At 45.2% G+C, this 72,089-nt stretch overlaps 2 protein-coding genes across 5 annotated transcripts; one reads left to right on the plus strand and one right to left on the minus strand.

Moving 5' to 3' along the window:
• The first annotated feature begins 1,420 nt into the window (after positions 1-1,420).
• On the plus strand, positions 1,421-48,966 carry LOC141085188 (Friend leukemia integration 1 transcription factor-like). 4 transcript variants are annotated; one of them, XM_073570403.1, is made up of 9 exons: positions 1,421-1,574; positions 30,530-30,714; positions 31,199-31,356; positions 45,919-46,122; positions 46,204-46,281; positions 46,367-46,429; positions 46,538-46,582; positions 46,821-46,868; positions 48,145-48,966. In XM_073570403.1, the coding sequence occupies exons 1-9, from the start codon at positions 1,554-1,556 to the stop codon at positions 48,648-48,650; spliced, it is 1,308 nt and encodes a 435-aa protein (XP_073426504.1). In that variant the 5' UTR covers positions 1,421-1,553; the 3' UTR covers positions 48,651-48,966. The 4 variants fall into 4 exon arrangements, with proteins under 4 accessions (XP_073426504.1, XP_073426506.1, XP_073426507.1 ...); XM_073570404.1 differs by lacking the exon at positions 1,421-1,574 and adding an exon at positions 1,739-1,933; XM_073570405.1 differs by lacking the exon at positions 31,199-31,356.
• A 4,659-nt stretch (positions 48,967-53,625) lies between these two features.
• On the minus strand, positions 53,626-57,783 carry RBM42 (RNA binding motif protein 42). The gene is made up of 10 exons (XM_073570407.1): positions 57,600-57,783; positions 57,300-57,429; positions 57,133-57,220; positions 56,038-56,169; positions 55,835-55,959; positions 55,317-55,442; positions 55,128-55,232; positions 54,938-55,058; positions 54,402-54,596; positions 53,626-54,117 (listed from the first exon to the last, which is right to left on the minus strand). Exons 1-10 carry the CDS (start codon positions 57,653-57,655, stop codon positions 54,005-54,007), a joined length of 1,191 nt encoding a protein of 396 aa, XP_073426508.1. The 5' UTR covers positions 57,656-57,783; the 3' UTR covers positions 53,626-54,004.
• Between the last annotated feature and the right edge of the window lie 14,306 nt (positions 57,784-72,089).

Consider the following 72,089-nt stretch of genomic DNA (forward strand, 5'->3'; position numbering starts at 1 on the left):
GTATTGGTAATAGTAGGAATATTACCAGCAGTATTGGTAATAGTAGGAATATTACCAGCAGTATTGGAAATAGTAGGAATATTATCAGCAGTATTAGTAATAGTAGGAATATTATCAGCAGTATTGGTAATAGTAGGAATATTATCAGCAGTATTAGTAATAGTAAGAATATTATCAGCAGTATTAGTAATAGTCGGAATATTACCAGCAGTATTAGTAATAGTATGAATATTATCAGCAGTATTAGTAATAGTAGGAATATTACCAACAGTATTGGTAATAGTAGGAATATTACCAGCAGTATTGGTAATAGTAGGAATATTATCAGCAGTATTGGTAATAGTAGGAATATTATCAGCAGTATTAGTAATAGTAGGAATATTATCAGCAGTATTAGTAATAGTAGGAATATTATCAGCAGTATTGGTAATAGTAGGAATATTACCAGCAGTATTGGTAATAGTAGGAATATTACCAGCAGTATTGGAAATAGTAGAAATATTATCAGCAGTATTAGTAATAGTAGGAATATTATCAGCAGTATTGGTAATAGTAGGAATATTATCAGCAGTATTAGTAATAGTAAGAATATTATCAGCAGTATTAGTAATAGTAGGAATATTACCAGCAGTATTAGTAATAGTATGAATATTATCAGCAGTATTAGTAATAGTAGGAATATTACCAACAGTATTGGTAATAGTAGGAATATTACCAGCAGTATTGGTAATAGTAGGAATATTATCAGCAGTATTGGTAATAGTAGAAATATCAGCAGTATTGGTAATAGTAGGAATATTATCAGCAGTATTGGTAATAGTAGGAATATTATCAGCAGTATTAGTAATAGTAGGAATATTATCAGCAGTATTGGTAATAGTAGGAATATTACCAGCAGTATTGGTAATAGTAGGAATATTACCAGCAGTATTGGAAATAGTAGGAATATTATCAGCAGTATTAGTAATAGTAGGAATATTATCAGCAGTATTGGTAATAGTAGGAATATTACCAGCAGTATTAGTAATAGTAGGAATATTACCAACAGTATAAATGGTAGTTTGGTTTCCATCAGTGTCTCTTCTTCTCAGTAGTAGTATCATATTATTACACTACAGTCCTCAGAACCCTCACATCCCCACATTCTCTGCAGACGACCCCCCATCTCTGCTGTGTGTGGAGCTGCTGACAGGAGTGGTTGTAAATTTAGGACTCCCCATAGCCACCACCCCTCTTTCTCCATATACCTCTTCCCCATCTTTGGGGTCTCTCTCTGGCACCTGCTGGAGGGACCTTAAGTGGAGTCTTCTCTTGGTCTCTTCTTCTTCTCTGCAGCAAGTTCAGGAGTGAAGTTAAAGTTTCATTTTTTTTTTCTTGAACATCTGTCACCAAAAAGGAAACCAAAGTGACATCACTTCCCCAAAAAGAGGGGACCCAGAGTCAGAGAGCGGCGCACAGTCACACACAGCCGGCTCTGCTGCAGAACCTCACCTGGACATGGCCTCCTCCTGAGGCTCCTGCAGCACCTGCTCCTGAGCTCCACTCCAGGTGACATGGACTACTGCACCATAAAGGTAAGTGATGCAGGAGCAGCAGGGAGCCCAGGAGCTGGACACCAGGGCCAGCAGCCACCCCCTTCCTTCTTCCCCTGTGACACTCAGCCCTGGGGCGGTTATTCCGAAGCCCCCACTCTTTCCTTTTGGTACCAGATTTCCTCTTCCTTTAGTGGTTCATGTCTCAGCTTAAATAACAGCAAGAGAAACCTCCAGATCTAGAGCTCAGAGCTGGGACCTGGGAAGGGACTCAGCACCACCCAGGGGAACAGCATGGGGGACCCACTGCAGACACCTGGGGGGCTCAGCAAGACTGGGGGGCTGCAGCTGTTACCTGTAGGCAATGGACAAGAAGGGAGGAGCAGAGCCTGGTGCAACAGGTGGGTGACAGCAGCAGAAGGGATAGGGGATGGGGACCCCAAAAATTCAGCAGGAGACTGCACCAGGTGAGGGGTCTAGGAGGAAACTCCACCCCAGACATGGATATCTGTAATTAGCCCCAGGAAAGTGTCATGTAGGATCACTGTCTGTTATTCATTCTTACATTTATACTGTTTGTATCGTTTAAAATATTGCGCAGATTGGCTTCAACATTTTTTTTCATAAATGCTAAAAATATAATATAAAGAAGTAATTTATATAAAATAATATTTTACAGTCACAATTTATAACATATAGTTGCTGTGTAATATATATTTATATATATATATATATAATACTTGTTTATATATCTATTAATTATATTTGTGTGTTTGTATATTCACCTTTTTGTTTCCTATTGCATTTAGATTTATACATAATTATTCTTATTAATAACAGTTATAAATAATGAGAGCAGTTCTTTTATAATTATTAATAAGGTACATTATACAAATATAAACGATAGATTTTATATTTATACAATACAATGTTGTACATTCTGCACATATATTAGCTGTATACTGTACATATGAGCCCATAGGCATATCTATTCGTAAATGCTCCCATTCTGAGCTTCTGCATTTATAACATTTGTATCGAAGTGTATTTATTTCTCTAATACTTCTTGTCCTTTTCTATAACTTTTCCCTCTTATACTTCAACTTTAGATTTTCGTTTAGATTCTAGTTCTCAATGACATTTGCGCTTTTTTTTTTTAACCCTTTTAACCCTTTTCCTTTTAACATATTTTATTAAAAAACTGCAGGTAAAAATGGAGAATAACTAGGGTTGATGAGTAAAGGAGATGAAAGGGATCTGGGCGCGAATAAAATGATGATGGTGGTTGTAGTCTCAGGTTGGGGACCACTATAAGTAGAATTCTCTCTCAGATTCTGGAGATTTTGTGTAATCCTGTTTTGATTATTATAGATTTTTATGTTATTTCTGAATTTGTACGATTGATGTGAAGGCATTGATTACATTTCTAGAACTATGCTTTGTAGATTTTTTTTTTTGTCATTTTTTTTTGTTATATTTGTTATTTCCTTTTACCTCTATTCTTTGCCCTAATTCTGTTTTCTCACTGTTACATTTATTCTGTTTATTAAGATATGGATCATATTTATGTAATCATTTTCCTCTTAGTTATTGTTGCATTTATTTCATATATTTTGACTTTTTATTCATTTTATATCATTAGATTATTTTGCTTGTAATTTATTTACATTCTTTTGTATTTGATAAATGTCGTTTTTTCAGATTTTTTGATTGATTGAGTTCACATTTTTTTTATTTGTATTTTCTTTTTTTTTTCATTTTGTATCAGTCTCTGAACAAATGGACCAATTACTGTAGCTGTACTGAAGGATCTCCAGCAGTAATGTTCTTTACACCCAGGATTCTAGCGATAACTCACAGCAGGAGGCATGCTGGGCGTTGTAGTCGCACCTGAGCCACTGGTTGGAGGCCAGAGTATATTTTCTATGGGGATGAATTAATGACGAAGATATAAGCCCTATATAATATGCAGATTGTAAGAGAAGTAGAAGGAAACATGATGGAACCTTAATGAATTATCCAGATAAATGGAGATTTCTGGGGTTATTTCTGTTTTATAGAAAGTGCTGCTACTTAGTAACAGTTTTTGGTAAGTTTAGTATATGAGGAAGCTGCTGTTTCCACAAAGTGAAGCAGATTCGGAGAGGGAGGAGTTAACCCCTTGTGGGGAGAATGGTTTCAGAGCTACAGATGTAGCAGAGCTGAGTGTGTCATAAAGGGGATACAGTAAATACCAATGAATAGAATTGTGATATCATCTTCAGCTGTGTCTAAGGACACACTCAGCTCTGTCTCATGTCTGTGCCAGGTGCCCATTGTAATGGAGGAAAACCACATGACAAACTCAGCTTTAATACTTATATATTATGATAACACTGTGCGATTCAAAACCCAGAATTAATAAATGCGGATTTCTTGAGTTTTTGAGAATGGAAAAACTCAGCTCTGCTACATTTGTATATGACCCTTGATGTTAGAAGATATTTTTTTTTTCAACTATAGTGCTGATTTCTTGAGTTTTGAGACTGACAATCTCATCTCTGCTAAATTTATATATTAAAAGATGTGTTATTAAATATAATTACTGATTTATTGGGTTCTCGAGTATGACAAACTCAACTCAGCAACAACTCTATTAAGAATTCATAATAATGCTGAGAATTGATAGACATAAAAATAACTACTACTAATAATAATAATAAATGGATAATATATTATGCTGCTTTCTGGAGTTGTGAAGTAAAACAAAATCAGCCCTGACACGACTCTGTTAGGATTTTAGAATAATGCTGAGAGTTGAGATATATATATATATATATATATATATATATATATATATATAACATAATATAATATAATGGATGCTTCTTTCTGAAGTTTTAGAATAAAACAATCTCGTCTCTGCTACATCCCCACATTGTATCTCTATATTAGACATAGATAATATGAATTATTTATACATCAGCTTCCTTCCACATGAAACTATTAATATAATTCATTATTTTAAGGCAGATGTAGCAGAGCTGACTTTTTCATTTAACTCTGATTATTTGCAGGTAGCACATTGTGATAGCTAAGCAGTTAATGCAATTATTTGCAGTCCTATGTAAAAAAAAAAATAATAAATAAATAAAAGCTGCAATCTTAAATTGTGCCATATGGCAAACTCAGCTGCATTATTCTTCCAAAAGGCAAAGTCAGCACGATTAGTATTTTCATATTAAATCAGAATGATGTATGAAGCATAACTTAAGTGACGGTTATTTTAGGACATCAGAAGGGACAAAACTACCAAAATAGAGTATGGATGTAGCAGAACTGGCTTTGTCATTGACCTCTTTGAGACAGTGTCAGCACATTCTGATGCCTTGTGGATTTTACCTGCAGTCCTATGTAAAACTACATATAATACATGCTGATATCTTGGGTTGAGTCACAGGACACACTCAGCTCTGCTACATCAGGTGATGCATTGCGGCGTACACTGCACATATGATTGTTTATTACATTGCATGTGAGGGTCTGAGCTAATGAGAAGGTTCCCACAGTGGGGTCCTCTGCTGTCTGCGCCCGCCCATGCCCGCCATGATCTAGTTTCGCCCTTGTTGCAGATGTTGTGTTCTTGCACGTTGGTGTCAACGTTGTGTAACCTCAGCCCCACCATCGCACGCCCTCCTCCATTTACTGAAAGTGCTTACACAAGACTGCGCTGTTAACCCTTCTCCTGCTGCAGGGCATGCAGGAAATCTGCTCACTCTCTGGGGCCATTGTTGTGTCAGAGCCGGGGCCCCTGCAGGATCCTCTGGTTTCAGGCGCCCTGTTTCAGACCTGCATGTTTGCACCTACGGTATATTATGGACCAAATCCTGTGCCGTCCGTGAGTCCAAACACCCAAAGTGACAACTTCAGAGGTGAGGTACAGATTTGGGCTATAATATGGGCACAGACATCTAAAAAACTGCCCGTCACCTCCATCATCAGTATCTGGTGACTGCCCCTTGCCTCCATCATCAGTATCTGGTGACTGCCTGTTGCCTCCATCATCAGTATCTGTGACCGCCCATCACCTCCATCATCAGTATCTGGTGACCACCCGTCACCTCCATCATCAGTATCTGGTGACCGCCCATCACCTCCATCATCAGTATCTAGTGACCGCCCGTCACCTCCATCATCAGTATCTTCTGACTGCCCATCGCCTCCATCATCAGTATCTGGTGACCGCCCCTTGCCTCCATCATCAGTATCTGTTGACCGCCCATCACCTCCATCATCAGTATCTGGTGATCACCCGTCACCTCCATCATCAGTATCTGGTGACCGCCTCCATCATCAGTATCTGGTGACCGCCCATCACCTCCATCATCAGTATCTAGTGACCGCCCATCACCTCCATCATCAGTATCTTCTGACTGCCCATCGCCTCCATCATCAGTATCTGGTGACCACCCGTCGCCTCCATCATCAGTATCTGGTGACCATCCGTCACCTCCATCATTAGTATCTGGTGACCATCCGTCATGTCCATCATCAGTATCTGGTGACTGCCCGTCACCTCCATCATCAGTATCTGGTGACTTCCCATCACCTTCATCATCAGTATCTGGTGACCACCTGTCGCCTCCATTATCAGTATCTGGTGATCATCCGTCACCTCCATCATCAGCATCTGGTGACTGCCCATCACCTTCATCATCAGTATCTGGTGACCGCCCATCACCTCCATTATCAGTATCTGGTGACTTCCCATCACCTTAATCATCAGTATCTGGTGACCGCCCATCGCCTCCATCATCAGTATCTTCTGACTGCCCATCGCCTCCATCATCAGTATCTGGTGACTGCCCATCAGCTCCATCATCAGTATCTGGTGACCGCCCATCACCTCCATTATCAGCATCTTCTGACTGCCCATCGCCTCCATCATTAGTATCTAGTGACCGCCCGTCACCTCCATTATCAGTATCTTCTGACTGCCCATCGCCTCCATCATCAGTATCTGGTGACCGCCCGTTGCCTCCATTATCAGTATCTGGTGACCGCCTGTCACTTCCATCATCAGTATCTAGTGACCTCCCCTTGCCTCCATCATCAGTATCTGTTGACCGCCCATCACCTCCATCATCAGTATCTGGTGATCACCCGTCACCTCCATCATCAGTATCTGGTGACTGCCCCTTGCCTCCATCATCAGTATCTGGTGACTGCCTGTTGCCTCCATCATCAGTATCTGGTGACCGCCCATCACCTCCATCATCAGTATCTGGTGACCACCCGTCACCTCCATCATCAGTATCTGGTGACCGCCCATCACCTCCATCATCAGTATCTAGTGACCGCCCGTCACCTCCATCATCAGTATCTTCTGACTGCCCATCGCCTCCATCATCAGTATCTGGTGACCGCCCCTTGCCTCCATCATCAGTATCTGTTGACCGCCCATCACCTCCATCATCAGTATCTGGTGATCACCCGTCACCTCCATCATCAGTATCTGGTGACCGCCTCCATCATCAGTATCTGGTGACCGCCCATCACCTCCATCATCAGTATCTAGTGACCGCCCGTCACCTCCATCATCAGTATCTTCTGACTGCCCATCGCCTCCATCATCAGTATCTGGTGACCACCCGTTGCCTCCATCATCAGTATCTGGTGACCATCCGTCACCTCCATCATTAGTATCTGGTGACCATCCGTCATGTCCATCATCAGTATCTGGTGACTGCCCGTCACCTCCATCATCAGTATCTGGTGACTTCCCATCACCTTCATCATCAGTATCTGGTGACCGCCCATCACCTCCATTATCAGTATCTGGTGACTTCCCATCACCTTCATCATCAGTATCTGGTGACCGCCCATCAGCTCCATCATCAGTATCTGGTGACCGCCCATCACCTCCATTATCAGCATCTTCTGACTGCCCATCGCCTCCATCATTAGTATCTAGTGACCGCCCGTCACCTCCATTATCAGTATCTTCTGACTGCCCATCGCCTCCATCATCAGTATCTGGTGACCGCCCGTTGCCTCCATCATCAGTATCTGGTGACCGCCTATCACTTCCATCATCAGTATCTAGTGACCGCCCGTCACCTCCATCATCAGTATCTTCTGACTGCCCATCGCCTCCATCATCAGTATCTGGTGACCACCCGTTGCCTCCATCATCAGTATCTGGTGACCACCTGTCACCTCCATCATCAGTATCTGGTGACCATCCGTCACCTCCATCATTAGTATCTGGTGACCATCCGTCATGTCCATCATCAGTATCTGGTGACTGCCCGTCACCTCCATCATCAGTATCTGGTGACTTCCCATCACCTTCATCATCAGTATCTGGTGACCACCTGTCGCCTCCATTATCAGTATCTGGTGATCATCCGTCACCTCCATCATCAGCATCTGGTGACTGCCCATCACCTTCATCATCAGTATCTGGTGACCGCCCATCACCTCCATTATCAGTATCTGGTGACCACCCGTCACCTCCATCATCAGTATCTGGTGACTTCCCATCACCTTCATCATCAGTATCTGGTGACCGCCCATCAGCTCCATCATCAGTATCTGGTGACCGCCCATCACCTCCATTATCAGCATCTTCTGACTGCCCATCGCCTCCATCATTAGTATCTAGTGACCGCCCGTCACCTCCATTATCAGTATCTTCTGACTGCCCATCGCCTCCATCATCAGTATCTGGTGACCGCCCGTTGCCTCCATCATCAGTATCTGGTGACCGCCTGTCACTTCCATCATCAGCATCTGGTGACCATCCTTCACCTCCATCATCAGTATCTGGTGACTTCCCATTGCCTCCATTATCAGTATCTGGTGATCATCCGTCACCTCTGTCATCAGTATCTGGTGACTGCCCATTGCCTTCATCATCAGTATCTGGTGACTGCCCGTCACCTCCATCATCAGTATCTGGTGACTGCCCGTCACCTCCATCATCAGTATCTGGTGACTTCCCATTGCCTCCATTATCAGTATCTGGTGATCATCCGTCACCTCTGTCATCAGTATCTGGTGACTGCCCATCGCCTTCATCATCAGTATCTGGTGACTGCCCATCACCTCCATCATCAGTATCTGGTGACCGCCCATCGCCTCCATCCTCAGTATCTGGTGACTGCCCATCACCTCCATCATCAGTATCTGGTGACCGCCCATCACCTTCATCATCAGTATCTGGTGACAGCCCGTCATCTCCATCATCAGTATCTGGTGACTTCCCCTCACCTTCATCATCAGTATCTGGTGACCGCCCATCGCCTCCATCCTCAGTATCTGGTGACTGCCCATCACCTCCATCATCAGTATCTGGTAACCGCCCATCGCCTCCATCATCAGTATCTTGTGACTGCCCATCACCTCCATTATCAGTATCTGCTGACTGCCCAATGCCTCCATAATCAGTATCTGGAGACAGCCTGTCATCTCCATCATCAGTATCTGGTTACTGCCTGTCACCTCCATCATCAGTATCTGGTGACCGCCCGTCGCCTCCATCATCAGTATCTGGTGACCGCCCGTCACCTCCATCATCAGAATCTTGTGACTGCCCGTCGCCTCCATCATCAGTATCTGGTGACTGCCCGTCGCCTCCATTATCAGTATCTGGTGACTGCCCGTCGCCTCCATCATCAGTATCTGGTGACCGCCCGTCGCCTCCATCATCAGTATCTGGTGACCGCCCGTCACCTCCATCATCAGAATCTTGTGACTGCCTGTCACCTCCATCATCAGTATCTGGTGACTGCCCGTCGCCTCCATCATCAGTATCTGGTGACTGCCCGTCGCCTCCATTATCAGTATCTGGTGACTGCCCGTCGCCTCCATCATCAGTATCTGGTGACTGTCTGTCACGTCCATCATCAGGATCAGGTTACTGCCCATCGCCTCCATCATCAGTATCTGGTTACTGCCCATCGCCTCCATCATCAGTATCTGGTGACTGCCCGTCGCCTCCATCATCAGTATCTGGTGACTGCCCATCACCTCCATCATCAGTATCTGGTGACCTTCTTGTCTGGTCCTTAGCGGGACCAGGCAGAGCCCTAAAATATCAGGAATGGGGCTCACTTTTCCCAGACTGGCCCTTCTGGAGAGTTGACCCCTGACTTCAGCACTTTGTGTAGATAACTGTTTCCATCTTGCTGATGGTTTCCCTTTAAGCCATTATGGAATGGATAAGTAGAGACCCTGCAGTATAAATGGCAGACCAGCAGGGGGCGCACCAGCCAATGCATAATGTAATAAGGAGCCCCAAAATAAAGGAATGAATGAAACTCTCTATAACTCACCTGCTTTCAGCTATCCCTTCTGCTTTCTGTTATCAGCCACCCTTTTAAAGCTTAATTACTGAACCAAAACTTACCAATAGTCAGCCTCCTTCTGCTCTTCCTCCATTTTCCAAGATCTCTGCTTGTTGTCAGTGAATGAGAACATTCTAACTTATATTCATAGGCTGAAAACAGCTGAGGGTTTGTCACAGTGGTATCCAGCGCAGACAATCCTCTGTGGGCTGAACACATCAGCTGAACAAATCTCTGTCCTCTGCTGATGGTTTGTTACATTGTATCAACTTTGGAGAAAAGATAATCGTCTAAACTGGGTGCAAAAGTAACAAACACTCTGCTGTGAGAAGTTTTGTCAATGTAGATTTTCAGCCTCTTAAATTTTCTATTTCTATTGTTTTTCATCACAAGTTTTTGGGAAGAGAACTTACAAATGACTGAGGGCAATAATTAGCACTTATTATGGATGATGATGGAGGTGTCTTGTTCTAATCCTCCCTTTTGTGTGGCTCCTCGGGGGCGGTGCTAAAGGTGCTCAGGTCAAAGGATATTCTGGATGAGAGCTGCACAATGTAAAAAAGTGAAAGAGAAAATATACAAAGTAGAAAAGGAGAATTCTCCAAATATCTATCTGGTAATATATAAATTACCAGCAGTCAAATGACCGGTGCCGACACCGCGACCAAAGCTGACCGAGATCAGATACAGCAATGTACACCATGGGTACCGGGTGCAGGATGTCCCACGGGCCAGGTGTGTCTGCGGATATGAGACTGTACCACTCATCACAGTCTTAGATACACTGGACTAACAGTATCACACAGGAGAGTATTAGATACACAGCTCAGCAGACAGTATCACACAGGAGAGGATTACATACATGGCTCAGCAGACAGTATCACACAGGAGAGTATTAGATACACAGCTCAGCAGTCAGTATCACACAGGACAGGATTAGATACACAGCTCAGAAGACAGTATCACACAGGATGGGATTAGATACACGGCTCAGCAGACTGCATCACACAGGATAGGATTAGATACATGGCTCAATAGACATAATCATACAGGAGAGGATTAGATACACAGCTCAGCAGACAGTATCACACAGGAGAGGATTAGATACATGGCGCAGCAGTGAATATTACACAGGAGAGGATTAGATACATGGCTCAGTAGACTACCACACAGGAGAGGATTAGATACATGACTCAGCAGACAGTATCACACAGGAGAGGATTAGATACACTGCTCAGCAGACAGTATCACACAGGATAGGATTAGATACATGGCTGAGCAGACAGTATCACACAGGAGAGGATTAGGTACACGGCTCAGCAGACAGTATCACACAGGATAGGATTAGATACACAGCTCAGAAGACTGTATCACATAGGCTAGGATTAGATACACGGCTCAGCAGACAGTATCACACAGGATAGGATTAGATACACAGCTCAGCAGACAGTATCACACAGGTAAGATTAGATACACGGCTCAGCAGACAGTATCACACAGGATAGGATTAAATACACGGCTCAGCAGACAGTATCACACAGGAGAGGATTAGATACACAGCTCAGCAGACAGTATCACACAGGAGAGGATTAGATACACGGCTCAGTAGACATTATCACACAGGATAGGATTAGATACATGGCTCAGCAGACAGTATCGCACAGGAGAGGATTAGATACACAGCTCAGCAAACAGTATCACACAGAATAGGATTAGATACATGGCTGAGCAGACAGTATCACACAGGAGAGGATTAGGTACACGGCTCAGCAGACAGTATCACACAGGATAGGATTAGATACACAGCTCAGCAGACTGTATCACATAGGCTAGGATTAGATACACGGCTCAGCAGACAGTATCACACAGGATAGGATTAGATACACAGCTCAGCAGACAGTATCACACAGGTAAGATTAGATACACGGCTCAGCAGACAGTATCACACAGGATAGGATTAAATACACGGCTCAGCAGACAGTATCACACAGGAGAGGATTAGATACACAGCTCAGCAGACAGTATCACACAGGAGAGGATTAGATACACGGCTCAGTAGACATTATCACACAGGATAGGATTACATACATGGCTCAGCAGACAGTATCACACAGGAGAGTATTAGATACACAGCTCAGCAGTCAGTATCACACAGGACAGGATTAGATACACAGCTCAGAAGACAGTATCACACAGGATGGGATTAGATACACGGCTCAGCAGACTGCATCACACAGGATAGGATTAGATACATGGCTCAATAGACATAATCATACAGGAGAGGATTAGATACACAGCTCAGCAGACAGTATCACACAGGAGAGGATTAGATACATGGCGCAGCAGTGAATATTACACAGGAGAGGATTAGATACATGGCTCAGTAGACTACCACACAGGAGAGGATTAGATACATGACTCAGCAGACAGTATCACACAGGAGAGGATTAGATACACTGCTCAGCAGACAGTATCACACAGGATAGGATTAGATACATGGCTGAGCAGACAGTATCACACAGGAGAGGATTAGGTACACGGCTCAGCAGACAGTATCACACAGGATAGGATTAGATACACAGCTCAGCAGACTGTATCACATAGGCTAGGATTAGATACACGGCTCAGCAGACAGTATCACACAGGATAGGATTAGATACACAGCTCAGCAGACAGTATCACACAGGTAAGATTAGATACACTGCTCAGCAGACAGTATCACACAGGATAGGATTAAATACACGGCTCAGCAGACAGTATCACACAGGAGAGGATTAGATACACAGCTCAGCAGACAGTATCACACAGGAGAGGATTAGATACACGGCTCAGTAGACATTATCACACAGGATAGGATTAGATACATGGCTCAGCAGACAGTATCGCACAGGAGAGGATTAGATACACAGCTCAGCAAACAGTATCACACAGAATAGGATTAGATACACGGCTCAGCAGACAGTATCACACAGAATAGGATTAGATACACAGCTCAGTAGACATTATCACACGGGATAGGATTAGGTACACGGCTCAGCAGTCAGTATCACACAGGAGAGGATTAGATACACAGCTCAGCAAACAGTATCACGCAGAATAGGATTAGATACACGGCTCAGTAGACAGTATCACACAGGATAGGATTAGATACACAGCTCAGCAGACAGTATCACACAGGATAGGATTAGATACACTGCTCAGCAGACAGTATCACACAGAATAGGATTAGATACATGGCTCAGCAGTCAGTATCACACAGGATAGGATTAGATACACAGCTCAGCAGTCAGTATCACACAGGATAGGATTAGATACGTGGCTCAGCACACAGTATCACACAGCAGAGGATGAGATACACGGCTCAGAAGACAGTATCACACAAGATAGGATTAGATACACAGCTTAGCAGTCAGTATCACACAGGATAGGATTACATACACGGCTCAGCAGACAGTATCACACAAGATAGGATTAGATACACAGCTTAGCAGTCAGTATCACACAGGATAGGATTACATACACGGCTCAGCAGACAGTATCACACAGGATAGGATTAGATACACAGTTCAGCAGACAGTCGTAATATACAGTGTGATGGGAGTTGTAGTCCTGTGTAGCATGTAGCATTGTTATTACACATTTCCTGTTCTCTGCCAGAATCACCTGTAGTCATAAGTTTATCTCACTGACTGGTTCCAGGTTGGAGCAGTTTCCTTCCTCCATTACTCCCTTGCCCATCTGCAGCCCAGCAGATTTGTGCCCTCCGTACTGTAACGCTGGAGATTATCATAGTACTTTACCCAAAGAGATTAGACCTGCTGCCATATCGAACAGTCATGTGACCTGGCGGGGATAGACTGGGTTCAGATGTTGTGGGGCTAGGCCTGGTTCACACCCTTGGAGTCTGGGCTGGGTTAACACCATGGGGGACTGGAACTGGTTCACACCTGGGGGTCTGGAAAGGGTTCACACCCTGGGAGTCTGGGATGGGTTCACACCCTGGAAGTCTGGGATGGGTTCACACCCTGGGAGTCTGGGATTGGTTCACACCCTGGGAGTATGGGATGGGTTCACACCTTGGGTGTCTGGGATGGGTTCACACCTTGGGAGTCTGGGATGGGTTCACACTTTGGGAGTCTGGAAAGGGTTCACACCCTGGGAGTCTGGGATGGGTTCACACCCTGGAAGTCTGGGATGGGTTCACACCCTGGGAGTCTGGGATGGGTTCACACCCTGGGAGTCTGGGATGGTTCACACCTTGGGTGTCTGGGATGGGTTCACACCTTGGGAGTCTGGGATGGGTTCACACCATGGGAGTCTGGGATGGGTTCACACTTTGGGAGTCTGGGATGGGTTCACACCCTGGGAGTTTGTGATGGGTTCACACCCTGGAAGTCTGGGATGGGTTCACACCCTGGGAGTCTGGGATGGGTTCACACCCTGGGAGTCTGGGATGGGTTCACACCCTGGGAGTCTGGGATGGGTTCACACTCTGGGAGTCTGGGATGGGTTCACATCTTGGGAGTCTGGGATGGGTTCACACCTTGGGAGTCTGGGATGGGTTCACACCCTGGGAGTCTGGGATGGGTTCACACTCTGGGAGTCTGGGATGGGTTCACATCTTGGGAGTCTGGGATGGGTTCACACCTTGGGAGTCTGGGATGGGTTCACATCCTGGGAGTCTGGGATGGGTTCACACTCTGGGAGTCTGGGATGGGTTCACACCTTGGGTGTCTGGGATGGGTTCACACCTTGAGAGTCTGGGATGGGTTCACACCTTGGGAGTCTGGGATGGGTTCACACCCTGAGAGTCTGGGATGGGTTCACACACTGGGAGTCTGGGATGGGTTCAGACTCTGGGAGTCTGGGATGGGTTCACATCTTGGGAGTCTGGGATGGGTTCACACCCTGGGAGTCTGGGATGAGTTCACACCCTGGAAGTCTGGGATGGGTTCACACCCTGGGAGTCTGGGATGGGTTCACACCCTGGGAGTCTGGGATGGGTTCACACCTTGGGAGTCTGGGATGGGTTCACACCCTGGGAGTCTGGGATGGGTTCACACCTTGGGAGTCTGGGATGGGTTCACACCTTGGGAATCTGGGATGGGTTCACACCCTGGGAGTCTGGGATGGGTTCACACTCTGGGAGTCTGGGATGGGTTCACACTCTGGGAGTCTGGGATGGGTTCACATCTTGGGAGTCTGGGATGGGTTCACACCCTGGAAGTCTGGGATGGGTTCACACCCTGGGAGTCTGGGATGGGTTCACACCCTGGGAGTCTGGGATGGTTCACACCTTGGGTGTCTGGGATGGGTTCACACCTTGGGAGTCTGGGATGGGTTCACACCTTGGGAGTCTGGGATGGGTTCACACTTTGGGAGTCTGGGATGGGTTCACACCCTGGGAGTTTGTGATGGGTTCACACCCTGGGAGTCTGGGATGGGTTCACACCCTGGGAGTCTGGGATGGGTTCACACCCTGGGAGTCTGGGATGGGTTCACACCCTGGGAGTCTGGGATGGGTTCACACTCTGGGAGTCTGGGATGGGTTCACATCTTGGGAGTCTGGGATGGGTTCACACCTTGGGAGTCTGGGATGGGTTCACACCCTGGGAGTCTGGGATGGGTTCACACTCTGGGAGTCTGGGATGGGTTCACATCTTGGGAGTCTGGGATGGGTTCACACCTTGGGAGTCTGGGATGGGTTCACATCCTGGGAGTCTGGGATGGGTTCACACTCTGGGAGTCTGGGATGGGTTCACACCTTGGGTGTCTGGGATGGGTTCACACCTTGAGAGTCTGGGATGGGTTCACACCTTGGGAGTCTGGGATGGGTTCACACCCTGAGAGTCTGGGATGGGTTCACACACTGGGAATCTGGGATGGGTTCAGACTCTGGGAGTCTGGGATGGGTTCACATCTTGGGAGTCTGGGATGGGTTCACACACTGGGAGTCTGGGATGAGTTCACACCCTGGAAGTCTGGGATGGGTTCACACCCTGGGAGTCTGGGATGGGTTCACACCCTGGGAGTCTGGGATGGGTTCACACCTTGGGAGTCTGGGATGGGTTCACACCCTGGGAGTCTGGGATGGGTTCACACCTTGGGAGTCTGGGATGGGTTCACACCTTGGGAATCTGGGATGGGTTCACACCCTGGGAGTCTGGGATGGGTTCACACTCTGGGAGTCTGGGATGGGTTCACATCTTGGGAGTCTGGGATGGGTTCACACCTTGAGAGTCTGGGATGGGTTCACACCTTGGGAGTCTGGGATGGGTTCACACCTTGGGAGTCTGGGATGGATTCACACCTTGGGAGTCTGGGATGGGTTCACACCTTGGGAGTCTGGGATGGGTTCACACCCTGGGAGTCTGGGATGGGTTCACACCCTGGGAGTCTGGGATGGGTTCACATCTTGGGAGTCTGGGATGGGTTCACACCCTGGGAGTCTGGGATGAGTTCACACCCTGGAAGTCTGGGATGGGTTCACACCCTGGGAGTCTGGGATGGGTTCACACCCTGGGAGTCTGGGATGGGTTCACACCTTGGGAGTCTGGGATGGGTTCACACCCTGGGAGTCTGGGATGGGTTCACACCTTGGGAGTCTGGGATGGGTTCACACCTTGGGAATCTGGGATGGGTTCACACCCTGGGAGTCTGGGATGGGTTCACACTCTGGGAGTCTGGGATGGGTTCACACTCTGGGAGTCTGGGATGGGTTCACATCTTGGGAGTCTGGGATGGGTTCACACCCTGGAAGTCTGGGATGGGTTCACACCCTGGGAGTCTGGGATGGGTTCACACCCTGGGAGTCTGGGATGGTTCACACCTTGGGTGTCTGGGATGGGTTCACACCTTGGGAGTCTGGGATGGGTTCACACCTTGGGAGTCTGGGATGGGTTCACACTTTGGGAGTCTGGGATGGGTTCACACCCTGGGAGTTTGTGATGGGTTCACACCCTGGGAGTCTGGGATGGGTTCACACCCTGGGAGTCTGGGATGGGTTCACACCCTGGGAGTCTGGGATGGGTTCACACCCTGGGAGTCTGGGATGGGTTCACACTCTGGGAGTCTGGGATGGGTTCACATCTTGGGAGTCTGGGATGGGTTCACACCTTGGGAGTCTGGGATGGGTTCACACCCTGGGAGTCTGGGATGGGTTCACACTCTGGGAGTCTGGGATGGGTTCACATCTTGGGAGTCTGGGATGGGTTCACACCTTGGGAGTCTGGGATGGGTTCACATCCTGGGAGTCTGGGATGGGTTCACACTCTGGGAGTCTGGGATGGGTTCACACCTTGGGTGTCTGGGATGGGTTCACACCTTGAGAGTCTGGGATGGGTTCACACCTTGGGAGTCTGGGATGGGTTCACACCCTGAGAGTCTGGGATGGGTTCACACACTGGGAATCTGGGATGGGTTCAGACTCTGGGAGTCTGGGATGGGTTCACATCTTGGGAGTCTGGGATGGGTTCACACACTGGGAGTCTGGGATGAGTTCACACCCTGGAAGTCTGGGATGGGTTCACACCCTGGGAGTCTGGGATGGGTTCACACCCTGGGAGTCTGGGATGGGTTCACACCTTGGGAGTCTGGGATGGGTTCACACCCTGGGAGTCTGGGATGGGTTCACACCTTGGGAGTCTGGGATGGGTTCACACCTTGGGAATCTGGGATGGGTTCACACCCTGGGAGTCTGGGATGGGTTCACACTCTGGGAGTCTGGGATGGGTTCACACTCTGGGAGTCTGGGATGGGTTCACATCTTGGGAGTCTGGGATGGGTTCACACCTTGAGAGTCTGGGATGGGTTCACACCTTGGGAGTCTGGGATGGGTTCACACCTTGGGAGTCTGGGATGGATTCACACCTTGGGAGTCTGGGATGGGTTCACACCTTGGGAGTCTGGGATGGGTTCACACCCTGGGAGTCTGGGATGGGTTCACACCCTGGGAGTCTGGGATGGGTTCACACCTTGGGAGTCTGGGATGGGTTCACACCTTGGGAGTCTGGGGTGGGTTCACACCTTGGGAGTCTGGGATGGGTTCACACCTTGGGAGTCTGGGATGGGTTCACACCTTGGGAGTCTGGGATGGGTTCACACCTTGGGAGTCTGGGGTGGGTTCACACCTTGGGAGTCTGGGGTGGGTTCACACCTTGGGAGTCTGGGGTGGGTTCACACCTTGGGAGTCTGGGATCGGTTCACACCCTGGGATTCTGGGCCGGGTTCACACCCTGGAGGTCTGGACTGAGTTCACATCTTGGGCGTCTGGGTCGGTTTAAAACCTTGGGGGTTTGGGGGTCTCGCGAGTCCAAGCTGGGAAGCTGCTGAAACATGTCGTTACCTGTCTTCAATACGTGAAATTGGCGACTAATAGGCCCAGCAGGACTAATTAAAGGTTAAGGGGCCGCTGCTCATACTTTGCCCAGGATTGAGTGGTACCTACATGACTCCATGTAAGCTGATGGCTTGCTGGGACTTGTAGTGAGGCCTGCAGCCCCCGTTACCATTATCAGGACGGGAGGCCGCTCACCACTTCTTCTCCAGCACAGGAAGCCGCGCGTCCATTGTGATAATCCGCTCTTATCTACAGCTCCAGACGGTAGGAAATTTCCGTCCCAGCATCCGGAGAATCCCCCCTGCACAATCAGGGAGAGGCCTGGACCCAGAGGAATGCGGGATCTGGAGAAACACCCGATCCCCCAATCCTGAGACCCCTGGACCCCAGCCCGCTACATGTGATGCCGCATTACGACCTTCCACGATCGCAAGACGGAGCCGCAAACGATTCCAAATCTGAAAATTCACCGTAGACTTCAATGCAAATCCTGTATCCACAACCCGGACCACCAAAAAGATCCAGGACTCGCTGCAGTGCGACCATATTAGAGATATGAGTCGCCACCGTGCACGACCTACATTTAAGTCTACGGAATCAAAAGTCGCACGCAACCTGCAGCCAAAGATCCATGCGAGTGACGCTGCGGTAGCCGCGTCGTGGTCAGTCAGCCGCGTGTTGCAACTTGACTCCATTGACCACCACCAGACGCTGCGATCTCCATGTCACGCGATACACGGCGCCACGTGATATAGTCATGACTTTGGTCACATGACATTTTTGCCCCCAAACGACCTTTCAGAAATGGCGACTATTGCAAAAAAAAAAAAACTTTTAGGTCGACGTTGCAAATTGCGCTCAACCTTGCCCAATAATGTAAAGACCCCGACATGATGGAATTCGGGTTCCATCGGAGCTCGTTGCAGACATTGCGGACATTTTGGGTTGCGTATCCAACCTGAAAAATGTGACACTTATTGAAGTCCACGCATGTGGCCAAAAATCCATCAGGTTTGGACTTTCTGCGACTGTCGCTCCCGTTACATTGCGATCTTATGGCGTGATGTGACGTGGCGCTTGTCAGTGGCCCCATAGTCCCCAGGGCCCGGGAGCCCAACGTTACCCCCCTGGGGCTAGCACATGTGACTCTTGCCACCGGATGGCAGCGAGATCAGGCAGATGTGCTGGCGGCAGGGCGCGGCGCGGGGGCACCGCCACTTGTGGTTTTTCAGATTTCGTAGCCGGGTCACATATCGTCTGATCGTTTCCTATCATAACAGAATCTTGCAGCCTCCGACCATCGCCCTCTCTTGTCCCCGCCATATAGCGACCCTGTAATTAGTGGAGCAGAAACTCAACATCGTCTGAGCAGTTTTTATTCGATTATTTCGCTGCTGTCACTTTTTTTGCAGTATTTTTCTTCCATCTGGAAACCATCAGCAAGCAGCTGTTGACGCAATCTGTTCATAAAAAGCTCAATCTGACACATGCTAAGACATGCAGGATGATCCCCGTGTTATCAATGCACCTACCCACTGGATGGCAGGGCCGGCCCGAGAGATTACGGCGCCCTAGGCAAAACTATTTTGTTGCGCCCCTACTATTCTTGGCAGTAGATGAAAACTTGGGATAGAAATTTAGGAGCAAAATAAACCACAACAACAATGATTAATTAACTCTCTCCTAACTCTTTAATCTTCTGAGAAGTTGTATAGGACAAATATATACAAAGTAATCAATAACACAAAACAAAAACGACCATAGGTAATTAAAATTTTTGTTTCCTTGCCTTTTTTTTTTTAAAAGGATGACACTAAGTCACCGAGATTAATTTGTTGAGCAACTTCAGATCCTATCGAAATTGTTGCCAACCCAACCAACCTCTCTTGCCTCATATTTGCCCCTAAATATGTACACTTTTCTTTCCATCCCTAAAACTTTTTGCCTTTTGAAAAGATTTTTTATAATTTTTTCTATTTGTTCTCTGGCGCCCCCTGTGGGTCGGCGCCCTAGGCGGCCGCCTAGTTCGCCTATACGTTCGGGCCAGCCCTGCTGGTTGGGTCTGTTTTTTGGCTCTGCTCGATTGAAGTGAACGGGACTGAGCTGCAATACCACGACCTACCAGCGGACAGGTGTGGTGCTGTGTTTGGAGGAAAGCAGCCACGTTTTGGTCTCCATAGATTGCATGTAACCACCCCGCGATAACATGGGGGCACAGGCTGGGCAGGAGCGCTGCTCTGATCGCTTGTGGTTTCCACGCTCTTCCTGTTTACCAGGGAACCTGCTATCTGTTCACTCATCGCCTTTTCACACATCTTTCTATTTTCGTCAGCGCCGTCATTCACATTGAGGGGAAATGACAGTTTCTGTCAAACGGTTACGGCAATGGCGTCCTCGGGGCTGAGAGTACCCGCGTTACCGAAACAACTCCGCTGCTATAATATAGGGCCGCAGTGCAACCACAAGGTGCCGTCATTGTCAAATGCAGGGAATAGCAGGGAGCAGATGAAATCCTCACAGCAGAACAGAGATCTTGTGGGAGGTAAAGAAGGAAGGTAGTAGGGTCCTGCAGCACAGAGTATTTCAGGAGGAGAGCACGCTGATCAAACGAGAAGTCACTTTTTTTAGACTTAGAACATAAGGAACTGTGGGTTTCACAGCAGCACAGAGTATTTAAGAAAAGCAAACTCCGGGAGGACAGTGGGGAGAGGTGTATATAAACTTCAAAACATGAGTGGCGGTATTTCAGAAGAGGAGAGTGCTGTCCTTATGGGAAGTTACATAAGGGAAGAAGTTGGGTTTTCCAGTAGCACAGAGTATTTCAGAAGGGGAGAGTGCTGTCCTTATGGGAAGTTACATAAGGGAAGAAGTTGGGTTTTCCAGTAGCACAGAGTATTTCAGAAGGGGAGAGTGCTGTCCTTATGGGAAGTTACATAAGGGAAGAAGTTGGGTTTTCCAGTAGCACAGAGTATTTCAGAAGGGGAGAGTGCTGTCCTTATGGGAAGTTACATAAGGGAAGAAGTTGGGTTTTCCAGTAGCACAGAGTATTTCAGAAGGGGAGAGTGCTGATCTAGAGAGGTACAAATTCCAAGAAACTGGGTCCCCAGCAGCACAGAGGATGTGAGAAGAGGACTATCTAATACTGTAAAACTCACAGACTAAGGGGCACAAGGTAGAAGTTGGGTCTCCAGCAGCACAGAGGATGTCAGGAGAAGGAGCGCTGTGTGTTTCCCATGGGAGGTGATTGGAAACATTGGGAAGATAGCTTCATATTTAATAACGACATTATTGTACCGGCAGCACAGAGTATTTTAAGAATGACATACACTAATCTTGTAATAAGCAATAGCCTGTTCATAATGGGAGAAAGCAGCAAAAATAAACATCAAGTGGGCAAACGGGAAAGGAAGGGTTAATTCTGGGGACAGTCACTGAGTGACGCGTTTCGACCCCGGACCGAGCTCTTCGTCATGCTGGGTGTGATGCCAGACACTCTGTGGGTCCGATTCTAACCCCATGTCTTACGTCACTACCCAGGCAGTGGCTCAGGCCACCAGCAGTACAGAGTATTTCAGAAACCTTGAAAAGCCAATTACATTAGCAGAAATGGAAATACAGGCAATTTTGCAGAAATCTCTTCCCTTCTGTAGAGAAGACTCTGTGTTCCCTCGGCTACGAGATCATTTACCGATATAGACATCACAGTCATAGTGAAACTCCAATAAAGCAGCGACACTTCTGCTGTAAGAAACCAGAAAAACACGACGAGGCCAGAAAGTGCAAGAGAGCGGATTACAAGCTTGCTGTTTCCATTAACAACCTGCAGAATTGTGAATGCGGCTCTGGAGTATAAAGAGATAGAATGTGTCTAGAACGTGTTGGCGCGGGGCAATAAGATTACCTAGAGATTGTAAAATAGCAAAAAGGTGATGACACTATAGAACAACAGCTTTACCAGGAACTGATCCGTGTATCTAAACAGATCCTGTGTGATACTGTTTGCTCAGCCATGTATCTAATCCTCTTGTGTGGTACTGTCTGCTGAGCTGTGTATCTAATCCTATCCTGTCTGATACTGTCTGCTGAGCTGTGTATCTAATCCTCTCCTGTGTGATACTGTCTGCTGAACCATGTATCTAATCCTCTCCTGTGTGATACTGACTGCGGAGCCGTAAATCTAATCCTCTCCTGTGTGATACTGACTGCTGAGCCGTGTATCTAATCCTATCCTGTCTGATACTGACTGCTGAGCCATGTATCTAATCCTATCCTGTGTGATACTGTCTGCTGAGCTGTGTATCTAATCCTATCCTGTCTGATACTGACTGCTGAGCCGTGTATCTAATCCTATCCTGTGTGATACTGTCTGCTGAGCCGTGTATCTAATCCTATCCTGTGTGATACTGTCTGCTGAGCCGTGTATCTAATCCTCCTGTATTTTACTGACTGCTGAGCCGTGTATCTAATCCTATCCTGTGTGATACTGTCTGCTGAGCAGTGTATCTAATCCTCCTGTGTGTTACTGACTGCTGAGCCGTGTTTCTAATCCTATCCTGTGTGATACTGTCTGCTGAGCCATATATCTAATCCTCTTGTGTGGTACTGTCTGCTGAGCTGTGTATCTAATCCTATCCTGTGTGATACTGACTGCTGAGCTGTGTATCTAATCCTATCCTGTGTGATACTGTCTGCTGAGCTGTGTATCTAATCCTATCCTGTCTGATACTGACTGCTGAGCCGTGTATCTAATCCTCCTGTGTGATACTGTCTGCTGAGCCGTGTATCTAATCATATCCTGTGTGATACTGAATGCTGAGCCGTGTATCTAATACTATCCTGTGTGTTACTGACTGCTGAGCCGTGTATCTAATCCTATCCTGTGTGATATTGTCTGCTGAGCCATGTATCTAATCCTCCTGTGTGTTACTGACTGCTGAGCCGTGTATCTAATCCTATCCTGTGTGATACTGTCTGCTGAGCCGTGTATCTAATCCTCCTGTGTGATACTGTCTGCTGAGCCGTGTATCTAATCATATCCTGTGTGATACTGACTGCTGAGCCGTGTATCTAATCCTATCCTGTGTGTTACTGACTGCTGAGCCGTGTATCTAATCCTCTACTGTGTGATACTGACTGCTGAGCCGTGTATCTAATCCTCCTGTGTGATACTGTCTGCTGAGCCATGTATCTAATCCTATCCTGTGTGATACCGTCTGCTGAGCTGTGTATCTAATCCTATCCTGTGTGATACTGTCTGCTGACCTGTGTATCTAATCATATCCTGTGTGATACTGTCTGCTGAGCAGTGTATCTAATCCTCCTGTGTGTTACTGACTGCTGAGCCGTGTATCTAATCCTACACTGTGTGATACTGTCTGCTGAACCATGTATCTAATCCTCTTGTGTGGTACTGTCTGCTGAGCTGTGTATCTAATCCTATCCTGTCTGATACTAACTGCTGAGCCGTGTATCTAATCCTCCTGTGTGTTACTGACTGCTGAGCCGTGTATCTAATCCTATCCTGTGTGATACTGTCTGCTGAGCCATGTATCTAATCCTCCTGTGTGTTACTGACTGTTGAGCCGTGTGTCTAATCCTATCGTGTGTGATACTGTCTCCTGAGCCGTGTATCTAATCCTATCCTGTGTGATACTGACTGCTGAGCCGTGTATCTAATCCTATCCTGTGTGTTACTGACTGCTGAGCCGTGTATCTAATCCTCTCCTGTGTGATACTGACTGCTGAGCCGTGTATCTAATCCTCCTGTGTGATACTGTCTGCTGAGCTGTGTATCTAATCCTATCCTGTGTGATACCGTCTGCTGAGCTGTGTATCTAATACTATTCTGTGTGATACTGTCTGCTGAGCTGTGTATCTAATCATATCCTGTGTGATACTGACTGCTGAGCTGCCTATCTAATCCTATCCTGTGTATTACTGACTGCTGAGCCGTGTATCTAATCCTCTCCTGTGTGATACTGACTGCTGAGCCGTGTATCTAATCCTCCTGTGTGATACTGTCTGCTGAGCTGTGTATCTAATCATATCCTGTGTGATACTGACTGCTGAGCTGTGTAACTAATCCTATCCTGTGTGATACTGACTGCTGAGCCGTGTATCTAATCCTATCCTGTGTGATACTGACTGCTGAGCCATGTGTCTAATCCTGCGTGATACTGTCTGCTGAGCTGTGTATCTAATCCTATCCTGTGTGATACTGTCTGCTGAGCCGTGTATCTAATCCTATCCTGTGTGATACCGTCTGCTGAGCTGTGTATCTAATACTATTCTGTGTGATACTGTCTACTGAGCTGTGTATCTAATCATATCCTGTGTGATACTGACTGTTGAGCTGCGTATCTAATCCTATCCTGTGTGTTACTGACTGCTGAGCCATGTATCTAATCCTCTCCTGTGTGATACTGACTGCTGAGCTGCGTATCTAATCCTCCTGCGTGATACTGTCTGCTGAGCTGCGTATCTAATCATATTCTGTGTGATACTGACTGCTGAGCTGCGTATCTAATCCTATCCTGTGTGTTACTGACTGCTGAGCCGTGTATCTAATCCTCCTGTGTGATACTGTCTGCTGAGCAGTGTATCTAATCCTATCCTGTATGATACTGACTGCTGAGCCGTGTATCTAATCCTCCTGCGTGATACTGTCTGCTGAGCTGTGTATCTAATCATATCCTGTGTGATACTGACTGTTGAGCCGTGTATCTAATCCTATCCTGTGTGATACTGACTGCTGAGCTGCGTATATAATCCTAACCTGTGTGTTACTGACTGCTGAGCCGTGTATCTAATCCTCTCCTGTGTGATACTGACTGCTGAGCCGTGTATCTAATCCTCCTGTGTGATACTGTCTGCTGAGCTGTGTATCCAATCATATCCTGTGTGATACTGACTGCTGAGCTGTGTAACTAATCCTATCCTGTGTGATACTGACTGCTGAGCCGTGTATCTAATCCTACTGCGTGATACTGTCTGCTGAGCTGTGTATCTAATCCTATCCTGTGTGATACTGACTGCTGAGCTGTGTATCTAATCCTCTCCTGTGTGATACTGACTGCTGAGCCGTGTATCTAATCCTCCTGTGTGATACTGTCTGCTGAGCCGTGTATCTAATCCTATCCTGTGTGATACCGTCTGCTGAGCTGTGTATCTAATACTATTCTGTGTGTTACTGACTGCTGAGCCGTGTATCTAATCCTCTCCTGTGTGATACTGACTGCTGAGCCGTGTATCTAATCCTCCTGTGTGATACTGTCTGCTGAGCCGTGTATCTAATCCTATCCTGTATGATACCGTCTGCTGAGCTGTGTATCTAATACTATTCTGTGTGATACTGTCTGCTGAGCTGTGTATGTAATCCTCTCCTGTGTGATACTGACTGCTGAGCTGCGTATCTAATCCTATCCTGTGTATTACTGACTGCTGAGCCGTGTATCTAATCCTCTCCTGTGTGATTCTGACTGCTGAGCCGTGTATCTAATCCTCCTGTGTGATACTGTCTGCTGAGCTGTGTATCTAATCATATCCTGTGTGATACTGACTGCTGAGCTGTGTAACTAATCCTATCCTGTGTGATACTGACTGCTGAGCCGTGTATCTAATCCTATCCTGTGTGATACTGACTGCTGAGCCATGTATCATATCCTGCGTGATACTGTCTGCTGAGCTGTGTATCTAATCCTATCCTGTGTGATACTGTCTGCTGAGCCGTGTATCTAATCCTATCCTGTGTGATACCGTCTGCTGAGCTATGTATCTAATACTATTCTGTGTGATACTGTCTACTGAGCTGTGTATCTAATCATATCCTGTGTGTTACTGACTGCTGAGCCATGTATCTAATCCTCTCCTGTGTGATACTGACTGCTGAGCCGTGTATCTAATCCTCCTGCGTGATACTGTCTGCTGAGCTGTGTATCTAATCATATTCTGTGTGATACTGACTGCTGAGCTGCGTATCTAATCCTATCCTGTGTGTTACTGACTGCTGAGCCGTGTATCTAATCCTCTCCTGTGTGATACTGACTGCTGAGCCGTGTATCTAATCCTCCTGTGTGATACTGTCTGCTGAGCAGTGTATCTAATCATATCCTGTGTGATACTGACTGCTGAGCTGTGTAACTAATCCTATCCTGTGTGATACTGACTGCTGAGCCGTGTATCTAATCCTCCTGCGTGATACTGTCTGCTGAACTGTGTATCTAATAATATCCTGTGTGATACTGACTGCTGAGCTGTGTATCTAATCCCACCCTGTGTGATACTGACTGTTGAGCCGTGTATCTAATCCTATCCTGTGTGATACTGACTGCTGAGCTGCGTATATAATCCTAACCTGTGTGTTACTGACTGCTGAGCCGTGTATCTAATCCTCTCCTGTGTGATACTGACTGCTGAGCCGTGTATCTAATCCTCCTGTGTGATACTGTCTGCTGAGCTGTGTATCCAATCATATCCTGTGTGATACTGACTACTGAGCTGTGTAACTAATCCTATCCTGTGTGATACTGACTGCTGAGCCGTGTATCTAATACTCCTGCGTGATACTGTCTGCTGAGCTGTGTATCTAATCCTATCCTGTGTGATACTGACTGCTGAGCTGTGTATCTAATCCTCTCCTGTGTGATACTGACTGCTGAGCCGTGTATCTAATTCTCCTGTGTGATACTGTCTGCTGAGCCGTGTATCTAATCCTATCCTGTGTGATACCGTCTGCTGAGCTGTGTATCTAATACTATTCTGTGTGATACTGTCTGCTGAGCTGTGTATCTAATCATATTCTGTGTGATACTGACTGCTGAGCTGCGTATCTAATCCTATCCTGTGTGTTACTGACTGCTGAGCCGTGTATCTAATCCTCTCCTGTGTGATACTGACTGCTGAGCCGTGTATCTAATCCTCCTGTGTGATACTGTCTGCTGAGCAGTGTATCTAATCATATCCTGTGTGATACTGACTGCTGAGCTGTGTAACTAATCCTATCCTGTGTGATACTGACTGCTGAGCCGTGTATCTAATCCTCCTGCGTGATACTGTCTGCTGAGCTGTGTATCTAATCATATCCTGTGTGATACTGACTGCTGAGCTGTGTATCTAATCCCACCCTGTGTGATACTGACTGTTAAGCCGTGTATCTAATCCTATCCTGTGTGATACTGACTGCTGAGCTGCGTATATAATCCTATCCTGTGTGTTACTGACTGCTGAGCCATGTAGCTAATCCTCTCCTGTGTGATACTGACTGCTGAGCCGTGTATCTAATCCTCCTGTGTGACTGTCTGCTGAGCTGTGTAACTAATCCTATCCTGTGTGATACTGACTGCTGAGCTGTGTATCTAATCCTCTCCTGTGTGATACTGTCTGCTGAGCCGTGTATCTAATCCTATCCTGTGTGATACAGTCTGCTGAGCTGGGTATCTAATCCTATACTGTGTGATACTGACTGCTGAGTTGTGTATCTAATCCTATCCTGTGTGATACTGTCTGCTGAGCCGTGTATCTAATCCTATCCTGAGTGATACTGTCTGCTGAGCTGTATATCTAATTCTCTCCTGTGTGATACTGTCTGCTTAGCTGTGTATCTAATCCTATCCTGTGTGATAGTCTGCTGAGCCATGTATCTAATTGTCTCCTGTGTGATAATGTTCCCTCTGCCCTAATGAGGAGGTCTATGGGGTAACATGGGTTTGTGTAACCCAAGGTCTGTGGGGCAACGTCCGCTGGTCTTACAAAGTGAAACAATATGGAGGAGGTGCTGGGTGAGCTCTCGTGGATCTGCAGTCCTGTGCCAGGAAACACAGGGCTGCAGGTGTTACCTGTGGGGTGAATACTGGACATAAAGAGCAATTTCCTGATAAATGATTATTGGAAATCTTTTAGTTGTGACCAAAATTTCTGATGCTGACACAAATGTTGCTTTTCATGTAGTTTTGCTGCTGTGGTTTTTATATTGGCAGTTTGTATTGCATCTGGATTATTATACAAATTAATTGTAAAATAAACTCCTCCCTGTCCTGTTCCTCCTGCTCCCCCTTCTCCTCCTCCTCCCCCTTCATCTCCTCCTGCTCCTGTCCATATATTGCAGTCATCACATTATATAGCACTGTGTACTTACAATTGCTCATTTTGCCTTTCCACCCAGGTAATTATTCTCTTTTCTCTGTTCTATGTAGAAAAAGGAAGTCTCTTGTCCCTGCAGAAATCATTCCCCTTTTCAACTCCTAACCCAGCTGCTTCGTCCTCCCCCTGCCACTGACTTTTGCAGTTACTGATGACTCATTCAGGCAAAATTGACCTCCTATTTCTAAATAAGACTTAGAAAAATTAAGCCTGTCAGTTTTAAATCACATGATAGCGTAGACCTAATAAAAAACTGAAGAATTTGCTGGGTAGAAAGACAAAATGAGCAATTGTAAGTACACTGTGCTGTATAATATGATGACTGCAATATATTAGGATGATAGAAACTTTGATGGGAGGAGGAAGAGGACGAGGTGAAAGAAGGGGAAGGAGGAGTGCTTCTTTAAAAGCGAAAACATTTCCATGGAATTTCACTCCCCCACAAAATGATCTGCTTACATCATTTCAGTGATCATCTCTTAAGTTCAGGAGAAAGTGTTAACGAGGACAAGGCAGCTGATATCACTCTGTGATGCTGATTGACATATAAGAGCAAACTGGTGTCTTTATAATGGGACCTGTTCTTGAAATCATTATTTTCATCTCTAAACCATCATTACTTTGCAGCTATAATTGCTTGTCATTTAAAAGGGCTTTACAGGCAAGGGCATTGTATTTTGTAAGCATTGCTTTGCATGAAAAGGGCTTTATAGGAAAGGGCATTGCTGCTTGTAAGATTGACCGTAAATCAACCATTTATCAAATCATGCAGAAATTCAAAGGCAAATGGTTTAATTGCTATGAAGAAGTCTTCAGGGTGCCCAAGTAAGTTCAGCATGTGCCAGCAAAGTCTCTTAAAGAGGATTCAGCTACAGGATCGGTTACAGGATGGGCTTTATCAGAGAAAATAACCTCACCCCCATCCTCTGGGCTGCAGAGGATGGGGGTGACGTTATTTTCTCTGATGAAGTCCCCATCAGACTGTTTGGAAAATCTAGAAGAATAATTGTCTGGAGAAGAGAAGGTGACACTGCCATGATCTTGTTTCTGCCAGCAGTAAAGCCTCCTGAGACCACTCAAGTGTGGGGGTTTCTCATCTGTGGGGGGGGGGGCTCACTCAATGCTATGAATAAATGTCACAAGGCAAAAGTGATAGGACTCGTTGAACAGAACCGACTATCTGCAGGGCCTTAGCTGGGGGCAATGGGGTCTTGTCTTGCTGCTTTGCTTTTCCCACAGTATTTGGATACAGAGCGATGACATCACAAATTCACAGACACATGACTTCACCATATAACCACGCCATCCTTCCACTACATTTCATGAGATGACATCATGGGGCCTGGGCGTGATGTCACAAGAATGACTTCTTATCAAAAAAAATCTGAAAAGAGGGGAAAAAAAACTTTTAAGTGGAAATCCCTGTTAAGACTTCTGAAGGTCAAGGGTGGAGTAGTAACCCAAAAAGTAGTCTGTGGAATTTCCGGAGATACAAAGAATCGCGATAAAATGTATTTATACTCAGATAATAACTTCTTGAAATTTCTTGGCTGAAGTTTCGGCATTGTTGTCACTTCCCGCGGAAAAACTTCTTTGTTTCACCAGTTTAAGTACTATTTACCTATTTACATGGACTTGACAGTGATCTGGTCACAAGGAGCACCAAATATTGGGGGGGGGCAAAAGCCTTAGAGGAAAAGGAACAAGATAATGTGTTATATGACACCTCTTAGCCAATCAGAATAACTAACTGAAGTCACGTGACACACTTCCTGCTGCTGCATTAAGTAGAAAGAAACCTCTATTAAGGAGTGAGGGTCCGCTGGGTTAGCTTCTTCTTGCTCTCTGATTGAAACCTCTGGGGTGATTTAGGGGGCTCGATTGTAATAATGGGTTTAATTTTTATGAGACATTGTATAGAACAGAGTTCCCCAACTCCAGTCCTCAAGGTCCACCCACAGGTCATGTTTTCAGGATTTCCTTAGTATTGCTCAGGTGATAATTGCTTCACCAGTGCAATACAAAGGAAATCATGAAAACATGATCTGTTGGTGGGCCTTGAGGACTGGAGTTGGGGAACCCTGGTATAGACAACCTACTTAGATCAGGAGATGGTATCCCTTTAACTCATTGAGTGACACCCATAGATATCATTGTGTTGGTTGGACACTATGTATCATCTTCTTTTCCAGGAGGCCCTCAAAGTGGTCACTGAAGACCACCCTCTCTTCACTCCTCTGCTGAAGACAGAGATGCCCGATGAATATTCACCCAGCATTAAGGAACGTGGTGGGAACCTTCCCGAGGCAACATGGATGTCCACCAGTGATCGCCATCAGAACATTAAGCAGGAGTCTGAGGAGCACTCTCAGAACCGGTGAGAGCTGAATGAGTCTAGATATATCTATATACTGTATATTTGTAACTAGAAGTCTTGTAGTTGTTTTGCAAACTTCACAGAACCAAAAGTCAAGAGAAGACCCATCCAAATATCCAGAAGATGTGATGATTCCACCCATGATGAAAGCTGCTACATCTTGGAACATAACAGAAGGATGGTGTCCACTACTCAAGAAGACCGAGCATGGGCTGAGGTGTTGGCGAGGCGTTTCCCAGGCCCAAGTGCTTAGTGCCCATGGTCGGCCATACCAAGTTCTCACAGTGAGGTCAACCCTTGGGGATTAGCTCTTAACATTCAAGAATTTACATTCCCAATGAGGACAAGAGGCTGAGATATCTGGTTTTAGATCTGTAGGAATCCCATCAGCCCTAATGGATCAATGCAACCTCAAACAGCGCCCCTGGTTAAAGTATAACATACAACTCCTTTACAGCATCAATACTTTTCTTCTCTCGTTCAGACTCTCCCATGTTGGGGCACCTATAAATGAAACAGAAGAAGAAAGCGAGACCCCACATACAAATTACCAGACCAACTACCCTGACACCACGAGTAACGGGACAGAGTCGCCGAGTCAAATTAACGGCAATGAGGAAAAGAGGGTGATCGTACCGGCAGGTTAGGAACTAAGTGTAACAGGGAAAATCAAGTTACAGCAGTATTATAGTACATATACAGTATTCTTGTACATAGGGGACAGTATTATAGTAGTTATATTCTTGTACATAGGATTAGTATTATAGAAGTTATATTCTTATACTTAGGGGCAGTATTATAGTAGTTATATTCTTTTACACAGGGGGCAGATTATATTAGTTATATTCTTGTACATAGGAGCAGTATTCTAGTAGTTATATTCTTGTACATAGGGGCAGTATTATAGTAGTTATATTCTTTTACATAGGGGCAGTATTATAGAAGATATATTCTTATACATAGGGGCAGTATTATAGTAGTTATATTCTTTTACACAGGGGGCAGATTATATTAGTTATATTCTTGTACATAGGAGCAGTATTATAGTAGTTATATTCTTGTACATAGGGGCAGTATTATAGTAGTTATATTCTTGTACATAGGGGCAGTATTATAGTAGTTATATTCTTGTACATAGAGGGCAGTATTATAGTAGTTATATTCTTTTACACAGGGGGCAGATTATATTAGTTATATTCTTGTACATAGGAGCAGTATTATAGTAGTTATATTCTTGTACATAGGGGCAGTATTATAGTAGTTATATTCTTGTATATAGGAGCAGTATTATAGTAGTTATATTCTTGTACATAGAGGGCAGTATTATAGTAGTTATATTCCTGTACATAGGAGCAGTATTATAGAAGTTATATTCTTATACATAGGGGCAGTATTATAGTAGTTATATTCTTTTACACAGGGAGCAGTATTATATTAGTTACTGTATATTCTTGTACATAGGGGCAGTATTATAGTAGTTATATTCTTCTACATAGGAGCAATATTATAGAAGTTATATTCTTATACATAGGGGCAGTATGATAGTAGTTAAATTCTTGTACATAGGGGCAGTATTATAGTAGTTATATTCTTGTATATAGGAGCAGTATTATAGTAGTTATATTCTTGTACATAGAGGGCAGCATTATAGTAGTTATATTCCTGTACATAGGAGCAGTATTATAGAAGTTATATTCTTATACATAGGGGCAGTATTATAGTAGTTATATTCTTTTACACAGCGGGCAGTATTATATTAGTTATATTCTTGTACATAGGAGCAGTATTATAGTAGTTATATTCTTCTACATAGGAGCAATATTATAGTAGTTATATTCTCGTACATAGGGGCAGTATTATAGTAGTTATCATAGAATCATATAATGTCAGAGTTGGGTCATCGAGTCCAACCCCCTGCTCAATGCGGGAGTTACTAAGCCATCTCAGACAGATGTCTGTCCAGCCTCTGTGTGAAGACTTCCATTGAAGGAAAACTCACCACCTCTCGTGGCAGCCTGTTCCACTCTTTGATCAACATCACTGTGAAAAAGTTTTTTCTAGTATCTAATCTGTATCTTCTCCCTTTCAGTTTCATTCCATTGCGTCTCGTGTTTCCATGTGCCAATGAGAATAATGATGATCCCTCTACACTGTGACAGCCCTACAGATATTTGTAGACAGCTATTAAGTCTCCTCTTAGCCTTCTTTTTTTGCAAGCTAAACATTCCCAGATCCTCTAACTGTTCCTCATAGAACATACTTGGCAGTCCCCTCACTGTTCTGGTAGCTCTTCTCTGAACTTGATCCAGTTTTTCAATGTCTTTTTTAGAATGTGGTGCCCAGAACTGGACACAGGTTTCCAGATGTGGCCTGACCAAGGAGGAGTAGAGGGGAATAATGGCTTTACGTGATCTAGACTCTACGCTTCTTTTATACATCCCAGAACTGGACACAGTATCCAGATGAGGCCTGACCAAGGAGGAATAAAGGAGGATAATTACTTCACGTCATCTAGACTCTATGCTTCTCTCAATACATCCTAGAACTGTGTTTGCCTTTTTGCTGCTGCATTACACTGTTGACTCATGTGCAGTCTGTGATCTATTAGTATACCCAAGTCTTTTTCACACGTGCTGTTGCTTAGTTCTATTCCTCACATTCTGTAGATGTAATTTTTGTTTTTCTTGCCCAGATGTAGAATCTTGCATTTCTCCCTGGTAAATACCATTCTTTTAGTCGCTGCCCATTGCTCAAGCATATCTAGATCCTTCTGAATCTTTTCTCTATCTTCTCTAGTGTTTGCTATCCCTCCTACATTTGCATTGTCTGCAAATTTGATCAGTTTACCTTCAGTTTCCTTATTTAGGTCATTTATAAAAATGTTCAGGAACACTAAGCTCAAGACAGAGCCTTGTGGTACCCAACTTGTAACACTGGGGACAGGAGAGAGCCTTGTGGTACCCCACTTGTAACACTGGGGCTAGGACAGAGCCTTGTGCCCCCCACTGGAAACACATTTGCAATTGGATGTGCAACCATTTATCACCACTCTTTGAGTATGATCAGAGTCAGTTATGAATCAACCTAACCGTAGCCTTGTCAATCTCATACTTGGTCATTTTTTAAATAAGGATAGTATGAGATACTTTATCAAATGCTTTGCTGAAGTCAAGATATACTATATCTACCGCATTTCCCTGATCCACCCAGTCAGTGATTCCATTGTAGAAGGAAATTAGATTATGGTAGTCTGGCATGACTTGTTTCCTACAACCCCATGCTGGCTCTGGTTAATTACTGTAGTCTTATCCAAGTACTTATATACTGTCTATTTAATAATATTTAATAATGTGTTCACAGATCTTTCCTGGTTTAGAAGTAAGGCTCACCGGCCTATATTTTCCTGGCTCTGTCTTCTTTTCTTTGTTTGAAGACAGAGACAACATTTGCTCTTCTCCAATCTTCTGGGACTTCTGTTCTCCAGGTTTTTTTTCTTAGATTCTCTCTAGTGGTTCTGAAATTTCCCCTGCTAACTCTTTCAGTACCCTAGGATGTAATTCATCTGGACCAGGAGATGTAAATTCATGTAAATTAGCTCAGTGTTCCCTCACCATCTCTCTGTTTATGGATAGTGTGGATTCTTTTATTCCTTCGATGGCACCGTGAAGATTAGTTGATGTTACATTTGCTTTCTTCGAGAACACAGATGCAAAATAGGAATTTAAAGGTTCAGCTTCTTAACATCATATCTGACCACGTCATTTTTCATCCTGTAGAAATCCTATAGCATCTCTGACTTTTCTTTTGCTTTTGACATGCCTCAGAATCCTTTTTTACTGCTTTTGGTCTCCCTTACAAGCCTCACTTCATTACTGGCTTTAGCTCTTCTAACGCTTGCGCTGCAGTCTGTACAAACAGCATTATATTCCTCTTTAGATATGCCCCCTCTTTCCATTTAATATACATTTATTTTTTCCTATTCAACAAGTGATTAAGTTCTGTGTTCATCCAACCTGGTCTCTTCAAATGCTTCCAATTCTTCCTTTTCTGGATTGTTACCGATTGTGTGGTGGCAATTTCATTCAGTAAAATCTCCCATCGTTCTTTGACATTTCTGTCCTTTAGAACATCCAGCCATTGGACCTTTCCTACCCTCTGAGTCCAGTAAAATCTGCTTTTCTGAAGTCCAACCTTAAAGTTTGACTCCTCGGTGGCAGATCCTCTTGTTCTCTCTTCTACCTTTTCAAAGATAAAGTTGTCAGCAAGAGAAAATAAGAATTTTCTGGACCCATTACTTTTGCCTGAGAGAGATTCCCACAAATATCTGGATAGTTAAAATCTCCCATGATCACTATGTCATACTTTTTTGAGAACAGAGACATCTGATGTAAAAAGAGTTCATCCAAATCTTCAGTCTGACCGGGTGGCCTACTGTATAGTAAACAATTACAATAGTGTCCTTTTTGTTCTTCTCTCATTTTTTTCTTACACAGTTTTTACAGAGCTACCAATCTCTGAAGCTTGGATCTCTGTGAAGATATACAATTTCCTAACATACAATACAACACCTCCTCCCTTCTTGCTAATCCTGTATCTAATAAATAAATTGTAGCCGTCAATGTTTAAATTCCAATCATGTGTATCATCCCACCAAGTGTCAGTGATGCCTATGACATATCTGTTTTCTTGTGTTAGCAGCTCCAATTCTCCTTGTTTGTTTCCCATGCTCTGTGCATTTGTATACACACATTTTAGTTTGTAGTCGGTTTCTCTTGCTCCTCTATTTTCATTAAGTTTTTTTGTTTGTGTACTTTATCTCCACTTCTAATAGCAGGGTTCTGAAAAGAATTCATCAACTGGATGCTTTTTCTTGTACATAGGAGAATTATAGTAATTGCATTCTTGCACATAGGGGGCAGTATTAAAGTAGTTATATTCTTGTACATAGGAGCAGTATTATAGATTTTACAACAGAAAGTATTCAGACCCCTTTAAATTTTTCACTCTTTGTTTCATTGCAGCCATTTGGTAAATTCAAAAAGTTCATTTTTTCTCATTAATGTATACTCTGCACCCAATCTTGACTGAAAAAAAGCAGAAATGTAGATTTTTTTGCAAATTTATTAAAAAAGAAAAACCGAAATATCACATGGTCATACTATAAGTATTCAGACCCTTTGCTCACTCATATTTAAGTCACATGCTGTCCATTTCCTTGTGATCCTCCTTGAGATGATTCTACTCCTTCATTGGAGTCCAGCTGTGGTTTATTTAAACTGATAGGACTTGATTTGTAAAGGCACACACCTGTCTATATAAGACCTCACAGCTCACAGTGCATGTCAGACCAAATGAGAATCATGAGGTCAAAGGAACTGGCCAAGGAGCTCAGAGACAGAAATGTGGCAAGGCACAGATCTGGACAAGGTTACAAAAGAATTTCTGCAGTACTCAAGGTTCCTAAGAGCACAGTGGCCTCTATAATCCTTAAATGGAAGGAGTTTGGGACCACCAGAAGTCTTCCTAGACCTGGCCGTTCAGCCAAACTGAGCATTCATGGGAGAAAAGCCTTGGTGAGAGAGGTAAAAAAAGAACCCCAAGATCACTGTGGCTGAGCTCTATAGATGCAGTAGGAAGATGGGAGAAAGTTCCACAAAGTCAGCTATCACTGCAGCCCTCCACCAGTCGGGCCTTTATGGCAGAGTGGCCCGACAGAAGCCTCTCCTCAGTGCAAGACATATGAAAGTCTGCATAGTTTGCTAAAAACACATGAAGGACTCCCAGACAATGAGAAATGATTTTCTGGTCTGAACTAGAACTTTTTGGTGATAATTCTACGCGGTATGTGTGGAGAAAACCAGGAACTGCTCATCACCTGCCCAATACAATCCCAACAGTGAAACATGGTGGTGGCAGGATCATGCTATGGGGGTGTTTTTCAGCTGCAGGGACAGGACAACTGGTTGCAACTGAAGGAAACATGAATACGGCCAAGTACAGAGATATCCTGGATGAAAACCTCTTCCAGTGGGCTCTGGATCTCAGACTTGGCCAAAGGTTCACCTTCCAACAAGACAATGACCCTAAGCACACAGCTAAAATAATAAAGGAGTGGCTTCAGGACAACTCTGTGACCATTCTTGACTGGCCCAGCCAAAGCCCTGACCTAAACTCAATTGAGCATCTCTGGAGAGACCTGAAAATGGCTGTCAACCAACGTTCACCATCCAACCGGATGGAGTTGGAGAGGATCTTCAAGGAGGAATGGCAGAGGATCCCCAAATCCAGGTGTGAAAAACTTGTTGCATCATTCCCAAGAAGACTCATGCCTGTACTAGCTGAAAAGGGTGCTTCTACTCAATACTGAGCAAAGGGTCTGAATACGACCATGTGATATTTCAGTCTTTCTTTTTTAATAAATTTGCAAAAATTTCTACATTTCTATTTTTTTCAGTCCAGATGTGTTGCAGAGTGTACATTAATGAAAAAAATAATGAACTGTTTTGAATTTACCAAATGGCTGTAATGAAACAGAGTGAAAAATTTAACCCCTTCCTGCCAGCTGACGGAATAGTCCGTCAGCTGGCAGTATCCCCTGCTTTGAGGTTGTCTCCGGTGGTGAACCCACCTCAAAGCCGCGACATGTCAGCTGTTTTCAACAGCTGACATGTACCCGCAATAGGCACAAGCGTAATCGCGATCCGCCTGTGCCTATTAACTAGTGAAATGCCACTGACAGCGGCATTTAACAAGCGCTTCCGGCCACTGGGCCTGAAATACGCACATCACTGACCCCCTTTGCCATCACAACCAGAGGTCTCCTGGAGACCTCTATGATTGTTGATGACGGATTGCTATGAGCGCCACCCTGTGGTCGACGCTCCTAGCAATGCTGTAATTCAGCTACGTAGAGGTGATATGTGTATCACCTCTATGTAGCAGAGCCGATCTAGTAGTGGATGCTTCTAGCCTCCCATGGAGACTATTGAAGCATGCCAAAAGTTAAAAAAAAAGTGTTTAAAAATATTAAAAAAAATAAAAAAACATAAAAGTTCAAATCACCCTCCTTTCGCCCAAATAAAAATAAAAGAATAAAAAAAAATCACACATACACATATTTGGTATCACCCCGTTTAGAATCTACCAATCTATCAATAAGAAAAAGGATTAACCTGATCAATAAACGGCGTAGTGAGAAAAAGAATCAAAACGCCAGAATTTTTTGGTCGCAGCGACATTGAATTAAAATGCAATAACGGGCGATCAAAAGAACGTATCTGCACAAAAGTGGTATCATTAAAAACACCAGCTCGACATGCAAAAAATAAGCCCTCACCCAACCCAAGATCACGAAAAATGGAAACGCTACGGTCTCGGAAAAAGGCGCAATTTTTTTAGCAAACTCTGGAATTTTTTTCACCACTTAGATAAAAAAGAACCTTGACATGTTTGGTGTCTATGAACTCGTAATGACCTGGAGAATCATTATGGCAGGTCAGTTTTAGCATTTAGTGAACCTAGAAAAAAAACAAAAAAAAAACAAGTGTGAGATTGCACTTTTTTTTGCAATTTCCCGCTTTCTGTTACACGACATGGTAAAACCAATGGTGTCGTTAAAAAGTACAACTCGTCCCGCGAAAACCAAGCCCTCACACGGCCAAATTGACAGAAAGTAATAAAGTTATGGCTCTGGAAAGAAGTTGAGCGAAAAACGAAAACGCAAAACCGAATAAAGCTCCGGTCATTAAGGGGTTAAAGGGCGCTAAATACTTTCCGTACCCACTGTATATTCTTGTACATAGGGGCAGTATTATAGTAGTTATATTTTTGTACATAGGGGCAGTATTATAGCAGTTATATTCTTGTACATAGCAGCCGTATTATAGTAGTTATATTCTTGTACATAGGGAGCAGTATTATAGCAGTTATATTCTTGTACATAGAAGCAGTATTATAGTAGTAATATTCTTGTACATAGGGGGCAGTATTATAGTAGTTATATTCTTGTACATAAGGGGCAGTATTATAGTAATTATATTCTTGTGTATAGGGAGCAGTATTATAGTAGTTATATTCTTTTACATAAGGACAGTATTATAGTAGTTATATTCTTGTACATAAGGGGCAGTATTATAGTAGTTATATTCTTGTGTATAGGGAGCAGTATTATAGTAGTTATATTCTTTTACATAAGGACAGTATTATAGTAGTTATATTCTTGTACATAGGGGCAGTATTATAGTAGTTATATTCTTGTACATAGGGGGCATTATAGTAGTTATATTCTTGTACATAGGGGCAGTATTATAGTAGTTATATTCTTGTACATAGGAGTAGTATTATAGCAGTTATATTCTTGTACACAGGGGGCAGTATTATAGTATTTATATTCTTGTACATAGGAGTAGTATTATAGTAGTTATATTCTTGTACACAGGGGGCAGTATTATAGTAGTTATATTCTTGTACATAGGAGTAGTATTATAGTAGTTATATTCTTGTACACAGGGGGCAGTATTATAGTAGTTATATTCTTGTACACAGGGGCAGTATTATAGTAGTTATATTCTTGTACACAGGAGCAGTATTATAGTATTTATATTCTTGTACACAGGAGCAGTATTATCGTATTTATATATATATTCTTGTACATACAGTTGTGGCCAAAATTATTGACACCCCTGCAATTCTGTCAGATAATACTCAGTTTCTTCCTGAAAATGATTGCAAACACAAATTCTTTGGTATTATTATCTTTATTTAATTTGTCTTAAATGAAAAAACACAAAAAGAATTGTCCTAAAGCCAAATTGGATATAATTCCACACCAAACATAAAAAAGAGGGTGGCCCAAAGTATTGGCACTGTTCGAAAAATCATGTGATGCTTCTCTAATTTGTGTAATTAACAGCACCTGTAACTTACCTGTGGCACCTAACAGGTGTTGGCAATAACTAAATCACACTTGCAGCCAGTTGACATGGATTAAAGTAGACTCAACCTCTGTCCTGTGTCCTTGTGTGTACCACATTGAGCATGGAGAAAAGAAAGAAGACCAAAGAACTGTCTGAGGACTTGAGAAACCAAATTGTGAGGAAGCATGAGCAATCTCAAGGCTACAAGTCCATCTCCAAAGACCTGAATGTTCCTGTGTCTACCGTGCGCAGTGTCATCAAGAAGTTTAAAGCCCATGGCACTGTGGCTAACCTCCCTAGATGTGGATGGAAAAGAAAAATTGACAAGAGATTTCAACACAAGATTGTGCGGATGTTGGATAAAGAACCTCGACTAACATCCAAACAAGTTCAAGCTGCCCTGCAGTCCGAGGGTACAACAGTGTCAACCCGTACTATCCGTCGGTGTCTGAATGAAAAGGGACTGTATGGTAGGAGACCCAGGAAGACCCCACTTTTTACCCCGAGACATAAAAAAGCCAGGCTGGAGTTTGCCAAAACTTACTTGAAAAAGCCTAAAACGTTTTGGAAGAATGTTCTCTGTCAGATGAGACAAAAGTAGAGCTTTTTGGGCAAAGGCATCAACATAGAGTTTACAGGAGAAAAAAAGAGGCATTCAAAGAACTCGGTCCCTACAGTCAAACATGGCGGAGGTTCCCTGATGTTTTGGGGTTACTTTGCTGCCTCTGGCACTGGACTGCTTGGCCATGTGCATGGCATTATGAAGTCTGAAGACTACCAACAAATTTTGCAGCATAATGTAGGGCCCAGTGTGAGAAAGCTGGGTCTCCCTCAGAGGTCATGGGTCTTCCAGCAGGACAATGACCCAAAACACACTTCAAAAAGCACTAGAAAATGGTTTGAGAGAAAGTACTGGAGACTTCTAAGGTGGCCAGCAATGAGTCCAGACCTGAATCCCATAGAACACCTGTGGAGAGATCTAAAAATGGCAGTTTGGAGAAGGCACCCTTCAAATATCAGGGACCTGGAGTTTGCCAAAGAAGAATGGTCTAAAATTCCAGCAGAGCATTGTAAGAAACTCATTGATGGTTACCGGAAGCGGTTGGTCGCAGTTATTTTGGCTAAAGGTTGTGCAACCAAGTATTAGGCTGAGGGTGCCAATACTTTTGTCTGGCCCATTTTTGGAGTTTTGTGTGAAATGATCAATGTTTTGCTTTTTGCTTCATTCTCTTTTGTGTTTTTTCATTTAAGACCAATTAAATGAAGATAATAATACCAAAGAATTTGTGTTTGCAATAATTTTCAGGAAGAAACTGAGTATTATCTGACAGAATTGCAGGGGTGTCAATACTTTTGGCCACAACTGTAGGGACAGTATTATAGTAGTTATATTCTTGTGTATAGGGAGCAGTATTATAGTGGTTATATTCTTGTACATAGGGGCAGTACTATAGTATATTCTTGCACATAGGAGTATTATAGTAGTTATATTCTTGTACATAGGAGCAGTATATTCTTGTACATAATAATAATAATAATAATAATAAATTTTATTTTTATAGCGCCGACATATTCCGCAGCACTTTATATTTCAGAGGGGATTTGTACAGACAATAGACATTACAGCATAACAATAATCACATACAGTAGATTATAACAAATACCAAGAGGAGTGAGGGCCCTGCTCGCAAGCTTACAGTCTATGAGGAAAGAGGTAGACACGAAAGGTGGGTGGTAACAGTTGCCCTGATTGTATGGACCAGCCATAATGTTAAGTGTGTAACAGTACAGACACAGAGGGCTAATGGATGCATAAAGCATGTGGGAACATGATGCTGGGAACCTGGTTATGGTAAAACTTTTGGCTCTGCCACACAGGGATAGGTTAGGTTAATGTGTTGAGGCGATAGGCCAGTCTGAATAAATGCGTTTTCAGGACACGCTTAAAATTGTGGGGATTGGGGACTAATCGTATTGACCTGGGAAGTGCATTCCAAAGAATTGGCGCGGCACGTGTAAAGTCTTGGAGACGGGAGTGGGAGGTTCTGACTATTGAGGATACTAACCTCAGGTCATCAGCAGAACGGAGGGCGCGGGTAGGGTGGTATACTGAAACAAGGGAGATGTAGGGTGGTGCTGAGCCATTGAGGGCTTTGTGGGTGAGGGTAATAAGTTTATACTGAATTCTGGAGTGGATGGGTAGCCAGTGTAATGACTGGCACAAGGTAGAGGCATCGGTGTAACGATTGGTGAGGAATATGATCCTGGCTGCAGCATTCAAGACAGATTGGAGAGGGGAGAGTTTGGTAAGAGGGAGACCGATTAGAAGAGAGTTACAATAGTCGAGACGAGAATGAATAAGAGAAACAGTAAGAGTTTTTGCAGAGTCAAAAGTAAGAAAAGGTCGAATTCTAGAAATGTTTTTGAGGTGCAGATGACAAGAGTGAGCCAGTGATCGAATGTGGGGGCAAAGGAAAGCTCGGAATCAAGTATGACCCCAAGACAGCGGGCATGTTGCTGGGGAGTAATAGTGGAACCACACACGGAAATGGCAATGTCGGGTGTAGGTACATTAGTAGCGGGAGGAAACACAACGAGTTCAGTCTTTGACAGGTTCAGTTTCAGATATAGTGAGGACATGATATTAGACACAGCGTTTAGACGAGGGGTCCCCAACCGCCGGTCCGCGGCCCAGCACCGGGCCGCTGCAGTGCCCTTGCCGGTCCGCGGACACAAGGGGAGCCAGGGGCGGTCAGTGGCGTAGCGGGGACTGGGGCGGCGAGCAGCAGTTCTTAGCGGCGGCAGGGAGCGATCAAGCAGCTCCGCTGCCTGCAAGAGGGAATAGCAGGAGCGGAGCTGCAAGGACCCGTCCAGCTTCCTGCCCGCCGCCCGCGCTTCCTGTCTCTGACACAGAGAGGAGCGCGGCCGCTGCTGTGTCAGAGCGAGGAAGCGCGGGCGGCGGGCAGGTGAGAGGAGAGAGGTGGTGTGTGTGTGTGTCTGTGTGTGTGTATGTGTAATGTGTGTGTATGTATAATGTGTGTATGTATGTCTGTCTGTGTGTGTACATGTATGTCTGTGTGTGTGTGTGTGTGTGTATGTATAATGTGTGTGTGTGTTGGTCTGTGTTTGTGTAGCCTGGCCCTGGAGGAGATGGGGACATGAGGAGAAGGCCATGAGGGGAGTGATGGAGAGACAGCAGTGATGGGGTGAAGGCAATGATGGGGAGAAGGGAGTGATGGGGTGAAGGCAATGATGGGGAGAGGGGAGTGATGGGGTGAAGGCAATGATGGAGAGACGGCAGTGATGGGGTGAAGGCAATGATGGGGAGAAGGGAGTGATGGGGTGAAGGCAATGATGGGGAGAGGGGAGTGATGGGGTGAAGGCAATGATGGAGAGACGGCAGTGATGGGGTGAAGGCAATGATGGGGAGAAGGGAGTGATGGGGTGAAGGCAATGATGGGGAGAGGGCAGTGATGGGGTGAAGGCAATGATGGAGAGACAGCAGTGATGGGGTGAAGGCAATGATGGGGAGAGGGCAGTGATGGGGTGAAGGCAATGATGGAGAGAAGGAGTGATGGGGTGAAGGCAATGATGGGGAGAAGGGAGTGATGGGGTGAAGGCAATGATGGGGAGAGGGGAGTGATGGGGTGAAGGCAATGATGGGGAGAAGGGAGTGATGGGGTGAAGGCAATGATGGGGAGAGGGCAGTGATGGGGTGAAGGCAATGATGGAGAGACAGCAGTGATGGGGTGAAGGCAATGATGGGGAGAGGGCAGTGATGGGGTGAAGGCAATGATGGAGAGAAGGGAGTGATGGGGTGAAGGCAATGATGGGGAGAAGGGGGTGATGGGGTGAAGGCAATGATGGGGAGAGGGGAGTGATGGGGTGAAGGCAATGATGGAGAGATTGCAGTGATGGGGTGAAGGCAATGATGGAGAGATGGCAGTGATGGGGTGAAGGCAATGATGGGGAGAAGGGAGTGATGGGGTGAAGGCAATGATGGGGAGAAGGGAGTGATGGGGTGAAGGCAATGATGGGGAGAGGGCAGTGATGGGGTGAAGGCAATGATGGGGAGAAGGGAGTGATGGGGTGAAGGCAATGATGGGGAGAAGGGGGTGATGGGGTGAAGGCAATGATGGGGAGAGGGGAGTGATGGGGTGAAGGCAATGATGGAGAGATTGCAGTGATGGGGTGAAGGCAATGATGGGGAGAAGGGAGTGATGGGGTGAAGGCAATGATGGGGAGAAGGGAGTGATGGGGTGAAGGCAATGATGGGGAGAGGGCAGTGATGGGGTGAAGGCAATGATGGGGAGAAGGGAGTGATGGGGTGAAGGCAATGATGGGGAGAAGGGGGTGATGGGGTGAAGGCAATGATGGGGAGAGGGGAGTGATGGGGTGAAGGCAATGATGGAGAGATTGCAGTGATGGGGTGAAGGCAATGATGGGGAGAAGGGAGTGATGGGGTGAAGGCAATGATGGGGTGAAGGCAATGATGGGGAGAAGGGAGTGATGGGGTGAAGGCAATGATGGGGAGACAGCAGTGATGGGGTGAAGGCAATGATGGGGAGAAGGGAGAGATGGGGTGAAGGCAATGATGGGGAGAAGGGGGTGATGGAGCACTTATTCAAAACCTATGGTGAGTTGAGTCACATTATAAATGTTATTTAATTATAAGTATGCACTGCTACACTACAACCGCGTCCATAGCCCCGCCCCCTTATGACCAAAGCCCCGCCCCTGCCACACCTCCATCCCCGCCCTGCCGGGCCACAGAAGAATGGTCTTGCTTGAAACCGGTCCCTGGTGCAAAAAAGGTTGGATGACCACTGGTTTAGACAATCGCCAGTGTTTTCTAGAAAGGCTGTCGTGATGTCAGGAGAAGAAGCGTATAATTGGGTGTCATCAGCATAGAGATGGTACTGGAAACCAAATCTACTGATTGTTTGACCAATAGGGGCAGTGTACAAGGAGAAGAGGAGGGGGCCTAGAACCGATCCTTGAGGATCCCCAACAGTAAGGGGAAGGTGAGAGGAGGAGGAACCGGCAAAAGAAACAGTAAAGGAGCGGTCGGAGAGATAGGAGGAGAACCAGGAGAGAACGGTGTCCTTGAGGCCAATGGAATGGAGCATAGTGAGGAGGAGCTGATGATCCACAGTGTCGAATGCAGTATAATAGTAGTTATATTCTTGTACATAGTATTATAGTAGTTATATCCTTGTACATAGGGGCAGTATTATAGTAATTATATTCTTGTACATAGGAGTATTATAGCAGTTATATTCTTGTACATAGGAGCAGTATTATAGCAGTTATATTCTTGTACATAGGGGGCAGTATTATAGTAGTTATATTCTTGTACATAAGGACAGGATTATAGTCGTTATATTCTTGTGTATAGGGAGCAGTATTATAGTAGTTATATTTTTGTACATAGGAGCAGTATATTCTTGTACATAGATGTAGTATAATAGTAGTTATATTCTTGTATATAGTATTATAGTAGTTATATCCTTGTACATAGGAGCAGTATTATAGTAGTTATATTCTTGTACATAGGAGCAGTATTATAGTAGTTCTATTCTTGTACATAGGAGCAGTATTATAGTAGTTATATTCTTGTACATAGGGGCAGTATTATAGTAGTTATATTCTTGTACATGGGGCAGTATTATAGTAGTTATATTCTTGTACATAGGGGCAGTATTATAGTAGTTATATTCTTGTACATAGGAGCTGTATTATAGTAGTTATATTCTTGTACATAGGAGCAGTATTATAGTGGTTATATTCTTGTACATAGGGGCAGTATTATAGTAGTTATATTCTTGTACATAGGAGCTGTATTATAGTAGTTATATTCTTGTACATAGGGGCAGTATTATAGTAGTTATATTCCTGTACATAGGGGCAGTATTATAGTAGTTATATTCTTGTACATAGGGGCAGTATTATAGTAGTTATATTCTTGTACATAGGGGCAGTATTATAGTAGTTATATTCTTGTACATAGGGGCAGTATTATAGTAGTTATATTCTTGTACATAGGGGCAGTATTATAGTAGTTATATTCTTGTACATGAAAGCTGTATTATAGTAGTTATATTCTTGTACATAGGGGCAGTATTATAGGAGTTATATTCTTGTACATAGGAGCAGTATTATAGTGGTTATATTCTTGTACATAGGGGAAGTATTATAGTAGTTATATTCTTGTACATAGGAGCAGTATTATAGTAGTTATATTTTTGTACATAGTAGCGGTATTATTGTGGTTATATTTTGACTACAGACCCCTTGGCGTGGACGCAGGAACATGTCACTCAGTGGTTGGATTGGGTGGTGAAGGAATATGGCCTCTGTGATGTGAACACCTCACTGATGCAGGGAGTAGATGGGAAGGAGCTGTGTCGGATGACCCGGGAGGACTTTCTACGCATGGCCTCATCGTTCAGTACCGAAATGCTGTTCTCACACTTAGCATTTATTCGCCAAAGTAAGTCACCCCAAATCTCTTATCAGTCAGTCATTAACTCTTTCCCTCCTGTGACTGATATTTTCCTATTGCTTTCCATAGACAGCCCGGCGTTCACATATTCGGTGGTTCCGGCTGCTTCGTCTCATCCTGTGACCCCAAGGAACCCAGTGAAGTCAGGTAGGACAATTGACCAGATGTCACGTGAATGGTCCGTGCCTTTTGCCCTCTTGGTGTCTGACTATCTTTGCCTCCATGTTTATAGAACCAATGTATGAGGACGTGCGGGGGGCGACCTGGAATCCCGTCAGCAGCACCATCCACCGAGGTGAGAAGTCATACTCTACAGTGTCTAAAAGGGTGATCTGTGCCAAAAATGGCCCTCAGAGATCAATAGCAATAGGTCAGAATATATTTATTTTATATTCTATTATAGGTTCTCCATCCCCGACTCCAGCAGTCCCCATACGCAACACCTCAGGTGAGAGGGCACCATACACATTGGAGACTAGAGTGCAAATGTATCAAAAAAAAGTTCTGCAACTTTGTAGCATCAAAAATGTGAAGAAATGTGTAACATTAATTCAATTCACTGACAGCAAGCAGAGTTCAGCATGGTGATGAGAAACTGAAGCACAATGTTAACTTTAGAGCTGGAAAACTTTTGGATAATTTCTTTGCACTGAAAAAAACCCACATTTTTTCTGGATTTTTTGCAGATCCGTATCAGGTTTTGGGGCCGACAAGCAGCCGTCTGTCTAATCCAGGTGAGAGATCGCGTCGCATAATTGGAGGATTGCAATTTTGCAAAAATTATTAAAAAAAGAAACCGTCAATGAATATGTTAACATATCAAAAATGGGATACACATCGGGAATGACTCTTAAAGGGCCACTAAAAACGCAGTTGATATTTGCACTGATGTTGCCCGGAGAAGACGTGTCAGCGAAATACTTTTGGAGTCACTCTCATCATCCTTCAAGGTGGAGCAGAGATCTCTTGTTCCCATGTTGCAGGCAGGAGCTGGGCTCGATGTTGCCCCCTGCTGATTAATACTTTGTATACGCGCTACCCGTAGCACCGAAAAAAGTAAGGTTTTAAAAGTTCTGCAATGGTCAAAATAAGACGGTGAAGTGCGTAGCAAGCGATTACAAATGTGCATTTATTAAAAAGCAGGGGGTTTGTCACTGATAAGATTGCTCCAGAGACTGCACAACCTCGATAAGCCGGGGTAAAGCCAGGAGGATTTGGTAATGGCCCCCACGCTGCTGCGTGTTGTGTCAGTAAACATTGCCGTGTTGTAATGCTCATTAGGGGACATCTCCGCTGCCCCCCAAGGATCGCTGCCCGTCTCCTCCTGCCATCCATGACTTCTGCCTGCTCAGCTGGCAGCCACTTGTAGCTCCCAGTAACCAGATTAGGCCTCTCCGCAGGGCGTCTGGCCCTTTAATTACTTGCTCTTTAAGACTACAAATGTGTAAATGTTTTTATTAGTCCGTCCCTAATAATCCGGCTTATAATTAAAGAGCCTGTAATCACCTTATAATGACTTCAGCCCTAAAATAAAGTTGAAGAGATGTGGACAATTTCACGTATTTTATCAGGTGGGAAATGGGCAAACGTTCAGTGTTATTATTAATCTGATTTAAAGGGGTCGTCCACTTTTTCTGAGAATCCATCAGCGAACTTGTTCCAACCTCAGTTTGTAGCTTTGAAGTTGTCTTTTGACAATGTAAGACCAGAGATTGCATCACAGTTGAATGTGCAAGGAAACAAAATCCAGTGGGTGCATTTTTTTTTATGAAAAAAATGATTTTTTGTTTTAGACCCAAATATTAAAAAAAAAATAATAATAGTTTCTCCAACCTCTTTAATGCCACCATAGCACATCCCTTGTCCCCCATGTTTTGTAATGCTATAGAAGCCCCTTGATTTCTCTAAATGTCGCCATTGGAAAGTCCCCCCGCCTTCCTAGAACCCTAACATTGGGATCGCCATGATTTGCGGCGCACTCGCTGACTTTTCGATTTTGTTTTTCTTTAGGCAGCGGCCAGATCCAGCTGTGGCAATTCCTCCTTGAGCTCCTGTCAGACAGCGGGAACGCCGGCTGTATCGCCTGGGAAGGAGTGAATGGCGAATTCAAGATGACGGATCCAGACGAGGTGGCCCGCCGCTGGGGGGAACGCAAGAGCAAGCCCAACATGAACTATGACAAGCTGAGCCGGGCGCTGCGCTACTACTACGACAAGAACATCATGAGCAAAGTGCACGGCAAGAGATATGCCTACAGGTTCGACTTCCAGGGGATCCAGGTGGTCCAGCAATCCCACAACAACGACCCGTCAGGGTGTAAATATCAGGATGGGAACTATTATAACCAGCAAGCCAAATCAACCGTGCAACAACCCCCCAACAACAACCAGTCCCCGACCCTGCCCGCCATCATCCCAGTGCAGTACTATAGCACGCCTCCAGGGGGCGGACTGTACCCAGGGCAGACACGGCAACATGGCGGCCAGCTGGGGGCACATCTGGGGGCTTACTACTGAAGGGGCGAACTACAAAATCCAGGAGAACTTTGTGAATAGTCTCAGGCACTCAGATTTGGATCTGTGCCAGGTCTTGGGGGTCTCGCCCCTTTCTGTGAATTTTGTGGGGGGGATTTATATATTTTGTATTTTACTTATTAAGTGCATTAGGCTTGGACTTTTTTTTCCTAGATTCGGGCCGGACTCGGTGGAGGTGGTGGCTTCTATGTAAAGTTCTGGCTCAGTTTTTTGGTGTTTTTTGGTGAGGAGGTGAAAGGGTTAAGAAGGATTGTGTAAAATGTTTCCTATCTGTAATAATAAATTATATTCTCCTATAGATTATAAGATCGCGCCCATACATTATATCCATCTGTAGAAGGTGAAAAACCAGGCTGTGAAAATACAGCTATTGTTCTGTTTTCAGCAATTTCACACAGGGAAGAAGCAAACTTCTATCTTCCTTAGGGCAAATTGCTGCGATTCTAAAGCAGTCCTGTCCTCATAATTGGGGGTCTGGAGACCCCACAGTCAGGCTAGGAATTGCCCCCGCTATACCGGCACACGTGATGAGTGCAGTGACCTTGCGGCCCACCGCTATACAGGCACACGTGATGCGTGCAGAGACTTCGCGCCCCCCCCCCTATACAGGCACACGTGAGGAGCGCAGTGAGCTAGCAGCCCCACCTATACAGGCACGTGTGAGGAATGCAGTGACCCCCCCACCCCCAGTGCTATACTGAGTGCAGTGACCTCACGGCCCCGCTATACTGGCACACGTGCTGAGTGCAGTGACCTCGCGGCCCCCCGCTATACAGGCACACATGATGAATGCATTGACCTCACAGCCCCCGCTATACAGGCACACGTGATGAGTGCAGTGACCTCGCGCCCCCCCAGCTATACAGACACACGTGAGGAGTGCAGTGCGCTAGCGGCCCAACCTATACAGGCACCCGTAATAATTGCAGTGACCTCACGCTCCCCGCTATACAGGCACACGTGCTGAGTGCAGTGACCTCACGCCCCCACCAGCTATACAGGCACGCGTGAGGAGTGCAGTGTCCACTGCACTCCCCGCTATACAGGCACACGTGCTGAGTGCAGTGACCTCACGCCCCCACCAGCTATACAGGCACGCGTGAGGAGTGCAGTGATCTAGCGGCCCAACCTATACAGGCATGCGTGATGAGTGCAGTGACTTAGTGGCCTCCACTATACAAACATGCATGATAAGTGCAGTGACCTCCCCCCACGCTATACCGGCACGCATGATGAGTGCAGTGACCTCGCAGCTCCCCCCACTATACCGGCACGTGTGATGAGTACAGTGACCACGCAGCTTGCATGCTGAGCGCAGGGACCTCGCGGCACCCACTATACCGTCACACGTCAAAAGTGCAGTAACATCGCAGCCCACGCTTTACAGGCACACATGATCAATGCAGTGACCTCAAGGGGCAGCACGGTGGCTCAGTGGTTAGCGCTGCAGCCTTGCAGCGCTGGAGTCCTGGGTTCGAATCCCACCAAGGACAACATCTGCAAGGAGTTTGTATGTTCTCCCCGTGTTTGTGTGGGTTTTCTCCAGGTACTCTGGTTTCCTCCCACATTCCAAAGACTTACTGATAGGGAATTTAGATTGTGAGCCCCATGGGGGGGACAGTGATGATAATGTGTGGAAACTGTAAAGCGCTGCGGAATATGTTAGCGCTATATAAAGATTATTATTATAAGGCCCCCGCTAAACCGGCACACGTGATTAGTGCAATGACCTTGTAGCCCCAGCTATACTGGCACACGTAGGAGGATCAGCATGGCCCAAGTTGAGCATTAGGTAAATGGTAACTGTGCCCTGGAAAGATAAGAATGACTGAAAAGGACTACAAGTGCCAGACCCACCAGCTGTGCATCCCATTTTTGTGATCACCGTGAGGGTATCATGTTTTGGTCTTTTGTGCTATACGGAGGGTCCTGTGAGGACTGAAAATGACTGCCGCCCTCATATCCTGTGTGATCTTATACCCTGCTGGCCATTAATGCACATCCTGTATACGCCACATGAGCAGTCGGCTTCCTGTTTATGAGGAAATAGGACAATGGACAGGCTGGGCTCCCACAATCCCAAGCTCCTGAAGGGTGAAGGTATAGGGGGCATAAAGAAAGAGGTAGTCAATGATTAGGGAAATATGGGGTCATTCTTCTATGAATAACACCACTCATATCCACTGGAGGCCGCTGTAGTGCAGCTCCTTATTCTCCACAATGGACATAGCTATAGTAGAGGGTAGCGAGTGTAGTTATGGGGGGTGCGGTAGAGTTCCTTACATACCAGGTGTAGTTATAGGGAGCAGTACGGTAGGGGATCCCCAGACATAAGATGGCGTTATGGGGAGCAGTGCAGTAGGCGATCCCCAGACATAAGGTGGAGTTATGGGGAACAGTGCAGTAGGGGATCCCCAGACACCAGGCGGAGTTATGGGGAGCAGTGTGGTAGGGGGTCCCCAGACAAAGGGTGGAGTTATGGGGAGCAGTGCAGTAGGGAACCAGACATAAGGTGGAGTTATGGGGAGCAGTGCAGTAGGGGATCCCCAGACATAATGCGGAGTTATGGGGAGCAGTGTGGTAGGGGGTCCCCAGACAAAGGGTGGAGTTATGAGGAGCAGTGCAGTTGGGGGATCCCCAAGTTATCAGGTGTAGTTACGGGGAGCAATGCGATAGCAGGTCACCAGTTATCGGGGAGCAATGCAGTAGGGGGTCCCCAGACGTAGGATCTAATTATTGGGAGTAGAGCAGTAGGGTGCTCCCAGTTAACAGGTATTATTATGGGGAGCAATGCAGAAGGGGGGCCCCAGACATAGGGTGTAGTTTTTGGGAGTAGTGCGGTAGGAGTGCCCAGTTATCGGATGTACAGTCATGGCCAAAAGTTTAGAGAATGACACAAATATTAATTTTTACAAAGTCTCCTGCTTCATTTTTTCTAATGGCAATTTGCATATACTCCAGAATGTTATAAAGAGTGATCAGCTTAACAGCAATTACTTGCAAAGTCGATATTTGCCTAGAAAATTAACTTTATCCCCCAAAACACATTTCAACATCATTGCAGCCCTGCCTTAAAAGGACCAGCTAACATCGTTTCAGTGATTGCTCCATTAACACAGGTGTGGGTGTTGATGAGGACAGGGCTGGAGATCAATCTGTCATGATTAAGTAAGAATGACACCACTGGACACTTTAAAAGGAGGCTGGTGCTTGGCATCATTGTTTCTCTTCTGTTAACCATGGTTATCTCTAAAGAAACACGTGCAGTCATCATTGCACTGCACAAAAATGGCCTAACAGGGAAGAGTATCGCAGCTAGAAAGATTGCACCTCAGTCAGCAATCTATCGCATCATCAAGAACTTCAAGGAGAGAGGTTCCCTTGTTGCCAAAAAGGCTCCAGGGCGCCCAAGAAAGACCAGCAAGCACCAGGACCGTCTCTTAAAAGTGTTTCAGCTGCGGGATCGGGCCACCAGCAGTGCAGAGCTTGCTCAGGAATGGCAGCAGGCAGGTGTGAGGGCAGGAGGCAGGTGTGAGTGCATCTGCACGCACTGTGAGGCGGAGACTCTTGGAGCAAGGGCTGGTCTCAAGGAGGGCAGCAAAGAAGCCACTTCTCTCCAGAAAAACCATCATGGACAGACTGATATTCTGCAAGAGGTACAGGGAGTGGACTGCTGAGGACTGGGGTAAAGTCATTTTCTCTGATGAATCCCCTTTTCGATTGTTTGGGACATCTGGAAAACGGCTTATTCGGCGAAGACCAGGTGAGCGCTACCACCAGTCTTGTCTCATGCCAACTGTCAAGCATCCTGAAACCATTCATGTGTGGGGTTGCTTCTCAGCCAAGGGAATGGGCTCTCTCTCAGTCTTGCCTAAAAACACAGCCATGAATAAAGAATGGTACCAGAATGTCCTCCAAGAGCAACTTCTCCCAACCGTCCAAGAGCAGTTTGGCGATCAACAATGCCTTTTTCAACATGATGGAGCACCTTGCCATAAAGCAAAGGTGATAACTAAATGGCTCAGGGAACAAAACATAGAGATTTTGGGACCATGGCCTGGAAACTCCCCAGATCTTAATCCCATTGAGAACTTGTGGTCAATCATCAAGAGACAGGTGGACAAACAAAAACCTTCAAATTCAGACAAAATAAAAGCATTAATTTTGCAAGAAAGGACTGCTATCAGTCAGGATTTGACCCAGAAGTTGATTGAGAGCATGCCAGGGAGAATTGCTGAGGTCCTGAAGAAGAAGGGTCAACACTGCAAATATTGACTTGCTGCATTAACTCATTCTGTCAATATAACCCTTTTGTTACTCATAATATGATTGCAATTATATTTCTGTATGTGATAAAAACATCTGACAAACACACATAAAAACCAGAGGGCAGCAGATCATGTGAAAATATAATATTTGTGTCATTCTCTAAACTTTTGGCCATGACTGTAGTTATTGGGAGCAGGGCGATAAAACAAAAGCACCCAGTAAACAGGCAGATCTCAGCAGCGATTAGTACAGCGACGACGCGGGTAACAAGCGCCAACCAAGGTAAACAGCGGGTTTGTAAGCGCCGTGCAGCGCATAGAAACCTGCTGTTTACATTAGATACGAGCTCCCAGCACGCTGGTATCTAAGGTACACAGCGGGTAACTAAGTGACACGTGCCCTTAGTTACCCACGGTTTACATTGGAACCCAGTGTCCAGCTCGCTGCTCACTGGTCTCCCGCCTGCCACACGCAGCAATGCGTGCTGGCCAGCGGGAGACCAGCGATCAAAAAAGTGTCCAGGGCATTCGAGCTCAAACAGCGATAGCCGGCGGGGGGGGCGGTCGCTGATACGTGTCACACACAGCGATATCGCTGGTGAGATCGCTGTTGCGTCACAAAACGTGACTCAGCAGCGATCTCGCTGTGTGGGACGGGGGCTTTAGTCAGGAAAGAAAAAAAAGCCATGAAAACAAAACTGACATTGACTTTATTTACACTGTACATCGGCTGAACATGAAAGACCAATGATCTGCAGGTGAATCTGATATAAATATACAGTAAAACACAAGCAAATGCGGCGCAGAGGGGTTAATATTTCATGACTCCTGTAACTTAGATTGTATGGCGTCACCTGCTGGCCATTAGTGGTAGTGCCACGTCCCGCACATAGGAGAAGATTTCAGACCCCCATGTCCCCCGGATGTAGCGATCAGCCAAAAACAACAATCAATAAATCGAAAAATGGGCTCTATAGACTCGAATAAAGGGGATGGGGGAGATCTGATGCCGCACTGACCGCACAGACAGTCATTATGTATCGCTCAGCAGTTTCCATGTATCTGGGGTTATCTCAGGCCGAGCTTCTTCTTTTCCCGCTGCTTCTTGCGCACAATGTCAATATTTCGGTCCTTCCACATGCTCTTCCGAAGCTTGATGGGCCGAGAGCCGACATATTTACCTGCAGATGAAAGTGGAGAAAAAATAAATCCTAGGCATCAGTGCAAACTTCGTCATAGGTGCAGGACTCGTTACAGTGTATCAGAGCTCCATGATAAGATCAATGAGAAATAATCCAGATGTGCACAAGAATATTCAAATTCAATGACCGCAAGCAAGGATTTTGAAAACGAACCATTACCTACAGAATGATGGCCACAGAGTACACCCCAACATGGCACTAGACATGACCCTGATTCCCACCGATCAGAGGGAAAGGAAGTGATAGCCCCCATCTTCACTCACCGTTCATCTCCCTCATTGCCCGAACGTAATCATTGGGGTCTTTGAAGCTCACGAAGCCGTAACCTTTCGTTTTGCCCGTACGTTTGTCTCGAATGACTTTGGCCTTCAGAAACGAGGGGTAGCGACTGAACGCCCGGGCCAGGATGTCGTCGTTCACCTCGTTTCCCAGGTCTCCGCAGAATATCCGGAAGTCGTCTGTGAGGTTTAAGCAAAATGCATTTACATATTGTCAGATGTAGTCAGGTCCTACAAAGGAGATAAGGGGCTAAAGCCATGGAAGGATGAGCTACAGCCTTAATATGTGGCTGGGTAAAGTGGCAATACTGACTGGCCACAGTGTTAACCAAGCATCATACACCCCCTCATAGGCTCATATGGTTTGGGGGGCAGTCCTAGCGTACCAGCCTAAGACTTCAGGGGCCACTACCACAGGTGCCAGGACGCTTCTGGGACATACTGCAGAAGTGGCTGCTTTCCCCCTAAGTGTATGGTGCCACTTCCACCCACGGCAATGAAGCCATCTGTCTAGTTCTCACCAGTATCCCACTCCAGTAAACTCTGGTCTTCCCAGGATGTCCCAGCTGCGGTTCGGATACAGCGCTTCAGCTTTTCCGGCTTCATCTTCTTTTTATCTTCCTGCACTGGCTCCAGGACCACCTAAAAAACAACGGCTGTAAATAACGTGGACAGACCAGACTACAGACCCCATCATCTTCATACACGGACCTCAGGTTGTATGGGCTCCAACTCCGGCATGCTGGGACCAATCACCGTTTCCTCGTAACTCAGCTCCTTGTCATCTGACGGGGCTGGAGTTTCTGGGATTTCCTCCTAAAGACATGAGCAATGTGAGGAGCCTGGAGCAGCAGAAGACAAGGGCCAGGACGCAGCAGAAAAAGAGGGGCCAAGACTCACCTCTATCTTCCTCACAGGAGGGGCTGTATACACGGTGGGGGCAGCCTGAATGACCGTTGGGTTGATTTTCGGAGAAGACTGTATAACAGGACGAGGTGGAGGCGGCATTGGACCAACTGGGGCCGGCTGCAAGAGCAAAAACATAAGACAATTAATTTTCCACTTTACGCCAGCGTTGTAGATCCTGCAGCATCTGTCCAGGACTTTGAAATTGACGACCAATTTTTACATTCTGAACAGAAAAGGGGTAGACTATTGTTCATTAATGGCAAACATTTCTAAGTTCTTGTAGAATGGAGAGATTTTTAATTTCACAGTGTATTGCATGTTGTCTTGGTTACCAGCCACCTCAGAGTAGCCGATCTCCAAAGCAAGTAGGACATGCTTTTAAGCGTCGCTCTTGATGCCAGCCGAATCACTGCATCCCCTCAGCTTCAGTTCCCCTGTTCTCCCTCAATGATGCAACTCGCAGTAAAGCCATTCCACTGGCCGGGGCTGTCAATCATCAGAGGACTCACCGGTGGGCCGGTTCTCATATTTAATGGGGGAGGAGGCAAATGACTCATTAGCGGTGGTGGAGGTCCGTGCATGGGATGTGCCATCAGAGGCTGCGGCGGAGGCATACCGGGGTGCCGGGGACCCACTGAGAAACAAAGACAGAGTTACAATAGGAACCACAAAATAGGAAGAGGTTTCAGAAGCAGCAAAAGGCAGCACTCACTGGCTCGTTGGTGCTGCAGGACGTGTGGGATGAAGGACGGGCGCGGCATCACAGGATGAGGCTCCAATGGTCTCTGTAACGTGTGAGGGATGAAACTGGGCCTCATAATAGGTGGTCTGGGTGGAGGAATCGCTGGTGAGCAAAAACGAAAAACATTACTTAGGTATCTCTTACTACAGCAGAAGTAGAAAGCAAAGTCCAGAGCTGAGGCCAGACAGGAAATGCATGTACACAGTGACTGCACCAACAGAATAGTGAGTGCAGCACTGGGGTATAGCACAGCATATGACTCAGGATCAGTAATGTAATGTATGTACACAGTGACTGCACCAACAGAATAGTGAATACAACTCTGGCATATAGTACAGCATATGACTCAGGATCAGTAATGTAATGCATGCACACAGTGACTGCACCAAATGAATAGTGAATACAGCTCTGGAGAATAATACAGAATGTAACTCAGGATCAGTAATGTATGTACACAGTGACTGCACCAGCAGAATAGTGAGTGCAGCTCTGGAGTATAATACAGGATGTAACTCAGGATCGATAATGTAATGTATGTGTACAGTGACTGCACCAGCATAATAGTGAGTGCAGCTCTGGAGTATAATACATTACACTACTGATCCTGAGTTATATCCTGTATGTACACAGTGACTGCACCCGCAGAATAGTGAGTGCAGCTCTGGAGTATAATACAGGATGTAACTCAGGAGCAGTAATGTATGTACACAGTGACTGCACCAGCAGAATAGTGAGTGCAGCTCTGGAGTATAATACAAGATGTAACTCAGGATCAGTAATGTAATGTATGTACACAGTGACTGCACCAGCATAATAGTGAGTGCAGCTCTGGAGTATAATACAGGATGTAACTCAGGAGCAGTAATGTATGTACACAGTGACTGCACCAGCAGAACAGTGAGCGCAGCTCTGGAGTATAATACAGGATGTAACTCAGGATCAGTAATGTAATGTATGTACACAGTGACTGCACCAGCAGAATAGTGAGTGCAGCTCTGGAGTATAATACAGGATTTAACTCAGGATAAGTGGAAAAGTAATTATGAGAGAAACTTTTATTCTAACCTGGTCCTACAAATGGCACAGGGGGAGCCATTAATGGAGGGACCACACTTGCTGCAGCGGCGGCCCGCGCCTCCAGGCTCTGCTGCACCTGTGATGGGAGCACACATTACTATATGCCGCTGTGTCCTCCTCAGCTGTGCCCCGGCCTCACTGTACAGAGCTCCTACCTGGCTGTAGGTGTTGGTCGCTATAACCGGGCGGATGACAGGCACAGCAGGGACGGGTAATGGCACCGGGACGGGGGACGGCTCTCCGGGCGGCTGCGCTATGGGGGCGCCCAACACCTCCTGTTCGAATCTGAAAAAAAGAAGGAAAGTGACGTTACTTGTACCCAGGAATGAGGGGAGGACGGTGCTCCACCAGCGGCGGGCAGGGCTGTACACACGGCCTCCACTCTGCCCCTGCAAGTGTTGAGACATGGACTACAAGTCCCAGCACGACAGCCCCACACCCGAGACAAAACTCACAGCGCCATCTCCGCCTCCATCGCCTTCAGCTTCTCCTCCCCGCTCTTCCCGGCCATGACGCCGCTTCACAGACAAGGCACAAGTCGCGAATTTCCTCTCCTCCACTCCTCTCTCTTCGCCATACACTGGCGTACGTCGCGGCGCACACTTTCTACGTCATTTCCGCCTTTGTCCTTGCGTATATTGCGGGCTTCTCACTGAGGACGCGTGACGTAACAAGACCGCCGCCATTTTGCTGTGGGGCAAAGTAAGGGCGTGATTTACTGAGGTGGCATGTTTTAATGAGGGGGCTGTAAATGTGAAAGTGCAGAAGAAACTTTGGCCACTGAGAATCCAATTTATGTTTTGTTAAAGAAATAGTTTCTTATATAAACAGACCTTGAGACCCATAGCAGCCAATCAGAGTACAGCTTTTATATATAACAATCTGAGTCCGGCTTTTAATTAGTCTGGTTGGGGAAATGAAACATGGGCTCTGATTAGTTAATGTGTTCAGCAAGGTTTAGAATAGAAAGTTGATTTCTGCCTGGTTGCTATGGGCAACATGGTATGTCAATCATTATTTCCATGGCGTTAAGTAAAAATCACCAGAAAGCGGGATAAATTATACGGCACGTGTAGCACGGCTCGGCAAATTTTGGCCATGCCTATTTACCATTTCTTTCTCCCCTGGCAGGAAGAGTTGTCAGAGGGGCACTGGCAGTGAGGGACATTCATCAGACACCAGAGACTGCAGGGTGTAGACCCGAATCTGGGACTGTGAACTGTTTCTGGGTCAGTTGGGACTAGAGGCGAGCAAATAGATTCCCAGCGCTCTGGTCCAGATAGCTGCGGATCTCTAACCTTCCAGTGTCCCTGGCGGCATTTGATACCCCAGGGCCGGAGTGTCCTGCTTATTTCTAGTTCGGAGCTGTGGATTATTTTTTGCTCCTTCATTCACAGTCGGAGCTGTTAGAACTTTCTCATCTTTATGTAAGGTCACTATACGACATCCGCATACCTCCCAACTTTTGTAGAAGGGAAAGAGGGACAAAATTTGCGGCGTGCTCAGTGTGCTGCGGCAACTTTTAGACCACGCCTCTGACCACACCCATTTCACAACTAGTCACACCCATATCCACGCCCCACCCACACCTATTTAGCACTGATGATCACACTGGGTCTTCCAGCACGACAATGAACCAAAACATACAGCCAAGGCCAGAGGTGTATTTAGGTTTTCTGGCACCCGGGGCAAGAATTGTTTGGCGCCCCCCCCCCCCAAGGACATATGCAATTTGCACACTTAGTCATGTACCGACGAGCTGCTCTCCCTAAGGGTGTGTGCACACATTGCGGATTCTGCTGCGTTGTACAGTACCATTAAAGTCTATCTAAAACCAAAAACGCTGAGTGAAGAAGGAAGAGAAGCTCAGGGTATGTGTCCACGGTCCGCAATCCCTGCGCTTTAGTTGCAGCGGATACCCGCTGTGCCCAAAGCGCCACTCCCTGTTGTACGTGCGGTGATACCGCATGTGTTCATCGAACACATGCGGAATCACCGCAACCTATTCATAGACTGTGTTATTTATCTTGCGGAGACTGAGTGTCTCCGAAGATAAATAGACATGCTGTGGTCTATAAAGACGCGCCACATGTCCGGTTACGTAGGTCTGCCGACTGCGTGTTTGCACGCATAGTGGAGATGGGATTTCATAAAATCTCCTCCACTATGCTGTAACATCTGGCCGCTGCGGATTGGACTCTGCGGCTGCACACAGCGTCCAATCCGCAGCAAACACTGAAGAAATTCGGACAGTGGAAATATACCCTTAGTATGAAAATTGCATATGAGTGAAGTGTCCATGTGATGACTGCTGGAACCTGCAGAGCTGAATCCTGACATTGCAGCTTCTGAATTCTCACAACGAATGCACTGCACACATTTAGGATTCTCCCTTGTCAGTGGACGGTCATGTCGGCACAAGTATGTGTTTTGTATACTTCTGGCCACATTCCGACTAGACATGCCTGGCCTCGCTCTGTTCATTTTCCTTTAGTGTGGCCACACATGTCTTTTTTTTTTAATCAGATAAATTTTTATTTCTGATAACAATTACATCATATACATGACATCAAGTAATTGTTCACATATAACCATGTTTTTATAAACAAAAACAAAACTCCTCCCTCCCTTTTCCCCCCCTATCCCCCCTCCAAGATCCCTTCAGTGCCTTCCCCGTTCCTCGTCCAGTACTCTTTCCAACATCCATATATAGTTATGTAATGTAAATATCTTCCATATCCCAATACGTCCCTCCCACCCCTCTAACTCCATTCTACCCATGGCTGCCATATCTTGTGAAACACCTCAAGTTTATTTCTCTTAGTGTAAATACTTTTTTCCAATGAAATTATATGCTCCGCCTGCGCAAGAAAGTCCCGTCTAGTCGGAGGCTCCTCTCTGATCCATAACCGGGCAATCAATTTCCTTGCTATGAACAACAGTCTAGCAATCGCCAGTTTGACCATAGCCGCCTCTGCCAATTCTTCCACAAAGCCTAAAATACAGATCAAAGGGTCCCTGGGGATTACACATTTATATATCCATTCGATCCGATTCAGTACAACTGTCCAGTATGTAGACAATCTAGGGCAACACCACAACATGTGCATCATATCTGCCCGTTCCTGCGAACACCGTGGACAATCGGAATCAGACCTCAAACCCATCTTGAACAATCTATCAGGAGTTCTGTAAGCTCTATGAATTACGTACAGCTGAGACATCCTCCCAGGTTCGCTCATAGAAATCTTAGGCACATATTCTAAAATAGATTCCCATCTATCATCACTTATTTCTCCCAATTCAGCCTCCCATTTCACTCTAGCCTTGATAGGATGACTGATGGCCACACATGTCTAGTCAGCATGTGACCGCATGTACGTAAATTGCCAGCACAACAGAATCCTGACAGCGGTCAGTGCGCACTGTGAGAATTAAGAAGTCTGCAGTCACATAGAATGACAGCAGACTCATCACAGACCTAGACATCCCCTTTAATGCTCCTAACATAAATAAAAACATGAGAATTAGTCAGTTTCACAAATAATATTTACATCCAGGTACATTATAGATGACGTCGTCTCTGGAGTCATTCTCTTTCTTTTCTTCATCTTGTCCAGACCCCATGATGAGTTTTCTCGTCCACAGCCGCCTCTGCAGACTTCCATCTTTTCCGGTCTTCTGCAGCATATCCCCACATGATGCCCTTAAAGATAGAAGTGTCATTATAATGCTCCTGAATCAAAATATCTGCAGTGCACTGAGTCCCTGAATAAATAATTACCCCTCACTATATTGTCTGCACAAAATATGACCCACACACTGTCCCTCTTATGGTACATGCTCTTTACACTGACCTCTCCTTTCCATGCCGGCACACCTCTTCACACTGTCCTCTCATACTGTGTCCCCCTATAGGGCCCAGTACTCTATCATCACACTCCCCCTCCTTGGTATACTGTCCCCTCCTGGCTATGTCCTTACACTGTCCCTCCATTCTACTCCCCCACTACTTAGTTACTATTCTGTGCCCAGTTACTTTTCTCCCCCCATACTGTCTCCTCACATTTTTTCTCTCCCTCCTCATACTATCTTCTCTCACATCCCCCTGTCTCCTCTTATATTTACCGCCTCACTTTCTATACTGCCTGCTTACACATACCCCTGACTCCCCATGCTGTATCTGCCCACATCCCATCACCCTAACTCCCCATACTCTGTCCACATGCATTTTTCACATCGCTACTCATACTGTGTCCGCATACATTCCCCTTTCACTCCCTATACTATGTGTACCCATCTCCAATCACCAAACTGTTTCTGCACCCATCCCCCATACTGTTTCCTCATACAAGACCTCCATTCCCCTATACTGTTTCCTCGTATATGCCCCCCATTCCCCAGTCATGTTTCCTCATACATGCCCCCATTCCCCCATACTGTTTCCTCGTACATGCCCCCCATTCCCCCGTACTGTTTCCTCTTACATGCCCCCCATTCCCCCATACTGTTTCCTCTTACATGCTCCCCATTCCCCCATACTGTTTCCTCATACATGCCCCCCCATTCACCCATACTGTTTCCTCATACATGCCTCCATTCCCCGTACTGTTTCCTCTTACATTCCCCCATTCCCTCGCACTGTTTCCTCATACATGCCCCCTATTCCCCCGTACTGTTTTCTCGCACATGCCCCCCATTCCCCCATACTGTTTCTTCATACATGCCCCCATTCCCCCTTACTATTTTCTCGTACATGCCCATCATTCCTGCATACTGTCTCTTCATACTTCCCCCCCATTCCCCTGTACTATTTCCTCATACATGCCCCCATCTCCCTTTGCATTTGCATTTTTTTGTGCAGATATTAAGCCGCTTTTTTAATGTGCTTTAAATACTACAGAAAAAGCTTTGATTCTTAATAAGGTATCTACAGTTTTTTACATGCAAAAGAGAAGAAAAGCACCAAAACTGCACAGTTCAGCGGCGTATTTAGATGCACCGAGGGCACAGTTTTCATGAAATCACATCTGCTTTGCTTAAACAGTAAAACACAGCAGAATTTCTGTGAAAAAAACAGCACAAAATATGCAGCATTTATGTTACTTGTGAACACGCCCCCAGACTTAAATTTTTATTTCATTTTCTATGGGTTTAATAGAGAAAAAAATCTCAATTACGCCATTTTTTTACGTCACTGAACAATCCCAGTAAATAATTTAAACGCAGGATGTGCTATATACTATGCAGGCTGTGCTATATACTATGAGGGCTGTGCTATATACTATGAGGGCTGTGCTATATATTATGTGGGCTGTGCTATATACTATGCAGGCTGTGTTATATACTATGTGGGCTGTGTTATATACTATGCGGGCTGTGTTATATACTATTGGGGGTATATTATATTCTATGGGGGAGGCTGTGTTATATACTATGTGGCTGTATTATATGTGTTATATACTATGGGGGGTACATTATATATTATATTCTATGTTATGAATGGGTCACCGAGGATAGTAGGACCAGGCTAAGCTACCAGAAAACCAGAGAGGTTGGTAACTAAGCGGATTGCAGACCCCTGATCCTATCCACACAACTAGCAGTAGCTGTGGAGCGTACCTACGATGCCCTAGACAAGTGGTCCCCAACCTTTTTTTGCACCAGGGACCGGTTTCAAGCAAGACCATTCTTCCATGGCCCGGCAGGGCGGGGATGGAGGTGTGGCAGGGGCGGGGCTTTGGCAATAAGGGGGTGGGGCTATGGACGCGGTTGTAGTTTAGCAGTGCATACTTATCATTTAATTATAACATTTATAATGTGACTCAACTCACCATAGGTTTTGAATGAATGGGAGCACCTGGCTTGTTTCTCTGTTTCAGTGGGAGCACTGGGATACTTCTACTGATGACCGTCACTGCTAAAGATGATTGGAACCTACAAGGAAATGGAGCATTGAGCACTTAGAAAAAATTGTACTGGAGTACTGTACATGCTGATTATTTTCTAATCATCAGAAAATGTATGTGTGGTTCCCCCCGTCCTGTCCAGCTCTGTGTGGCTTCCCCTGTTGTATGCATGGCTCCCCTATCCCATCCTTGTATACATGGCTCTGCTCCCACCCTCCCATCCTTGTATACATGGCTCCGCTCCCACCCTCCCATCCTGTATACATGGCTCCGCTCCCACTCTCCTATCCTGTATACATGGCTCCACTCTCCCATCCTGTATACATGGCTCCACTCTCCCATCCTGTATACATGGCTCCACTCTCCCATCCTGTATACATGGCTCCGCTCCCACTCTCCATCCCATGTATTTATAGCCCAGCTCCCACTCTCCATCCCATATATTTATGGCTCCGCTCCCACTCTCCCTCCCTTATTTATGGCTCCGCTCCCACTCTCCATCCCATGTATATATGGCTCTGCTCGGCTCCCCCATCCTCCCCATCATACTTACCCCTGAACTTCCTTCCCGTCGCTGCACGTCCCTGCATCTCGCGGCGCTTCAGCTTCTTCCTGTGCGGAGCAGTCACGTGCTACCGCTCATTAAGGTCCATGAATATGTACGCCACGCCTATGGGAGATGAGTGGCGTCAATATTCATGACCTTAATTGAGCGGTAGCACGTGACCGCTCAGCGCTGGATGAAGCCGCCGCCGACAGGGACCGCGGCCAGTGGCGTAGCAACTGTTTGTGGCGCCCGGGGCGGTCGAAAAATTTGCTGCCCCTTTGGTCGTTGATAATCTGGAAGCATCTGAAGAGCACCCATCATTGCCTGCTCCGTCACCCCATCACTCCCATCATTGCCTGCTCCATCACCCCATCACTGCCTTCTCCCCATCACTGCCTGCTCCATCACCCCATCACTGCCTTCTCCCCATCACTCCCATCATTGCCTGCTCCATCACCCCATCACTCCCATCATTGCCTTCTCCCCATCACTCCCATCATTGCCTGCTCCATCACCCCCATCCTTGCCTGCTCCATCACCCCATCATTGCCTTCACCCCATCACTCCCTTCTCCCCATCATTGCCTTCTCCATCACCCCATCACTGCCATCTCTCCATCACTACCATCATTGCCTTCTCCCCATCACTCCCATGATCCCATCAATGCCTTTTCTCCATCACCCCCATCATGGCCTTCTCCCATTACCCCCTCATGACCTTCTCCCATCACCCCAGGCATCATGGCCTTCTCTCCCCATCACAGTCTTCTCCTCATGTCCCCATCTCCTCCAGGGCCAGGCTAACCTACACAAACACACATACATACATACACACCTACAGACATACACACACACAGACATGCATATACACAGACAGACATACATACACACACACATATATACACAGACACCACCTCTCTCCTCTCACCTGTCTGCAGCATTGCCCGCGCTTCCTCGCTCTGACACAGCAGCGGCCTCTGAATGATGACGTCATTCAGCGGCGCGCTCCTCTCTGTGTCAGTCAGAGACAGGAAGTGTGGGCGGCGGGCAGGAAGCTGGACGGGTCCTTGCAGCTCTGCTCTTGCTATTCCCTTTTGCAGGCAGCGGAGCTGCTTGGATCGCTCCCTGGCCGCCGCTACACATGAGGGCAATCTAGGAATTGCTGCGCGCTGCCCCCTCACACGTGCCGCCTGGGGCGTACCGCCCCCCCCACGCTACGCCACTGACTGCGGCTAGGAGAATCAGCTGCTGCACTGCCCCTGGCTCCCCTTGTGTCTGCGGATAGGCAAGGGCACTGCAGCGGCCCGGTGCTGGGCCGCGGACTGGCGGTTGGGGACCCCTGCCCTAGACGCCTCGGCACAGCCAGAGACCTAACTCAGCCTAAAGCAAGAAAGGAGAAATCTAAACTGCCCCGAAGCAGATCCCAAAGGAATAGATAGCTCCCAAACATATATTGTCGGTGAGCAAGATGAAAACACAAACGCAGGCAGAAAAATAGACTGAGCAAATGATGGGGCCCAAACTGACTAGACAGGACAGGAAAGGAAAGACACTGTCTGCAATCACGCAAAAACCCTGAAAAATCAAACACGTCTGATGCACAAAAAACACTGAAGTCACACGACTTCGCCCCCACAATATCTGCACTCTGGTATATACTGAAAGACAGAACAAACTGACACAAGCAGTAACATTTGGGCGGTGATCCAGCACAGCCCCAGCAGGAGCAAGCTTACCCGCACAAAGCAGAGATAGACAAACCAGATCAAATGTAAAAAGATTAGCAAATGAACCACTTAGCTGAACCATGCAGGAACAGAGCAGGAGATAGCAGACATCAGACCTCAGAAGGCACAGGAAGAAAATCACCAGCAGGGATGGAAGGAAGTCAGCTGTCGTAAATACTCCAGTCAGAAACCCCAGATCTCCAATCGTCATCATCATTATCAGGTGGCAAGCCTTTGTCAATCTGACCAGCTCCACTACCTTCAGTAACCACCAGAGGGAGCCCAGAAAGAGTATTCACAACAGTACCCCCCCTTGAGGAGGGGTCATCGAACCCTCATCCACGCCACCAGGCCGGTCAGGATGGGCCCGGTGAAAAGCATGAACCAATCTCTCGGCATGAATGTCAGAAGCAAAGACCCAAGAATTATCCTCCTGGCCATAACCCTTCCACTTGACCAAGTACTGGAGTCTCCGTCTAGCCAAACGAGAATCCAATATTTTCTCTACCTCATACTCCAAATTACCTTTAACCAATACAGGGTCAGGAGGCACCGCCATGGGAACTACTGGCTCCACAAACCTCTTCAACAAAGATTTATGAAAAACGTTTTGAATCTTAAACGTAACTGGAAGAGCAAAACGGAAAGAAGCGGGGTTAAGGATTTCCAAAATCTTATAAGGTCCAATGAAGCTTGGCTTGAATTTTGGAGACGCAACCTTCATAGGAATATTTTTTGAAAACAACCAAACCATATCACCCACTTTAAACCGGGGACCAATGGTCCTATGCCGGTTGGCAAACCGTTGGGCCTTTTCCTGAGAGTTTGACAACTTATCCACTACTTGGTCCCAAATCTGCTGCATTCTCTCTACCACAGAATCCACACCTGGGCAGGCTGAAGATTCCACCTGCCCTGAAGAAAATCAAGGATGAAACCCAAAGTTATAGAAAAAAAAGGCGACATCAAAGTGGCAGAACTAGCCCTATTGTTTAGCGCGAATTCGGCCAAGAGCAAAAATGAGACCCAGTCATCCTGATCAGCAGATATGAAACATCTCAAATACGACTCCAAAGTCTGATTTGTTCTCTCAGTCTGCCCATTGGTCTGAGGATGAAATGCAGAGGAGAAAGATAACTGAATTCCCAGTTTGGAACAAAAAGCTCTCCAAAATCTGGAAACAAACTGGACATCTCTGTCCGACGATAGAAAATAACGGAAAAAGCCAGCTCACCAGTAGTAAGCAGTAGCACGGAGCTCCGTACAGACCAACGTCGGGAAATCAGGAAAAAAGAGATGTAGCTCCAGCTGCTTGAAATTCTTCTTTATTGAATGAAGTAAAATTGACACATCATAAGACTCTCCATATAGCCACACCAGGACAGGACGAGATAAGGCTACGTGTTTCGACCTACATGGTCTTTATCAAAGCCATACTCAGTACCCATCGTAAGTAAGATATATATATGTAATCAACCAATGAAATTACTAGCATAGATCACATGACATACTCAACAGGTCCTTTGCATGAACGAGACATAACATATAAAAATATTATACAACACAAAAGATTAAAACTTTTAACAATAGTGCAACATTAAATCATGTCTTTTATTTAGGCCATTCGGATATCTAGTATTTAAATGATAAATCCAAAATGCCTCTCGGGTGAGAAGGCAACGTTTCATGTCTCCTCCCCGAGATGACAGGTTCACACGCCCTTAAAGTTTATTGTGTTTCTGGCATGACAATCAATAAAATGCTTGGAAGCTGCTGAAATATTTCTTTCAAAATTATTTGTATTTACTATATCATGTAAATGCTCCCTAATTCGAGTTTTTAATTGTCTAGACGTACACCCGATATAGGACAAGTTGCATTGATCACAATTAATTTTATATACCATATTATATGAATTGCAATTAATGTAATTTTTAATTTTAAAAAATGAAGTGTGATCACTATTACTGAACTCCTTGGATACCTGCGCATGTTTGCACGTTTTACATATATTTGCGCCACATTTATAAAAACCCTTAGTGGTAAGCCAGTTTTCTTTAGACTTTTTATTATTCAATGAAAACATGCTTGGAGATAATATATTCCCCAATGAAGGAGCTCTCCTAGATACCACATTTACACCAGATGCCAAGATCTGCGCTAATTTCTCATCCTCATATAGAAGAGGTAGAAATTTATGGACTATTTTTTTAATACACGAAAATTGTGGACTAAATTGGAAACAAATATATGGTCTCTTTCCTATACCTCTATTTTTATTTCTCATTAAAGATGGCTCAATTAATTCCTCTTGTGTCTTTTTTTGCACTATTTGTTGCGCTCTAGTAAGAGTCCAATTTGGCTACCGGCGATTCTTCAACTTATTAGTGACATACCCAAACCCCTCCTTCAGAGCCTCATCAGAACTGCAATTTCGTTTAACCCGGGTGTACTCCCCTACTGGAATTGATTTTATTGTATGTTTATTGTGACTGCTCATTGCATGTAAAACTGTGTTCCCACTAAAAGGTTTGTGGTGCGTTTTTGTATTGATAATAGCACCAGCCTCGCCCATCAAATCCAGGAATGAAATTTTCTCAGAACCATAATTATAGGTAAATTGGATGTTGTATTTATTAGAATTCAGATATGTAACAAAGTCTGGTATGGCAGATACATCCCCACTCCAAATAATTAAGGTGTCATCGATGTATCTGCCATACCAGACCAACTGCTCCAGAAAAGGATTGGAAACAGAGTATATGAACTTCATCTCCCAAAAGGACATTACCAGGTTGGCAAGGGAAGGTGAGAATTTGGCCCCCATTGCCACTCCTTTTAATTGCAGAAAAAAATCTCTATCGAACATGAAAAAATTAAGCGACATTAGAAACAAAATTACTTCCAAAATGTAATTTTGCAGTTTAACCGAAAAATCGCTATATTTAGAAAAATGAAACTGCAAAGCTCGTATTGCTACTTCATAAAAAATGCAGGTATATAGAGAAATTACGTCACATGTTAACCATGTGTAATCTGATGACCAGATTTTTTTAGAAAAAATACCCAAAACCTGCTTAGAATCCTTGATGTCTCCAGGGGTTCGTTGAACCAAGGGTTGAAGCAATGAATCAACCCATTGGCACAGGTGTTCATTATTTGACCCAGTCCCTGATACTATGGGTCGCATTGGAGGAATGCCATCGGATTTATGTATCTTGGGTACCCCGTGTATTATCGGGAGAACTGGATTTTTTACTTAAAAAAAATCAGCCGGATTAATTGTCAGTACTCCCAAACTGAGACCATCTTTAATTAAAGCACTACTTTTATCTTTGAATTCATGTGTAGGATTATATTTTAATTTTCTATAGGTGGTGTTATCAGACAATAATTCCATCATTTTTGCATGGTAATATATGGAATCTAGCACCACTACCACTCCACCTTTGTCAGACATTTTTATAAAAAAAACTGGGATTATCCTTTAACTCCTTTAATATCATATGCTGATGAATAGTTAAATTTCTATTTGATTTATCTGAAGACCTAGTTTGGTTATAAAGAGTAAGCAAATCCCTCTCTACCATTTCTTGAAATCGCTCCATACAATTAGATCTTGCTTGTACTGGGTAAAAATAGGGTTTTTTTGTGACAAAAGCAAGAGACTGATCACAATCTCCTTCCCTAGGTGACAATTGCGAATCTAAAGGTACTGTCACACTTAGCGATGTACCAGCGATCCCGACCAGCGATATGACGCAGTCAGGATCGCTGGTACATCGCTGGGTGGTCGCTAGTGAGCTGCCACATAGGCAGATCTCACCAGCGACATCGCTGGGGACGGGGGTCGCTACTTACCTGTCACACCAGGCGATCCTGCGTCCTCCCGCCCGGCTCCACGCGTCGCTCGTCCTCACAGCAGGAAGCGCCGCAGAAAGCTGACGACGAGAAACAGTCCAGAACGTTCTTGCGCGATCAGCGATAACCAGCGGGGGAGCGGGTTGTAGGTATCACACACAGCGATAACGCTAGCAATATCGCTATAACGTCACTAGTTATAGCGATATTGCTAGCGATATGTCTTAGTGTGACATGCCCTTTAGTCTTGTAAATTAATAAGCGCTAATTGCTCTTTAAAATTCATATCAGTATATTCATTACAAATACCATAGGAATAATTATGTTGTGTTTGAGAAAAATTCTCATCAGAATTGCTGTCACTGAAAAAATGCTTTTTAACCGTTAAATTGCGCATAAATTTATTCACATCAAGAATGGTAGAAAAAAGATCAAAATCCTGATCTGGGACAAAATTAAGACCTAACGAAAGGATCTGGATTTGTTCATCTGTAAGGTTGACTGACGATAAATTGAGAACATTATTACAGTCCTGCGTTAATACTGGTGCTTCTTCCTGCAGGTAATTACTCCTTGACCTCCTGCGGTGCTTTCTGGATGTACCAGAGTGTACTCCCCTACTGGAATTGATTTTATTGCATGTTTATTGTGACTGCTCATTGCATGTAAAACTGTGTTCCCACTAAAAGGTTTGTGGTGCGTTTTTGTATGGATAATAGCACCAGCCTCGCCCATCAAATCCAAATCCAGGAATGAAATTTTCTCAGAACCATAATTATAGGTAAATTGGATGTTGTATTTATTAGAATTCAGATATGTAACAAAGTCTGGTATGGCAGATACATCCCCAACCCAAATAATTAAGGTGTCATCGATGTATCTGCCATACCAGACCAACTGCTCCAGAAAAGGATTGGAAACAGAGTATATGAACTCCATCTCCCAAAAGGACATTACCAGGTTGGCAAGGGAAGGTGAGAATTTGGCCCCCATTGCCACTCCTTTTAATTGCAGAAAAAACTCTCCATCGAACATAAAAAAATTATGCGACATTAGAAACGAAACTACTTCCAAAATGTAAATCGCATGTATCATTTACTTCGTTGGATTTGGATTCTTCGGATAATCCTTTAAGTGCCTCAGATGTTTCCATCAATGATAATACTCCAGGTTCATCGAAGCAAGATCATCGGCGCCCAAAAAACGCCAAAGGTGTGGGGGCAGAAAGCACCGCAGGAGGTCAAGGAGTAATTACCTGCAGGAAGAAGCACCAGTATTAACGCAGGACTGTAATAATGTTCTCAATTTATCTTCAGTCAACCTTACAGATGAACAAATCCAGATCCTTTCATTAGGTCTTAATTTTGTCCCAGATCAGGATTTTGATCTTTTTTCTACCATTCTTGGTGTGAATAAATTTATGCGCAATTTAACGGTGAAAAAGCATTTTTTCAGTGACAGCAATTCTGATGAGAATTTTTCTCAAACACAACATAATTATTCCTATGGTATTTGTAATGAATATACTGATATGAATTTTAAAGAGCAATTAGCGCTTATTAATTTACAAGACTTAGATTCGCAATTGTCACCTAGGGAAGGAGATTGTGATCAGTCTCTTGCTTTTGTCACAAAAAAACCCTATTTTTACCCAGTACAAGCAAGATCTAATTGTATGGAGCGATTTCAAGAAATGGTAGAGAGGGATTTGCTTACTCTTTGTAACCAAACTAGGTCTTCAGATAAATCAAATAGAAATTTAACTATTCATCAGCATATGATATTAAAGGAGTTAAAGGATAATCCCAGTTTGGTTATAAAAATGTCTGACAAAGGTGGAGTGGTAGTGGTGCTAGATTCCATAGATTACCATGCAAAAATGATGGAATTATTGTCTGATAACACCACCTATAGAAAATTAAAATATAATCCTGCACATGAATTCAAAGATAAAAGTAGTGCTTTAATTAAAGATGGTCTCAGTTTGGGAGTACTGACAATTAATCCGGCTGATTTTTTGGAAGTAAAAAATCCAGTTCTCCCAATAATACACGGGGTACCCAAGATACATAAATCCGATGGCATTCCTCCAATGCAACCCATAGTATCAGGGACTGGGTCAAATAATGAATACCTGTGCCAATGGGTTGATTCATTGCTTCAACCCTTGGCTCAACGAACTCCTGGGTACATCAAGGATTCTAAGCAGGTTTTGGGTATTTTTTCTAAAAAAATCTGGTCATCAGATTACACATGGTTAACATGTGACGTAATTTCTCTATATACCTGCATTTTTCATGAAGTAGCAATACGAGCTTTGCAGTTTCATTTTTCTAAATACAGCGATTTTTCGGTTAAACTGCAAAATTACATTTTGGAAGTAGTTTCGTTTCTAATGTCGCATAATTTTCTCATGTTCGATGGAGATTTTTTTCTGCAATTAAAAGGAGTGGCAATGGGGGCCAAATTCTCACCTTCCCTTGCCAACCTGGTAATGTCCTTTTGGGAGATGGAGTTCATATACTCTGTTTCCAATCCTTTTCTGGAGCAGTTGGTCTGGTATGGCAGATACATCGATGACACCTTTAATTATTTGGGGTGTGGATGTATCTGCCATACCAGACTTTGTTACATATCTGAATTCTAATAAATACAACATCCAATTTACCTATAATTATGGTTCTCAGAAAATTTCATTCCTGGATTTGAATTTGATGGGCGAGGCTGGTGCTATTATCCATACAAAAACGCACCACAAACCTTTTAGTGGGAACACAGTTTTACATGCAATGAGCAGTCACAATAAACATACAATAAAATCAATTCCAGTAGGGGAGTACACCCGGGTTAAACGAAATTGCAGTTCTGATGAGGCTCTGAAGGAGGAGTTCGGGTATGTCAC

This window comes from Dendrobates tinctorius, unplaced genomic scaffold, assembly GCF_039654945.1.
Source record: "Dendrobates tinctorius isolate UK_male_01 unplaced genomic scaffold, ASM3965494v1 ptg000028l, whole genome shotgun sequence".
NCBI lineage: Eukaryota > Metazoa > Chordata > Amphibia > Anura > Dendrobatidae > Dendrobates > Dendrobates tinctorius.

What these genes read in the sequence shown, in the direction of transcription:
- LOC141085188 (XM_073570403.1), top strand. Translation starts at nt 1,554, where the DNA reads ATGGACTACTGCACCATAAAG. An exon ending in TGGACTACTGCACCATAAAG is followed by an intron (nt 1,575 to 30,529) that starts GTAAGTGATGCA and finishes CTTCTTTTCCAG; the next exon opens with GAGGCCCTCAAAGTGGTCAC. An exon ending in CAGCAGCACCATCCACCGAG is followed by an intron (nt 46,430 to 46,537) that starts GTGAGAAGTCAT and finishes ATTCTATTATAG; the next exon opens with GTTCTCCATCCCCGACTCCA.
- RBM42 (XM_073570407.1), bottom strand. Translation starts at nt 57,655, where the DNA reads ATGGCCGGGAAGAGCGGGGAGGAGAAGCTGAAGGCGATGGAGGCGGAG. An exon ending in TGTGCCATTTGTAGGACCAG is followed by an intron (nt 56,170 to 57,132) that starts GTTAGAATAAAA and finishes TTTGCTCACCAG; the next exon opens with CGATTCCTCCACCCAGACCA. An exon ending in CCTGCAGCACCAACGAGCCA is followed by an intron (nt 55,960 to 56,037) that starts GTGAGTGCTGCC and finishes TTTGTTTCTCAG; the next exon opens with TGGGTCCCCGGCACCCCGGT.